Below are 72089 nucleotides of genomic sequence, written 5' to 3'. Positions count from 1 at the left end.
AATTTTCAGATTATCATTTCAATCTTTTTATGCGAAAATATTATAATACTGAATTCGGAATAATTAACTGTTAGTTATATATTCTGGTGATGATTTATCGCTAGAACCCCCACAAAACATATTACTTCATTTCCTTTCCTGAAACGTATTATTGAGTGCTTCGGAATTATGCCGAGTAAATTTCATACATTTGCAGACAGTACATCATAAGTGTCGCCTGAAGAAAATATGTACAAAGAGTGAGAGGGGGTGTCAAATGTTCACAGGCCACTCTTCCACGTAATTCTATTGAAACGTAGCTGGTGAACGTTTCATCAGGGCGTTCATGCATGTATATAGATGAAATAAAGGCACAAAGGAAAATTCATTTATTTATATTGGTTTGTTCCTTTATTCGTCGTAGTAATCTCACAGTGCCCAAAGGCATTACAGTTGCAGGGGGAGGGCGCAATATTTTAATAGACAATACAGATTGCAACATTTCAACACTACAATGAAAACGCAAATCACTGTTCGCATACGCAGTGGTACAAGCCAATACACAAATAATGTAGGTTCGTAATACCATTTCGTACTTACAAAACAACGTGAGTGCACTACTGCATAATGTCCAGAGAACTTGGAAAATATTATGTGAACTCATTTCTTCTAGTTCAGAAAGCAACCTATTAAACTGGCTTATCGTTCTAGGAAACAATTACATTTTGAACGTGTCTGTGAGGATGCTTATGTTTTTTATCTTATTGGTCTGTTCTAGTTACTGAGTGGCGATGGCGTAGTGGTTAGAGCATCCGCTTCACATGCAAGAGGTCCATGCCTCAAATCCTGGTGCTGCGAAGTTTCCAACCAGATAAAAAAGAAATCCTCGTGGCCATGGAACTGCATTTGGAGGCCTGGGGTTCGGCCTCACCGGTGACAACCACCGGTAATGCACTCCCTCACCAGAGAAGGGTTGGCCACCCTGGTGCAGTATCTGGCCACTACCTTCCGCATGCATAAGTCAATTAACTCACGGTCCTCAGTCCCCAGCTGCTGCCTAGCAACTGGCTACGGCGGCGGTCAGATCTGCAACGCAGCAGAGGGTGCGAACAATCTCTGGATCCAGACAGGCCGCCTGGAACCTGAACTTTGCAACGTACAACGCTGAAACCTTATCGAGTGAGCCAAGTCTAGCTGTACTATTCGAGGAGCTAGAGGGTGTTAAATGGGATATAACAGGGCGCAGTGAGGTTAGGAGGCCATATGAGGCCCATATGGTGCTACAGAATGGGCACGTCCTTTGGTATCGGGGCTTGGCTGACAGAAGAGAACTGGGAGTGCGGTTCCTTATCCACAGAAACATAGCTGGTAACATAGAGGAATACTATAGCAGTAATGAAAGGGTGGTAGGTATTGTAATTAAACTCAATACGAGATACAAGATGAAGGTGGTACAGGCTTACGCGCCTACATCCAGCCATGCTGACGCTTCAGATGACAGCTTCTATGAAGACGTGGAATCGACAATGATTAAGGTGAAAACACAGTATAGTGCACTGATTGGAGACTTTAATACAAAGGTAGGGAAGAAGCAGGCTGGAGACCAGGCAGTAGGACATTATGCCATCGGTACTAGAAACACCAGAGGAGAGCTACTAGTAGAATTCGCAGAACGCAAATATTTACGGAATATGAATACCTTCCACCGAAAACGAGGAAACCATAAGTTGACAACGAGGAGCCCTATTGCTTAAAATAAGAACGAAATAGACTTTAGAATCTGTGCACACCCAGGCATCGTGCAGGATGTGAAAGCGCTTGGCAAGGTACGATGCAGTGACCCTAGAATGGCACGGTCTCGAATTCACCTACACTTGAAGAAGGAACGACAGAAACTGATACGCAAGCGGTCAATCAATGAGCTAGCACTAAGAGGGAAAGTAGAGGAATTCAAAGTCTCACTTCAGAACAGGTACTCGGCTCTTATCGAAGAAACCAGCCCTATAGCGTTGACGCAATGAATGATAATCTGATGAGTATGATTACGGAGTGTGCAGTGGAGTTTGGATGTACGGTACTTAGACAGGACACTGGCAAGCTGTCCCAGAAGACAAAGAACCTCATTAAAAGCGTCAAAGCAAGAAAGTCTCAAGTACAACAGACAAAATAGAACTGGCAGTGCTTTCAAAGTTGATTAATAAGCGTAAGTTATCCAATGTAAGAAGGTATAACATGGAGAGATTCGAACACGCTCTGAAAAACGGAGAAAGCGTCAAAGCAGTGAAGAGGAAACTTGAGATAGGTAGAAATCAGATGTATGCGCTAAGGAACAAAGAAGGCCAAATAACCACCAATATGAATAGGATAGTTAAAATAGCGGAGGAGTTTTGCAAAGACCTGTACAGTAGCCGGGACAACGCCGACATTAATATTATAAGATTTAGCAGTAACTCAGACGACACCCCACCAGTAATGATAGAAACAGGCAGAAAAGCCTTGGAGAGCATGCAAAGAGGTAAAGCTGCTGGTGAGGACCAGGTAACATCAGATCTGCTGGAAGATGGAGGACAGATTGTGTTAGAAAAACTAGCCACCCTGTTTACGAGGTGCCTCCTGGCGGGAAGAGTACCAGAGTCTTGGAAGAATGCTAACATCATCTTAATACATAAGAAAAGAGATGACAAGGACCTAAAAAGTTACAGGCCGATCAGCTTGCTCTCCGTAGTATACAAGCGATATGCAAAGGTAATTGTTAATAGAGTTAAAAAAACGTTACAATTCAATCAACCAAAGGAACAAGCAGGATTTTGAACAGGCTACTCAACAATCGACCACATTCATACTATCAATCAGGTAATAAAAAATGCTCACAATATAGCCAACCAATATACATAGCCTTTATGGATTACGAAAAGGCGTTTGATTCAGTAGAAATATCAGCAGTCATGCAGACACTGCGGAATCAGGGTGCCCATGAAGTGTATATAAACATCCTGGAATAAATCTACCGGGGATCTACTGCTACCATATTGCTTCACAAAGAAAGCAACAGAATACCAATCAAGAAGAGTGAAAGGCAGGGGGATACAATCTCCCCAATGCTATTTACCGCGTGCTTACAGGAGGTTTTCAGAGGCCGAGAATGGGAACAGGTAGGGATAAGAGTTAATGGAGATTCCTTAGTAACCTGCGCTTCGCCGATGACATTGCATTGCTGAGTAACTCAGGGGACAAATTGCAACTCATTATTATGGAGTTAGACAAGGAGAGCAGAAGGGTGGGTCCTAAAATTAATCTGCAGAAAACGAAAGTAATGTACAACAACCTCGAAAGAGAGCAGCGCTTCGAGATAGGTAATATTGCACTTCAAGTTGTAAAAGACTATGTCCACTTAGGGCAGGTAATACCCGCGGAGCCGAACAACGATATTGAAGTAACTAGATTAATAAGAATGAGGTGAAGCACATTTGGCAAGCACTCTCAAATCATGACAGGTAGAATGCCACTATCCCTAAAGAGGGGGGTGTATAACAGCTGCATTTTGCCGGTACTCAGCTACGCAGCAGAAACCTGGAAACTTACAAAGAGGGTTCGGCTTAAATTGAGGACGACGCAGCGAGCAAGGGAAAGAAAAATGGTAGGTGTAACCTAAAGAGACAAGAAGAGAGCAGAGTGGATTATGGAACAAACGGGGATTAAGGATATCATAGTTGAAATCAAGAAGAGGAAATGGACATGGTCCGGGCATGTAGCGCGTAGACAAGATAACCGCTGGTCATTAAGGGTAACTAACTGGATTTCCATAGAAGGCAAGTGGGTTAGGGGGAGACAGAAGGTTAGGTGGGCAGACGAGATTAAGAAGTATGCGGGTATAAATTGGCCACAGCAAGCACAGGACCGAGTTGACTGGCGGAACATGGCAGAGGCCTTTGTCCTGCAGTCTACATAGTCAGGCTGATGATGATGATGATTATGATGATGATGATGATGATGATGAGTCACTGTGAAGCGTAATCCAGCTTCCAAACGTCTCGCGAGGGGTCCACACGTATTCGATGTGGAAGTATGCTGTGAAGAATTTTCAATCACAGATATTCCCTTCGCTTGCGTAGAATTATCCAACCAAGGGTGTTTTTTTTTGCTTTCAAAACACAAACATTCGTGGTATAATAGGAGCAGGCAAACTGAACAGTCATGTTTTATATTAAAGATTGGACTCATCACATGCCTTCCATGGATTGCACACATCACAAGCGTAATCTTAGCTAGATAACGCATTAGACAGGTATAGTTGAGCCGTGGTGTTAACCAGTAACTGGTTAAGGGCGAAGCTCCTCGTTATCAGGCCAAGTCCTTCGGTGCGATGTACCCCCTAGTTTTCGAGGTGAGGATGAGCGCGAGTGCTCTTGGCGCGCTTCCTTTCTCGGGTCCGGGAGCTAACTGAGTGCACATGTCCACGCAGCAACTGATCATGATCACCTTGCTAACGAAAGCAGTGGCACGGAGGGCGCCCAACACAGCTGCAATGCAGGCCTGCCGCCAAGACATCGCGGTGAAAGCTCGCGAGACAAAATAAATATGGTGGCATCGGCAGCAATCGCAAGCCAGCACCAGCATCGATCCTGAAGCAGTGGCATGCAGAGGTGGGTGCTCGCGCAGCGGAAGCTAAGCGGGCTCTTCGACAAACGGATTCCAACTGGAGAGCCCGTAGTGAGTACGTAAGCGTTCGCAAGATAACGGAGAATTGGAGAGGGTGCGGGACGCAGCGGTCAAGTGCCGAGAGCGGTCGCTACCTGAGCTTGACGGCGCCGAAGCACGCTCCAAGTGTGACTTTCTCGATCTCTCATTCGGCTGTATATCTGTAAGGTGTGTGACCACTTGTATTTTGACCACAACCTCACCACCATCACCTCCGACAGCAACAACCAAGCCCGTGCCAGTGCTACATACGACCTGCAATTCAAGACGCTCTCGCCCTGTACTTGAGTGTGTAGTAAGACCACAAATTGTAATATTCATATGAAAACGCGTTTCACAGCACTGTAGGAAGTAATGTAATCCTTGAACATAATTTCATTAATATGTAAATATTGACATGCTGTGTGTATATTAGTGCATCGATATGTAAATAATAAAAATTGTGTGTGTAAGTGGACATCAAACACCCCTATAAGAGCGTGTCGAGTTCGTATACGATGCGTGGGCTAATGTTTCACACAGATTTACCTATTAGCATTGCAGCTTCGCTTCTCTCATCATCAATAAATGACGGGAAATTTTTGCGTTCCTGTACAGGAAACCTTGCACATGTTTTATTTTACTCGTGACTTGATTGATGTGATGGCACTAGCAAAGTTCGGGTGTAATACATACGCCAGTATGCTTGTGTTCGCGAACTGATAGCAGCCTGCTTGAATCGGAAAATAACAAGAAATCCTGAAATACTCCAACCGGATTCGAACCAACGGCCCCTCGGCTCCAAGGCGTGCTGCGATATATAACTCTGCCACGCGCCATCCATCCCCCGCCGTTACAACTGTTATAAAAACCATTTAATTCAGGCCGTGCGGAGATTTCAGAGGAGCTTGCGTACTCAAGGCTTCTAATTTTTCTCTTTCAGTTTTAAAACTGCCCTTGAGTACGCAAAAGAAGAAATGGCCCCTTTATGTATCCACACACGATGAAAACCAAAAAAAAAACAGAGGTGGAAAAAACAACGCCAGTAGCAGATTTGCGTAATTGTCCACCCTATTTCAGTCCACATTAGTGCAGTGAAGCCATCCCTAGTTTGCGCAGGGGCTACGTCAGATGCCGTTCTGTTGTTAACCTTAGTTAATGATAACACAAAATGTTTAACAAAATGTTTTTTAACACAAAAATGTTTTAGGCTTAAGCTCACAGAGACTTCGCTCCGACTTTGCCTACCGAGACAACGAGACTTTCGGGAAACGGAGATATATAAAGCCATGTAACTAGAGGTGACGTCATTTTTGGTTAATTGAATGACTAGCCTATCAGCACTTTGTATTCTACCAAGAAAGAACCAGTGCACGTTTCGTGGGAGAGAAAGAGTTGAAGAGGATAAAGCATGCACGTATCGGTCCATGATACTGATAATTCTTTTTCAACCTACCGGTAGTATCCACAAAAATAATGAGCTCCGTTCTAAAAAAACAGCAATCAGGGTGGTGTAATTACGTTTGCAGTGCGTGTACTCTGGGCCTTTCACAAGCTTCCCCATAATACAAAGACGTCGTAGGGTAAATGCGTAGCGAGATGAAAAGGTTATTGAGCTGAGCGCAACACTGTTGGTTTCTAATCTCAGCTGTGAAAGCATCACACCGTATTCAGCCGCTTTGATTGATTCGGGCCGTATTTGGCATCAATTTCTCCCGCGCATATTTTCTGGAAGCACCACATCACCAGCCATTTTCCCAAACGTCGGCAACCAGGTGTCTCCAAAGCTCGTTCTCGCGGTCGCAACAAATATTTTTCGGTATAACCACCCCAACACGTTCCGTTAGTGGAACACGACTTCCGTGGGAAGCTCACTACATACACGAGCCGAGGCTCGCACTACAGGCGTCGGTGCAGTATTTTCCACCACCACTATTGGCGATGAAACGTGGTGAAACTTGCCGTGCTAGAAGCGATAAGCGGAGATCAAAGGAGCAGTTGGCAATGCCTGTGGCGGAAGCTTCAGAGGAGGGAGACACCGTGTTTAAATATAGCCGGCGTCGATCGCCAGTCGACCGCATTTGCGTTGGACTTTGAGCTAGTCAGAGCCTGCGAACATTCTGCACCTGCTCAGCAGGCACGGCTGCGGGTGCAATTGGATCGTTTCTCGAACGAAAAAAAAAAACAAGTGTTGAGACAAAAAAACTGTCGCAAATAAGTAGCTGCAGAAGACGCAGTTTGTATATTAAACAATAGAGCAATGATCGATAGCTATGTTTGTGCTGTCATGAATATTGCTTGTGCAACAAACCTGGATACATAATATAAGATTATTCTCCGATTCTACACGTCCACTAACAAAGGTAACGATGCTTATTTAACGAAACCTAAGAAAGCTTCATTGACTGTTCGTATACGTTCAGGTTATAGAGAGCTCCACTCTACAATGGAGTACATAGGGCTCTAAACAATCAGTTTTTTTTTAAACACGAGTATCTCGTTCCCTTCCATTCTCTTCAAGTGCATTCCCGTAAACTCTCCGGTAAAAAATATTTGATATCTGACACAGCACATGGCAGGCAAGACACGCAAGCTTACAGTCTCCAGGAGCTTTAAAAAAAACATTACTGTAAATGATCTCCAATCCACTGAGTTATGATCTCCAAGTCACTCTCCAGTTACGTTTTTTGTTTTTTTTTGTAGAGTATGCAAAAACCTATGCTTCTACTGTAATTTTTCAAGTGCACTTATTAAGAAACTTATGTCCTAAATATACCGTGATGTTCGTAGTATTTGCTTGGGTTTTATTATTATTTATTTATTTACAGTGAAAGATGTATATTGCTTGAAAAATGAAAAACTCTCCGCGCCAGCAGTGTCACGAGCAGTCTCCATTGGCTTCGCTCAGAACCAACAAAGCCGATGCCTACACTTATTTAGCCGAAACCAGCTTGTTAACGCTGTCACTTTTAAAAGGGTCGTCTGACTCTCTTGTGAATCCTCACTTGCCATGCATCTTACTCATCTTGAAGGAGTGCGGAAACTCTCTTTGGAAATTTCAACATCCTAGCCAGAGAGTTGCTGGAACCAAAATGTAGTTAACCTATCTGTGTAGGTATTTGGCAGTTCAGTACTCACTAACCAGTGTGGGGTTGTTGCTTTTTTTCGTAGTTGTAAAAATGTTCTTCCCAAGAAAAGTGTGCATTCACATAACACATGCTCAGCCCTGTCCGCCAGCTATGTAAAGCTTTCTCTGCCTGGAAAGAGATCGCGAGGAACGCAGGCAGGGAGAGAGAGAGAGAGACGGAAGATCAGAGAAAGAGAGAAAGACAAATGAAGAAAATTATCGATGGTACTATGCCATTCTGCTGGCTGTCAGTTGGGCCCTGACAATGTCTTCCCTTACATTCCCCTGAAATCCTCGGATATTTTGTTTTGAGCGCATGCACAGTTCTCGGCACTTATTCGTCTCCTGACGTACGATACTCATAGGGCTCGCAAATCAAGGCCTCTTGCTGGAATCCTTAAATATATCGTCCTTCGATAACTAAGTTTGTTCCTCTATTGAAAGCATCAGAGTCTCCTTCCAGAGTTTGCTTTCAAAATTTACCACCTGGCGCTTATCACGGGAACGCAGCCAGTACGAAGCAATCTCGGCACCTGGTCTTGTGCAGCGTGTATTAGCCCATGCAGTTTGGCCATGAAACAAACCCACGCTTCGTGTACACCTGGGTGCGTGCGCGGATTTCAAATGCGAGAGATTTGAAGAGATAGTGAAAAAATTGAAAGAGCTGACGAAACTTACAAATTCTACTCGTAACTGTTCGGAACTGGTCCCCTAAACAAAGTTCATGTCAAGTACTTTTGAGCAGCTGGCTGTATTTTTCATGAATTGCCTACGACAACGACAAGATCACGAGCCGTGTCGTCACAGTCACCGAGGCGCATGCAGGATGCACGCGTTTCGGTTCTCTTGCTTTCCTTCACCTCTCCTTTCATCCCGCTCTCCCCCTTCCGCGAAGACGCTGATGCTTCACCCAAGCCGAGGGCATTGTTTGTTGCAAGTGCCCTTCATGCCGGTCCCAAGAACCATGGGAGGAACGAGCAAATCGGGCGAGGCGGGCGACGGCTGGTATTGTTGGCTTGCCCTTTTCTGGCGCGTGTGACATCGCCAAACATATTCTCCTCTAGTTCACGGCGCGGCCGCTAGACGCGGTAGTTGGTGGAAAACGCGTTGAATTCATTATTTTCCTGTAGTTTGTGCATAGATTAAAGGTTGTCTCCGTGGATTCAGCGACGCAATTTTTCAACCTGGTTGAAAATATTGACAGGAAAAATTCCTTTCCGTATTGCTTTAAAGAGGTTGCCTCGTAGAAATTCCGGCATAGGATTCGGCGTTGGTGTTGGCATTGGGGTTCGTGTCAGTGTTGGTGTCAGCGTTGTTTATTGTGGGGGGAAAATCATCACCCTGTGCGTTACCGATAAATTGATGAAGATCCAAATGTGTGTTTAGAAAAAGTGGGTAGCGATTTAGAGCACCAGGTACTCTACTATGGGAGAGCATTAAGCCGTCCCGCGGACCTCACACACTGACGAAGATACTATTAACGCAAGTACAACGTTAGTGAAGATTCAAATAAAATAAATGGTGAAAATTTTTTGGGTTCAAGTCAGCTTGAAACACACGCCAATGGCGTAGCAAGCAAACTTTCGACCGCAGAGCTACCCGTCTTTTTTTGCATGATTTTTTTAGATGCGGAGCATCTTATACTCGCGCCTTGTAGTGCGCCGTCCGCGCCGTCCGCGCCGTCCGCACCGCTTCTCGAACATTCGACAGCTGACGCGCGCGCATGCGCCGTCGCGCCGTCGCCCACTCTTCCACCATCTGTGCATCCCTTCCTCCTCTACACACCGCGCGCGCTTCACTCCTCCACCATCTGTGCACCCTTCCTCCTCTACACACCGCGTTCGACATCTACAATTCTCCTGATTCTCCAGTGGACGCGCATGTGGCGTCGCGCTTCGAGAACATTCAACAGCTGACAGTGCATGCGCCGTCGTGCTGTATATATACTCAAGGTCGGCGCTCGCTCGCTCAGTTGCCGCTCGTCGGTTGGTTTGTACGGTGCGTCGACGTCCAAGGTCGCGGTGAAATGAATTCCAACGAATCCACAAACACAATGATCGACGTCCCTTCGACCAGCGCCGCCCTTTCGCATACGTGTGTACGTGTTCACTCATTTAACACCCCCTCCTACAACCACGTTAACCAATTTAGCCATCGACCCAAGTAAGTCGCAATTTAACACCCCATTTCACAACCACGTTAACCAATTTAGCCATCGACCCAAGTAAGTCGCACTTTAACACCCCGTTAACCAATTATATGGTCCGCATCCTCCTCAGTGTTCCCCCGAGGGAAGCTGCGGGCAATTTCTTTTACATATGCGCGTAGTAGTGAATAAAATACAGAAATTCGTTTTTACAAGCAGACATGAAGTGTTGCAGAGAATGAACTTTCAAATAGCGATGTCTTCTAAAAGGGAATCAGAGTTGTACATTTCGTGAATAGGCGACCCCAGTACGGCTGGAACACTTTCATCAGCAACTCGAGTCACGCGTCAGTTTGGGAATACGCTCAAAATAGCTTACTTAGCTTGAAAATGGAGTGAAAGTAACACACCCGTACTGTATACAGGCTTCACAATACAACATGTAATATCACAGTAATATTGCACGGTACAAGCATACATTCCCATTGGGTGTCAGAACATGTGATTATCCGCAAATGACTTCACGCATCGAAGCCAGCCAACCGATACAAAAGGCACACACACACATTAGTGGGCGTATACCCTTAAGACCACGAATAGGGTGCAAAGCAAGCTCGACAACCTTTGAGGCACACAATGCTTCATGGTTGAAAGCATGCTACCCATATTGCAAAATGCAGCCGGATGCGAAAGTTTCACTGGCTCGAGCCACTTTCTCCTTTCTAAATTACATTATAATAATGCCCTGTTTCAATTTCTCGAGTAACATCATACATTAAAAATCACAGAATATCCACGAAGTGAATGATGATGGGTGGAGCGAAGTGTCCATCAGTCCGTCGGTGCTTGCGTCCGCCCATCCATCCATCCATCCATCTAGTGAACACTCCAAGTACCGCCATATTGCGTCTTTTCATCATATATTCATCAAATACAAGTACTACCATCCAGTGGACATTCCGAAGACTAAACGAGAGATGGCTACCTACTACTACTACTTCTGCTGCATACATCGGGGACGCACAACCCATAACTAAAAAAGCTTCGCCTCTAATGGTGCATTCAGACGACGGACCGAATTCGGATTTGTCGTGGACGCGGACGGCTAATCCGCCGATGGTCCGCCTGCAGGCGCATCGACGGGGTGGACGGTGTTCTAGGAGAAAACAGCCGGATTACCCCCGACAGCCGATTCGGCACTCACCTGCGCCCCCTGGCAGCAGACCAGTTTGATTGTATGCAACATGGATGCCTGCAAGAAGCGACGCTTGGCTGCGATGTCTGGCGCGTTGTGACAAATGAACGAGGAGTGTTATTCTTTCGGGTAGAAAGGGAGTTGCTGGTAGAATGTTCTTTCAACTACATTGTTCCCCACTTGTAGAACTTCTGAACGCGTCTCCCATCCTTTTTTAGAAGCGGCACGTTGCCGGTTGTAGAAGTTAGAATATTTTACCACCATGACGTCGAAGAATCTCGCGTGTCAAATGACGGCGGCGACATTTCCCGAACCACCAAAAGCGATTTCTGCGCATTTAATCACCTGAGAACAAAGCCCCCGGAAACTAAGTAAACGATGCTCAAGCGTAGATGATCCCGACCAGGCATGCTTCTGTCCGCAAGCAGATGAAAAGTGTACTGGTTGCCAGAAACCCCGAGCTAATCCGCTGAACTATCGGCTTTCTCCCGCCAGAATTCCGATGTGAGAAACAGGTTGGAGACATCCGTCCGCGTGCCGCGCGGACGAGTTGCGAACGAGGCGAATCGCTGATGTGAGGTCACGTGACGTGCCGTCCGTCCCGCCACATTCGGTTTTGGTCCGTCGTCTGAAACCCCATAAATGTATGCCCTTGGTTGAAATACGCACTAGACCGGTCACGTTCTAGTGCATGGTCTAGTGTCTAAGGCACTCGGATGCTGACCCGCAAGTCGCAAGATCGAATCTCGGCCGCGGCGACCACATTTTGATGGAGGCAAGAACGCTTGCAGCTCATGGGCTTAGAATTAGGTGCACAAACCTAGGTGGCCGCAATTTACGGTGCCCTTCACTAAGACTCAATCCGGGTTTACAGCATTTTCACACACGGGTCTATTGCATTTTCGCCTCTACCGAAAATGCAGCCACCGCAGTGGTTTCTCATAATCATATCATGATTTTGGCAAAATCTCAACAATTATTGTTAAGTGTTGCACGTTTTATGTCTTGTGTGGTTTCATTACTATTAGAAGGTATTTTTTATTATTTCAGTTCTGCTGTCGATTAAGATGAACTGGTCTAACGGCTGGACTGCGGCCATGATCGTTGTAAGTTGTATGCCTTCCTTTTGCCGCCTAATCAATATGTCCTGGCCGAAGTGGCACTGAAATGATGTCTCAGGCTTTCGATTTTCTCGAAACCAAGCGACCGTCGTCATGAGCTGTACATTGACTGCAAACCAAGCCACATCAATCGATCATTCTGTATATTGTATTGCGGATGTGCCTCGTTTGTTGCAACTGGCAAGCGCACATGCTTATTCCTTGCGAGTACTCTCGCATGTCAAGCTGTTTATAATGCTCACAATTACTTTTCTGACTTGTCAACGAATGAAACAGGAAATAATTTGTATACTTTGGTGTTGTTAGAACAAGTCAGTACGCTGGAATGGACACTTTATGCAATCGTGCTTTTAGAACCAAACTGTAAGTACATTTGGTAATACTGCTCACGTGTCAGTTAAGTTTCTTTACATTTTTATCCTGCAACTTCTTACAACCCGTATTAACAAAATCTAGATGGGAGCTGATAGATGGTAACAACGTAGTGGCATAATTAAGGGTTAACAGAGGAAGTGCCTCAGACTGGCTGGCCGATGTTTCGATAGAACGACCTATTTTTTTAAGAGGCGCCGTGTCATTCTTGGCGGGTTACATTGAAAAGGATAAGTGGTGACGTCATGTTCTGGTGGTGGCGCATGCCTCTGTTGATAACCTTCGTCTGAAAAGCAAAAAACAAACAAACTAGAAAGCAGAAAAGCCCTGTTCTCGCTTTTTTACAAGTCGGGTGGTAGTGATACAAAACTGTTCTCAGAGAGTGAAAAAAAAAAAACCGAAGAAAAACACAAAGTTGAAGTGGTGTGCTGCAAAAGTGGTGGCCGCGTCAGACACGAACAAACGAAATAGCTTAAAACTTCGGAGCCGGCAGATCGTCGCCGCGTCCGGCTACCACAAAGGGTTGCCGACGATAGTGACGTAGGTCTCTTCCCGAACACCTATGAATAGCCCGCACAACAAGAAAGCAGTTACAAACAGGGGAGAAGCAGGCGGCGTACTTTTAGACGCCAAGATGTCGAAGAAAGGAAGGAAAATAAGTAGAAAAGAATGGCAGGGACGTTAACCAGCCTATAAGCAGCCGGTTTGCTACCCTGCGCATGGGAGGGGGATTGCGGAGATGAAAAGTATAGATCATAGAGGGAAAAGAGATAAACACAGCACATTCGGCAGCACACGCGCGCACACTCAATCACAGTCCAGTCTTGTCTTTCGCGGTGTGTGACATTGCTGTTACAGCCGCTTGTTCAAGTCTGTGTCACGTAGGAATTTCAACAGAGCTTTTGTCGCCTTCTGTTGCAATGTCTTCTCTCGGGCACTTGACAGAATAGTGTCTGTCCACAGGCATTTGGCTATTGTCGATGCGCGCAAAAACGGACGCCAGTGACTGTCTCTGGATGTCATACAACGGACAGTCGCACAGGATGTGGTGTAGCGTCTCTTCGCAATGACAGGCATCGCAGAGAGCGTTCTCGGCCATTACTATGACAAAGGAATCAGATTTTTTAAATGCCACTCCCAGACTTAAGCGATGAAGAACAGTGGCATCTCTTCGGTTGAGCCCAGTGGGCATGCGGATAGCCATCAAAGAGGACAGGTAGTGTTGACGATACGCCTCGTTGCTTGGTGGGCACCATACAAGATGTCGAAGGTAGGTGATACTGAATGGCGTCTGAAAAGCGTGTGTAATGGGGAAGGTCGTTGTCAAAAATATGCTGTCAGTATCCCTGTAGGTGGCCCATTCAGCGGAATTAATCCAAGAATTTGATGGCATGTTGGCTGACGAAAAGGGGAATTGAGAATGCAAAGGAAAAGAGCAACGAGGAACGAAACACACAAAATAAAATTGGCCCCGTATCTGCATGTTAATCTACAAATGTCGTCGAAAGACGATAGCCTTGTGTGTGGAGAGAGTGAACAAAACATTTATTTGATGTTCTGCGCAAGAAAATTGATGAATAGTATTCTGGAGGCGCTGCGTTAGAGTGGAGGCTAACGAGCGCATCAAGTCACGTCACACGTGAGACATGAGCTCCATCTGGCAGTTTTCTTCGAAAACGAAGCACGTGGCTCTGAGATGGGTGTGCACACCCGTCTCAGAGGTGATAAGGTGTAGAACGTAAGGCGACGGGTAGGTGCCACCACTGTCTCGTCTTAGCAAAGCGTTGGAAACACTCGCCTTTTCGTGCAAGCGTTGTATGGTCAGCGATGCGTGATAAGCGCTATGGTACATTAATTACTTATGTGTGCTTTTTCTAGTAAAAGACACACATGCAGAATATATACGTGTTGTTATGATGCCACAAACATGCGCAATAATTGGTTTTCAATTGACCATTGCACAAGTATGAACGCTAAAATTTGACCAACATTGGTGGGTGTGGCGGATGGCCTCAGTTGTTTCAAGTACCCGGTGTCATTAGGAGTGGACAAACAGACAAATGTACAGAGAGACAGGCCAAAATGTTTGCGTCGAAGGTCCCCAAGAAAGACTATCGTCTTCTGAAAAAAGAAAAAAAAATGGGGGGAGAAAAGGCGGAAAGTATAGGTGGGACGTTACAGTAAACAGAGGAGAAAGAAAAAAAAGAAAAAAGGAGAAAGAGCAAAGACACAGAGAACTTTCTGGGTTGACAATGTCCTTAACGATGCGCGGTAGCAGTGGTTTTAGAAGCGAGGAAAGAGGAAACAAAGCAGTGGTTAAACGGTTCTAGAAAATGAAAGCTTCTTAGTTGTATATAGACCCTTCCATATCTACAATTCAAATTAACAAATTGAAAGACATCAATAATAGCACAATATGCGGGCTTGGAGCGATTCAATGTAGTACCGGTTATTTCTATTTGAAGGTTGAACGTATCTCGCCTCTGTAAATATTGCTGCAATTATGCTGCAGCTTTCAGTAATTCCAAATTTCCACATACTACATTGATTCTTGATGAGTGTAGGGCATTAAATTTGTGTATTCAATATGCTTCCATGTATTTCCTTTCTCGTGGTGACCGGAAATTTCGCAAACCAACTGAAAATGGTGGAGACAAAGTTTGCTCTGGCGAAGGCAATCTTAGACAAACTGACAATGTGTAGGACAATAGGTCTGAGTCCCAGCGAGTTATAATAAAGAAAAGGCAATTGAGTGTGATACCGTTTTGTAGGAGGTGGTAGTGATAAAACAATCCCCGTTCAAGCACTCCGTATGAATGCCTAACCAGTTCAAGCTGAAACGTGTGGTCCCGGCGTTTAGCAGTGGGTACAACCGGTTGTGGCGACGAAGCCTTTCACAATTATTGGCTACGTGTTCGTGCATCTTAATGAGGTTAGACTCACGGTTGGCTTCAACTTACCAAAGCGTTTATTTCAGATGTTGCCATTGTGCCTCGCATTATCACGTTCATGGAGGAGTGTAATGATAGGTAAATGCGTTTCGCAATGCGTTATTTAGAGTGGTTGTACTCAAACCTGAGACGGCCACAGACAAGACAGCTGAAACAGAAGTGCCGCTGTAGAAACTTTCGCTAAATGTTGGCTTTTCACATAATCTCATAAATGGCGTTTTCCCACGATACACGTCTTTGGCACAACTGGAAGCTGGTCTAGCTGATCGGAATCGGTCTTTAAAAAAAGAAGATCAGAGGCAGGAGTACAGAGATAATGTTATATGCAAGGATACCTAGTACAACAGCTTGGGGTCATTTATTATTCCTTTATTAAAAGCCATGAGCCTCTCGCCAACCTGCTGTGAAAATATCTCATTGTGGCTCAGCGTAACTGAAACTGAACCTTTTTAGGGCATGTGTGGTAAGAAAGACGACGGGCAGCATGGTACCAAGTACTGTGCAAGCACAGCCCAGCGTAAATATTGTTCTTGTCTGACTGTACGAGACAAGAAACGGAGTTGCACAATTTCAGTGGTTAATTTTGATAAAGGGAGGGCTATTACCAATTTTTGTATATTGTGTTCAACTTTGTGACGGTGTTCCTTGTTTACATGTATACTGCTACATGCACGATTGTGAAGAAATAATGTAAGCTTACTCACTTGGCAAGTTTTTTGCCACTTAAGGCCTCTCGGTCACCTGGCGACATAGTAGAAACATTAAAGGTAACGTTACGCTGTTCTGTGTTCGAATACTACCCCGCAACAGCAGCCAATAATTCCCATAAACCTGCGAGGGTGGACCGCGACCACCAGCACCTGCCACCATTTTAGCTACCATATTGCCCCAATGCAATAATGATGATAGTCTTGGCAGCACCATCTCTAGGTCGGATAACTTTGTTCACAACGCCACCTCTACTCCTATTTTCGTTGCCCTGTCAAAGGTACAGTTTCCACTCTCTAAATTGTAGTATATAGGTGTTGTTTTAGTATGGCGTTCACATGATGAGTAACGTAGTGTAGCCGCAGCTCCCAGACCCCACTTGCATCGGACTACTTATTTTGTGACAGAGCAGCCTTCCTCGTCACCTTCCAGCCCGTCGTCTTTTCCAGTTTAGCCGGAGTTGATGACACTCGCGCCATCATCAAACGGACGGCCTATGCTTCCTCGGCCCAATCTTAGCACCCAGGCGTCGGCAACTGAGATTCAGTTCACTGTTAGAACATGTCGACGCATCGCATGGCCTTCCTGTGGACGCAGTTGTCAATGCTACTATGCCGCTGTATAGGGTAGAGGAATATGCGAAGCAATTTTTACATCAAGCGATGCCTGCTCTGCTCTCGTCTTATCCTCATGGTGGCCAACTTGCATAGTAATTGTGCTTTCGTGGAGCTTACTTGAGGAGCCACCATGTGGTGACATGGTACGAGACACGTCTTGTAGCGCGCTTGCTGCTCCTGATGGGTGACGGAACAAAGAAGAGGGATCACACACATCGGTTGATCAGCACCTCGGTCGATTTCAACGGCGCCACGAGTGCCTTCATTGCGACAGTAAGGCTAGCTGAGCCCTGTGCAGATAAGTGGCGTAGCTCTTCCAAGGCTTCAGGCGGAGATGAATGTCCTATTTGGTCGATTTGAAAAAATATTAGGGTTTTCTCTTCTCTACATGTTTCGAATTATAATGGTAATATTGAAAGAAATATATAAATATCGTACATTACAAGAAGTATGTCATGCTAGTGAACCTATAGCGTTTTCTTTATTCAGATTCGTTGATGTTACGCAACTGTTTTGTGGCTTGATGTCAACACTGAGGGCACAAGGCATTTCGTCAGTAACCTATGAACTTTATTCGTTATAGCCACTCCATGCTTTGCGATAACATTGACATTGATACAAGCTTTTCAAATAGTTGAGGACCTACATTTGATATTTTTAAAAGACGTGTAGTGAGAAGCGGGATCGAAGCAGACGGTGGAAATACTGAAATATTCATGGAAAGCAACTATGTGTCTTTTGAAACTCTAAGACATGTTCTGTGACAATCATACAGAATAAGCTGATGATGTGGAAAACCAAGAATAAAAAGCTTTGGAAACTTAGTGTTTGAAAGTTTTGCATTCATTCATTTAGGAACACAGGTGTGCCTTTAACTGAAGACTGAATGCCGTAAAGTATTCTTCTAATGAAATATTGCTCAGAAATACATCAAGTAAGTGCACGCATTGCAAGAGCTTGGCTGTTGAACATTCTGTGTGAGCTAGCGAACCCTAGGTAAAAAAATCAAAAAATGATGTTTGTTTTCATTTTAGAAATATATTTTCGATATAAACTCATTTTCATGAAAATATATCCGAAGCCCCCAAACATACTGTATTCGGCGTCTTAGGCGCCTAAGCGACACTGTAAAGAATGCGCTAATAATAAGATCATAAATCATTGAAGACACAATTTGTAATCTTGATTACTATACAACGTTTGGGTAGTTAAGACTATTTATGTCTTTTGCATTTCCGTAAAGATATTATGCCCACAATCTTTAATTGTTTAAAAAGTGAAATTATTGTGATCTGTTTGCTGTTTTATGAAAGGCAATTGCCACTTCAGTTATCTCTAATATTATACTGCTCATTGAACTTTGTTTCATTTTGAACGGGACTCTAAAATACCCTGAGGCTGTTTAACTTACGCGGTGAACAATAAATTAGTGCCAAGCTGCTCGGATGAGCCTTCTTGTGGGAAACAATAGCAATGCGAATGCCGCAATGTTTTTTTCTTTCTCGTGTTAGAAGTAAAATTGTAAGAGAAACGAAAGGAAGACTTGCTGACGGTGACACATCGCGAGGGCTACTCGAACCGTCTCCATGGAAACGTGTTGCCTTTTGCAGATTTGTCGTGCTATAAGGCGAAAGCTCTGGCGTAAGCAAACAATCCCTTGATTTTTTCTCCTGAGGCCGGAACCCTTTTTGCTTACCCAACAGGGTATGCGAGGCACGATGCAGTGAGAGTGTGTTGTTCCGGGTTCCTTCATGCTTTTATTCACAATCCTAGTGTTATGTGAACGTCTTGAAGTAACAATAGGGAATCCATGAAGACGTCTATTGCTATTCTCTGTGGAGACATGCATATAAGGCTATCCTAATGAAATATAAGGATCGGCAACTATAAAACTAAAAGGGATTAAGATTTGCTTTTGTAAAACATTGATATAAGCAGTATTCAGGCTCCTAAACTCTTTGACTTCGAAATATGATTGGAAGATCATGCTATTTGCAGCTACTGCTGCAGCGACAAACTGTACAAGCTTTTGGTCACCATCTTCGCTTAAGCACACGTAGAGTGCGTTGCGTCACTTTCAAGACAGGGTCCTGTGAGAACACTCATTATCAGAATGTAGACCAAATGTTTCGTCACACCCAAAACTCATTAGGTCCTTTTCGAAATCCTCACCTTGCAGTGGCCTATACTAGAAGACTACAGGATTCGCACACCTAAACATTCAAGCCCAGGCTCTTAGGATATGTCTTCGCTTTCACCGCTGCGCATCGACGGCTGAAGCCATTGTCACTGCGCAGAACTACACGTTCATGGCGCACATCACCATTGAAACTATGCGTACGTACCTCAGGCAATATTGTAGAAACCCTTCTCACCACTTGGCAAGCATCACTAGTGAGAGACCCCGCACGAAATTCCGTGGAATTGTCTGTACGCATTGTGCATCATTTACGTGAGGTATTACGCCTGCAGAGAAATTTTTGTATCCTCCGTGATGCCTCAAGCTTCCACTAGTTCGTCTTACAATTTCAGGAATGCAGAAGAAACCACATTTGCAATCATCAGCACTAAAACGATTGAGCCTGCACTTCTTGCACGAAATGTACAATAACCACATGCACACATACATCGATGGTTCAACCACGGCGTCAAGTTTTGGTGGTGCGGTAGAGACACCAGCTAGACGAATCACCCTGCGAACCAAGCTGTCACACGTCACTACGTCAACGGCAGCAGAACATGCGGCTCTGCGTGGCGCCCTAGAGTACATAACATCCCAGAGACGGAATAAAGGGCCTGTGTTTTCAGACTCGAAACCAGCCTTACAGAGCATGCAGTCATTCCTTCGACGAAGTTGCCACAAACATTTAACGTACGAGGTTGTCAAGCTTCTTCACCACGTCACAGAAATAAGCCATAAGGTCAATTTTCAGTGGCTGCCTGGTCATTGTGGGATAAGGGGCAGTGATTCCGCAGACAACGCGGCTCGCGCATCCCACCATGACGAGCACACCCTTCCGATTCCTTTGTAAAGAACAGACTCTGCGAGGCAACTACGTCAGCCAGCACGTAGTATGTGTCTGCTTGAGTAGAACACCCCAAGCATCGGCTATGAAAGACTCCACCAAATAAATCCTCGATTAGAACTTCAACCTCCATCCAGACTTGGTCGATGTGAAGGTATTTTAATGAAACTTGTTGCTGGGCTAGTTGGTGAATTGCTTCGGAAAAAATTTCAGCCAATAAAATAACGAACACTGGAAACAAAAAAGAAGATAGAAAAGCGGCTAGTCAGGAGCTAAACGCTTTCCTGTCTCCTTCTTCGTTTACTGTGTTCGTTATTTTATTGACTGGATTTTTTTTCTGAAGTCAACGTGAAGCTTCGCTTCCTTGTCAGCTTTGGTTGGAGGTTGGCTTCGTAAAATCATATACGACCCTCATCGAATTGACTGACAGTGTGGAATGCCACGTCTGTGGCACCGAAAAAGACATCATCACCTTCTATGCCACTGCCCTCGATTTGCCTCCGAGAGACAAAAACTTACCGACGTGTTGAGACAGTTGGACGATCAGTAACTCTCTGTAGATATGCTGCTGGAGCACCGTCGACGCCTATCGTTGGCTCACAAAGCAGAAAGAGCTATCTTGCGCTTTTTGAGGTCTACAGGCCCCTGTGAACGCCTTTGACTTCTGTGTAGTACCACCGCCGCAAAACGCGTCAGCCCATTGACTGACAATTTTCGACTCTTTCTCTTTTTTTCCTCTCTCTCTCATCTTTACACCGCCCTTACCATTTTCCCAGCATAGGGTAGCAAACTGGGTATGTGCCTAGTTAACCTCCATGCCTTCTCTCTTGCTGTCCTTGTCTTTTCTACCTTCCTTCCACCCCGCAACGCTCCGCATGTTGCTTTTTTGTTGGTTTGCCTTTGCGCACTTTCTCTTCCCGACCTCCATTTTTTTTCTCGTTCTCCTCCCCGCATTGTTGCAAACACACTAAATGCTATAGGTCTGGTTCACCTCCTTGCCTTTCCCCGAGAATAACCTCGCTCTATCTGAAAACGGTCTCTCTGACTTGAATGAAGAAATATTATCTATGTTAACTTGTGGAGTAGTGCACGGAGAGAAAGCACAAAAGGAACAAAAATATAGACAGCCGCTACACCCACAACAAAATAGATTGATAAAAAAACATGGCTAATATACAACATGATAGCGTGCCACGTGTGACGATGACGCTCAAGTTACAACAGTTTCTTGAGACACCATATCAAAAAGTGAATGATGATGAGGAGTTTGCTTGAGAGTTTCAGTTCGATAAACCGGAAATCTTCTGTACACCACCTGGACGCTACGCGGGAAATGCGGTGTGATTGTACATACACAATATATGCACAGCCCTCAGCTGTTGCTGTCGACAAATCCGCGTTGCTTCGGCTGCATGAGCCCTCGCTACTGCTGCGGCCATGGTGCTAGTACTTGCTCGTGCTCGCTGCCGGCGCTGGTAGGTCGCTTAGGGCTCGTGAGCTCTCACTGCCAGGTCTTGACGGTGAGTCCGCGCTGCAGCCGCATTGCGAGCCCTTAGCGCCGCTGCCTTGGCTTCATCGGTGCTTATGGCGGAAGCTGAGTAGCATTATCCAAGTGCATCGGGGGTTGTCCGGAGAGTGCGCGAGAAAGAGTGCCAATTTCGAGCGATATATATGTAGACGCGGCCCTCTAGTGGTGTCCTATGAAACTATAAAACGCGCCGAAAGTAGATCACCACCTGAACGGCAGCGTGCCATCTAGTGAGAGCTCATGAAATGAACGGAGAGAACAGCTGCGCCTCTAGCGAGAGCGATGAGAACTAGTGTACACGGCGCAACGGCAAGAAACTAGCGCTCAGCGTAAGGAAAAAAATTGGCAACATATCCACGGGGGGACTGATGCCGAGTGGGTTGAAGCATCCGCCCGTCTATTCGTTCTTGCTTCCGTCCAACCATGCGCCCGTCTGTGTGACCGTTCGTGCGTCCATCCGTGCGTCCATCCCTGCGTTCGTCTATGCACCTGCCCCTGCACCCGTCCATGCGTCCATCCGTCCGTGCAGCCATCCTTGCATCCGTCCATGCATCTGTCTGTGTCCGTTCATCCATCCACTCAACACTTCAAGTACCACCATCTCACATCTTTTCATTGTATATGCGTCCGCCTGTGTGACCGTCCAAGCGTCCATCCGGCCGTTCGTGCGTTCTCTGTCCGTACGTACAAACGTCCATCCGTGCGTCCGTCCCAGTGTTTTTCTGTGCATCTGCCCCTGTGTCCGTCCATGCGTCCATCCGTCCCCGCAGCCATCTGTGCGTCCGTCCATGCATTTGTCTGTGTGTCCATTAGTCCATCTAGCCAACACTCTAACTACCACCATCTCGCATCTTTTCATCATATATTCCACATATAGAAGCACCGCCATCCAGCGGACATTCCAAGAACTAAATGAGAGGTGGCACACACACACTTTCTTACGGCTTGCGCTTCGTGTGTACTTCCCGCTTTTAAACACCTTGAGTTCAAGGTATATACTAGTTCACTGTAAGAATGTTGAAAAGACTACATGGTCCAACACCTCCATGGATTTCGGCAGCAACCACTACGTTCTGCAAACTTCTATCATGGGGGACCGTAGCAGATTCTGACAGTTCACTGTGGTTGACTGGGATCTTTTTCGCAGCATTCGCAGTACAAGGGCCAGTGCTCCTGACAATTTCGAAGAATGGTGCGAGGGCATCCGCAGAAATACCACCGCTGTCACCAATAAAAACGGATTTAAAGATAAAAACGGATTTAAATGTGGAGAAGACAGAGAGTAGGCTCGCCCACCTGCACTAAGCCAAGTCAGCTCTATTTTCTCGATAGAAGGAGCAGAGGCACAACCGTAGGCTGCGGCAAAGAATATCAAAGTTGAACAAAGAAATCGAACGAAATTGCGACACACTGTGCAAACAGCAGTGGGGCGAGCTGCGCGAGTCCGTCGGTGGTAAAATCAGAAATGGCAAGTCCTGGCACCTTCTGAAGCACCTCTTGGACGAGCACAGTTCTAGAGCCAACCAGAGACACACTGTAGCCCGTGCCCTTCACGAAGCCACCAAAGAACAGGGGGTTGACGAACTCGTTACACGATTAGTTTCTAAGTACCTGCCGGTCGAACGAGAGGGCGAAGATGGCGTGTTCCCAGAGTATGGCGGCCCTCCTCTACCTGAACTAGACGAAGACATTTCAGAGGCTGAAATAAAGAGAGTGATAGAAATGCTCAATCGCAAGTCGGCACCAGGGCAAGACGGGATCACGAACAGAGCCCTCAGAAACCTCGACGGCGCATCCATAGAACGTATAACTGGTTTCATCAATGAAGCATGGAAAACGGGAAGGATTCCTGAGGAATGGAGGCTAGCTGACACCGTACTCATTCCCAAGCCAGGAAAGTTTCCTAGCATTTTGAATCTTCACCCCATCTCCCTCACGTCGTGCGTGGGTAAGGTGGCAGATTACGCGATTCTCAACAGACTTAACTACTACGTGGAGGGAATTGAGATTCATACGCACAATATGATCGGGTTTCGTACCGGCCTTTCCACGCATGATGCAATGCTGCTAATTAAGCACCAAGCCTTTGATGGATACTCTAGAGATACAAAGACTCTTTCTTCTTGTCCTAGACCTAAAGAAGGCCTTTGACAACATCAAGCACGAATTCATCTTGGAGACTGTGGCGAAACTCGAGCTTGGGCCCAGGCTGGACAACTACATCAAGTCCTTCTTGTCTGGAAGAAAAGTGAGGCTGCACATCAGGAACTTCTTCAATGAGGACGTACCACTCGGACATTGAGGCACGCTCCCGGGGTCTGTGATTTCTCCGGTGCTGTTCAATCTCTGCATGATCGGACTGTCGAAAAGACTCGCTAGCGTGGACGGCATCAAGCATACCATCTACGCCGACGACATCACCGTCTGGTGCGTTGGTGGCAGCGAAGGCTGTGTTCAAGATGCCCTTCAAGAAGCAGTCGCCGAGGTGGAATCATGTTTGCGCCAAACAGGACTCAGATGCTCACCCGCCAAATCGGATCTCCTGCTCTATAGAGAAGAACGAGGTGGCCGACCTAAAGGATGGAAACCCGTCGAAGAAAGCGATATGCACATTTACAGGAGTGACGGGGAGGAAATCCCGAGGGTAGACACCATCCGGATCCTCGGCATGTTTATTGAAGCGAAGGTTGGCAACGGCACCGCTCTACGGAAGATTGTCGCCAAGACTGACAACAATTTTCGACTCGTGAAAAGAATCTCCGGGAGACATAGAGGCCTTAAGGAAGACAATTTGTAAGGCTCATTAATGCGTTTATGCTCTGCCACTTTACCTACACTGTTGCCATGTACAACTGGCTTAGGTCGGAGTGGGACAAGCTCGACGTGAATATCATAAAGATCGTCAAGAAAGCACTGGGGCTTTTCGTACGCTCACACACCGAGAACTTGCCCGCGCTCGGTGTGCACAACTCTGCTGCCGAGATAGCGGAAGCGCAGCAACGCTCGCAGCTGGCTCAGTTGTCCACTACGATGGCCGGTCGGTGCACACTTGGTGAGCTAGGTTTTAACTCTATGGAGCTGGAAACAAATAGCGTGCGTATATCAAAACATATACAGGAAAAGGTCCTTGTTGCCCCAATAACCCGCAACACTCACCCTGTACACAACGAGAAACGTCGTGGGGCAAGGGCGGCGGCTCTACTGAAGCAACTGGGAAAAGGTGGCGTAAATGCGTTTCGTTGACGCTGCAGCATATTGAGACGGCAAGAAGTTTGCAGTGGTGGTCATAAACCAGACAGGCTTGACTACGAACTGCGCCACGGTACGCACAACGAACCCCCAGCTGGCCGAACAAGTGGCCATCACACTCGCTCTGCTACATGCATGGTCGGTGTGAAGATGTGTACAGCGACTTCAAATGCGCAGTCAGAGCCATTCAAAAGGGCCGCATATCAACAGAAGCAGCCAGGATCTTGAACATCTCCACCAGCGATACGATTGTCCCTCACACCATACATTGGTTCCCCGCGCATGTCGGCTCCGTAAACGGCGTTGCACTGAACCCGAACGAGTCAACCCACACAGCAGCACGCGCGCTCACTGACCGCGCTGCTCTCGACCTGGGCGACGGCTCCAGTGCCAACGACGTGGGACATAAAGACACACCTACTACACGCAACGAGCTTACCAAGTATTACAACATGGCGAGGTGGGCATTCACAATGCCACATTCAAAACTAAATAGAGCACAGGCCGTCTCGTTGCGCTTACTTCAAACCCATTCGTACCCGTCGTTAGAATACCTAAATGCGATTTATCCTCCCCAATTCCCCGATGCCGCCTGCGCCGCTTGCGGGCAGACCGCTACATTAGCACACATGCTCCGGGAGTGCGGGTCGCTTAGACCTACTTATAGAAAACCCGAGTGGGATGCGTTTCTGCACAGCCCAAAACTTCAGGACCAAATCCTGGCCGTCCAGTGTGCCCGCGTCAGGCTAGACCTGCCGGTTCCCACGGGGGAGTAGCTGGGTGACGCGTGGCAATCTCAGCGTCTGCACTGAACCATAATAATGTTGTTCGCACTCACTCACTCACTCACTCACTCACTCACTCACTCACTGTATTCATGGCACTGCAGCCCAACGCTCGCTAAACCTTTCTAAAACGAAGGAGGTTACGCCCAGCGAGTATAACCTAGCAAATCTTTCTTGTTAGATAGTGCTCAATGTACACTCCAATTGCTGCTAATTGGGAATGAGAGAAAGGAGAATTCGTCTTTTAGTTAACGTGCACGCTGCGAATTTTTCATTGTTCAACAACCCACAGGAGAAATCTCCCTGCACCACCTTGCAGGTCAAAGCGTAAGACTGGTTACGCACTACGACTACGACGAGGAACGAATGGGTGCCGCTTTAAGGAGCTTCGACCCTAAAAGCTACTGAAAGGTAATTTCGCAATCGCTTGGAACAACAACGTTTGCCTGATATAACCATTTTTTGTTCGGGATACGGAAGGCCTAGATAGCTTAGCTGGTTGGCTAATCCGTGTGACTGGAAAGAATTTCAATTCAGGGGAACATAATTTCATTGATACGTAAGGTTTAACGTCACACATACATCATATGGTTATTAGAGTCGCCGTAGTGGAATACTCCAGAAATTTGGACCTCCTGGGGTTCTTTAAGCACACCCAAGTCTCCCCATCTCTCTCCCATGCGCAGGGTAGCAAACCGGCTGCCTATATACCTCCTTGCCTTTCTTTTCTCTCTATTTTACTTCCTTCCTTCCCAAGTCTGAGCACGTGGGCCTACAACATTTTAGCCTTTATCGGAAATGCAGCCCTAACGTCCAGGATTCAATCCCGTCACCTGCGGTTCAGCAGTCGGGTACCTTAGCCACTAGATCACCATGACGGGGCAACATAAGGGAACATTTTTCGGGACTGTCACACATGGTACGCTATCCTCTTGTATATTTTCCATGTTTTTCTTTAATAAACCGTAAGTGAGTGCAGAGGTTGTCTGTGTTTTCGTTCTTTTTGTACCTTGTTTCTGTGCGATGCACCACAAGCCGACATGAACTATCACCAGGTCGTCCAACCTTGAACGTTACTTAGAAATAAAGTGCGCACACAAAATTTGGTAAATGCAACTCCACGTTAACAAAATACAAAAAAAACATCAGCGCAATCTAGTAGCATATATAGTTGCTACGAATAACAATGATAGCGTCAAGGGCTCAGCTCAAAAGGCTTCCTGACGGAGGTAACCTTAAGCTTTCAACGAGTTCGTACTCCTCGGACCTGCACGGAGCCAACGGTACGAAACAATTCTACTGTGTGCTCTCTTTAATATAGAATTCAAAGCGTGTTTCGAAAAGTAACACTCTTTCTCTGCCATTTATTGGAAATTACCCTGCAGCCTTCTTACGAAGTCATTAGACACGTGATCGGCAGGAACATCGGGAATGAACTGTTCCGTCTGTTCCTTCTTTGTAGCGTTAGCAGCTGCATACGGACCATTAGCCTAATTGAGACCATTACATTTAAATCCATTTCTCCGGCTTGGACTTGTTTTTATACCACCCATTTCACGAAATGAAGTTCAAACACACAAGCTTAACACCAATTTGGCGTCTTCATTATTGAATTTAATTACCTATGCTGTAAAGGCACACAGAAACAAAAGAGTTCCGCGTTCAGCTAACGAAGTGAATAATTATTTACCGCCCTGAAATGACAGACTGTTTCAACCGATCCTCTGTCGCGCTCGAACCCGAGCCGTACAGAAAATCAGGTTGCTCAGATATGCTTCACTCTGAGGTAATGTACGCTTCGTGAAAGAGGGAAAAGGCAGACAAAAAAAGAAGCGCCTTTTTTAAAGTTTTTTTTATGAAATAAGTTTTGTACCATACTGAATATCTAAGCGACCTAAGCAAAATATCGCCCGAAAACAATCTTTTTCGAGAATCGGGTCGGGTTGTCGTTTTGTTTAAGAGTATATGGACGTACCACGGGAAGCCACGAATCAATTCGTCCCGGTCACGGCGTTCACGAACTTCGATTCACTTTCTATCAATAGAATCAGACGTCTATGTAACCGAAGCCAACGCATTTAAATTAATTTCTGATACGATTAATGATTGATACGTGGGCTTTAACGTCCCAAAACTTCCATGTGAATATGAGAGATGCCACAGTGAAGGACTTCAGAAATTTAACCACCAGGATTTCGTTAACGTGCACTGAAATCTGAGCACACGGGTCACATTATAGTCCTCATATCATAATAAATTATTGCATATTGCAGGTTTTCATAATCTAAGTCAGTTTATGAATAGTTATACTTCCCCGAATTTGTCTTCTTAGCTGATGAACAATATGGTAATACAAACCTGTTTTCTAGGCAGTGGGCTCGTGGCAACAAGGAAAGTTTTTTTTAAAAAGTTGCAGTGATTCTTGTTAGCGACTCAGCAGCTACGTACAGCCGGTCTCAGTGAACGAAAGTAAGGGGCACGGCGTGGAAGTAGCGACACATGTAAAGAGCTCTATTCATCGGGTAGCATTGTTTGATGCTATTGTATATATTCAATTTCGCTCTGCTATATATAAATGCTTATGAATGTGTGTTTACAGGGGTTTGATGCTTTGTCAGGCTTTCTTTGCGTCTACGCCAACCCCCTAGGCGACTATTATAGGGTTGTCTGAAATGTACATGATATTCTACGATTAAAAAAAAACGCGAACGCCATTAGGAAAGCGCTTCGACCTTTCGCTCCGATAGGCACCGACGACAATGCAGCAACGTCAGCCATCGTCACGTCTCCACCAGCCTTGTTTCCGGGGGGTGCGCAGTTAGTAGGTTAGGGTGGACTTGTACTTGGGCGATCACTGGAAAGAAAGATCGCACTGGCTCTGACAGCAGGATATTGATTTTCTGCTGTGCCTGCATGGCTACTTGGCAATTCCACACAGGAGGCCACTAGGAGCTCCCGATATGAAGACATCTGGATCCACTACTGTCGTTGCTTTACTTATATGGGCTTCAGGGAGACGCATGTGGCAGTGGCTCCAGTAGAGAGGATAACGTGTTGATTCAGTCTTGCGTAGTTTTATTGCTCTTTTCATCAACGCGTTTACAAAGCAATAAACTATTCTTTCAAAAACTTCTAACGAAAACTTGTCCAATGACTTATATCCAAGGGGTAGGTAATTCAGTGGAGGATTAGATAACGATTAGGTCCTACAAGGTGTGCAGTTTACACGTTCTGAACATTCGACATTCTGAAAGAGGCTCGTGGTTCTCTAAAAATATTTGCTTCAGCATGAATGTATTATTCAATGATGGTATTAAATTATTGAACGCCAATAATAAATGTCCGATTAGCAGCAGAAAATATTTCAGTGACGTTCGGACGTTAATATCTAGTCTAGCAGTGCTTGTAAACAATTTATCACGCTATCAATTATTAAACATAAGCAGCTGTTTTTTGCCGTCACTAACATGTTCCGCATATATTCCAGATCGATGATATCACTCCATTGTCTCGCGTTATACGGGCTCGTGAAAACGCGCGAGTGCTGTGAACGAACGCACCTGAAGCAGAAGTGGAACGAGCTGGCCATGTGCGTCGCAATAAGGGTGCATCTGACAACATCGCCTCGCGTACGAGGCCCATAGTCGATTGGTTCGCAAGCCAAAAGGAAATCCTTCGACCTTTTCGCAGGACGAAGGAGCGTGAGAGATGTCATCACCGGAGCAGCAACTGCAAATTTTGATCTAACGGGAGTGGTCACAAGCGTCGGCACGCTCTTTCTCGGCAGACATTAATGAGTGCACGGCTCATATGTACGTGTTTTTCTCTCATCGCTTACTTCGTGTTCAGACGACTGACCACACGAAAACGGCTTCACTCCCTGGAGCGGCCGTGTTCGCTGGAACCAGTGATTCGAAGAGTTACGCGAGATTGTATACAACGGTGTAAGCGGCTTTCTATAAGATTCCAATTTGTTGTTATTTCAATAATTGCATTTATAACAAGGCAAACTGATTTGTGTAGCACCTTTAATAACATGAATGGTGTTACTGCAAATGTATGTAATAAAGCTCTGTGGGACGACAACGAGCTTTTTATAATCAGAGCAAGAAAAAAGTTGTAATCAGTAAAAGCCAGCCATCGTATTTGTTGGTTTATATCAGCTCGAACAACATTAATTCACCACTCTTATATAAGCAGTCACGAGCACCTTAAAGATCCAGTTAAATTTCCTAACGGCTGACTCTCATTTGTAGCAACTTCGTTTCCTGTAAATACCTTTTCCCTTATTTTTCATTTAAGATTTTAGCTGTGCTCCGCGTGCTTTTTCAACACTTTTCTTAATCAACTAATCTAGACTGTTCTAGTGCATTTATTGCCTATGTATTTGACTTGTTCCTGTTAACAATAATGTAACTGCGAACACAATTGCACACACTTTATATAAGCAGATCATACTGGCAATATTTGAAACGGTCAATGTTATACCACCTCTGAAAAGCAGCAGCTCGGAAGGATTCGTTCCTCGGAAGACAAAGCAAGTGAAAAACACGGGCACTCCCACGCACAGACAAGGAACACCGCAGTGCCAGGGGGTTTGAACGAAGTCACTCATTTTTATTTCACTCTAGTCGTTACTTCAAGATACTCAGAACACTTCAGAATATTCCTTGTAAGCCTTCTGTGTTTCATCGGTAACCAAGAACATTAAACAGCAAGAGATTCAAAACTTTGTTTTGTTTTGTTTTGTTTTTGGAACGGCTGCGGCAGCCGCTGTCCCTGTGAATGAGGGTAATGCCCTGCCTGGTATCGCTTCAGTGCAGTGTATTTTCTCTGTGCATTATTTACGCTCGGTGTGCAACACGAAGACATTGTTCTTGTTGCTTAGCGCGTGGCAAAAGGATGTAGCGCTACCGAAAAGTGGTGTTGCATTTATATTTGGAAAAGCAAGACTGCGCCCTGCAGAAAAGGGAACTGCTAACTAAAATGACGGGTGACAACAACCGAAGGAGAGAAACGATGACACAGGTGGTACCTTGACGCTACATCCATGTTTAAACGACGCAGATGCTTCAATTCTTCTTTCCGTATTTACTTCTATGTAGTTCAAAATTTACTATTTACGCAAAACGCCAACAGAATTAAGAAAAAAGCAGAAAGCGCAGAATATGTTGAATGTACTCGCACGTCTATAGAGAGAATCCGAGAGAGAAAAAAATTTAGAAGTGCACTTCTTTATTTACTAATGTTACACAACGCTTATATTGGCAATCCTGGAACATCTTGTGCGAAGAACTTTGCATATTTATAATATGACTTCTTAATTTCGAATGGAGGCGCTGGGCTCACAGATGTTTTAAAAAATTCTGAACACTCAAAGGGATAGATTCGAATTAGTAATGTTCAACTTATGCATTTTGTGTCACGCCTTGCGATGAGCCTTCCTTTACCACTTTTTGCGTCTGTCCTTGTGAGGAAGGTGTGCGTGTGTGTCATAGACAACGCTATGCCTTTTTATTCGCTGTGTATCATATTTACGAATAATGATAAGAATCCTCCTTCAAAGTTTCGCTAGCCACAAGCTTGATGAAAAGCTGTAATATACTACAGGATGGTTTTCTGAACACGGCCATTCTAGAACTCCCATGCAAAGTCCTTGACCCTTTATTCTTCGGTAGTGTCCACATTTTCATTGTTTCAGTGGCGTCAGTTGTTGCTCCCTTGCTGCCATTCTCTAGAACACACCGAGGAGCCACTGTCTAAAGAAATGCGGTTCAGTCCATAGATTAGTGTCCTGTGTGTTCTGGTCACAGAGAGATGACAAAAGAACGGTAGTGATTACAAAGAAGCTGCGCGAAAAGGTTGAGCAATTCTTTTAAAGATGCTATGAGATTGTAAGTGAAAAGAGATGTGTTAGCTTATGTTCAAGTAGCTTTGTGCAGGCACTGTTTGGTTTATATTTCTCCTTGTGAAGTTTTCTAAAAGATATGCATGCAGGATCATTGTGTGGACTGAATCGTGTTTTTTCACGGGTGCGACAACCTTATAAATAATGAATCCTAGACTTCTTTTTTATATGTAATGGCACTTCTCCTGATGTACTAGAACGTTTATTCGAAGTGCACTGGTTGTCATTTGCTAGAGAAACGCTTCGAGTGTTTTTTTTACAGCGTATTCGGGTGCTAAGGATAGCCAAAAGGTAATCTTCAACCTATTTTGATGCTGTGGCTGCACTGTAGTCATGAATTATGTCAGCCATCCATCAATTACTATTTTGAAAGTTAACTAGGCAAGAGTCTGAGTGGCATACTTTGTTCTGAGCACTGATATTGAGAAATAAATACTGGCTATGATAGTGTTTCCACGAATTGAAACATGTCCGCGCCATCCGGCAACCTCGGTACTCACCATCATTGTGTCGCGTATGGCCATAGCAATCTTGAAAATCTGATACTTCCTACTTAGAGGCGTAAAATCTCCCTGCACCTGAAAACACTCTGGCACAATTCGATGAATCAGCAAGCGCCGAGCTAGACGCACTGCCAAATCAAGAAGTTTTTGCACGACAGTGTTTTATGCCGGCGTCCACTACTGCTTAACCAAGTTCTTTTCTGTCATATATGTGAAGTCAGTATAATGCACATAAACAGATGACACATAAAAACCACAAGAAAACGCTGCGGTTGTTCGGGGGACGTGGCAGTCGAACCCCTGGCATTTCGATCCGCAACGATACATGCCTGGTGCTCTAACCGCTGTGCTACCGACGCACATGCAGGAAACTTCGAAAACCTCCTTACCCTCACACACTATGCCTCTCACACATCTCTTGTGGGTAGTGTCGCTGCCTGGCCGTGGTGGAGTGAAGCACTGCATTATGACACTGACGAGCCTCGACAGGAAACAATTCGGTAGTTTCAGTGCAACAGAGGATTTCAATGCAATATTGTAGGAATGAAGTTTGCCAGGGTTAAGGCTTGGACTAGTTGGTACGTGTTATTGTAGAAAAGTATTTGGTTCGGTGAGGACCCCTTTACACGCCTACCACACGCACAAACGTTGTTATTCCACCACCCACTGCTTCGAGTGCCATGTCAATGCCTGATACTTCATAGTTTTCCACTTTTTAAGTGGTTGCGTAGAGTGAAGGCTGAAGAAATAAGTGCCGCAAAAACGGAAGCAATAGGGCCACACAGTGCAAAGTTATTCAGCGTAGAGATAACAAAATACAATGAAATGAATGCTTAGCCTCAACTCGATTTTCGCGTGCTTACCTTACCGTGTTTCCTTCACACTCTGACATCGAAGGGCTGGCCAATGAAATGAACTGAAAGCCCTACCGTACAGAAAGCTCACATAACAAATTTTTACATCCAGCGTACTAAGGAACGCCGCTGCGATAGCGGTACTTCAAGAGCGAATGACACGTGCGAAACGAGCCAGCTCGCGAACACTTGTATAATGTTTTGTAGCTTTAATGATCTTTTTTTTTGCAATGATGTACATATATCAAAGCTTTTACATTTTTTTATATGCGAAGCATTTCTTAGTGAACTTCGGTGACATTGAGCGTATCTATCTATCTATCTATCTATCTATCTATCTATCTATCTATCTATCTATCTATCTATCTATCTATCTATCTATCTATCTATCTATCTGTCTGTCTGTCTGTCTGTCTGTCTGTCTGTCTGTCTGTCTGTCTGTCTGTCTATCTATCTATCTATCTATCTATCTATCTATCTATCTATCTATCTATCTATCTATCTATCTATCTATCTATCTATCTATCTATCTGTCTGTCTGTCTGTCTGTCTGTCTGTCTGTCTGTCTGTCTGTCTGTCTGTCTGTCTATCTATCTATCTATCTATCTATCTATCTATCTATCTATCTATCTATCTATCTATTTATCTATCTATCTATCTACCGACCTGCCTACCTACCTACCTACCATCTATCTATCTATCTATCTATCTATCTATCTATCTATCTATCTATCTATCTATCTATCTATCTATCTATCTATCTATCTATCTATCTATCTATCTATCTATCTATCTGTCTGTCTATCTGTCTGTCTAGCCATCTATATATCCATCTATCTATCCATCTATCTATCCATCTATGTATCCGTTTATACGTCTGTCTATCTATCTATCTATCTATCTATCTATCTATCTATCTATCTATCTATCTATCTATCTATCTATCCAGTCGCCTACGACTTCTAGCTCTCCTGTCCGTTTCGATAATGGTATCAATACGAAACTTCGTATGGCATAACATGACTGTATGAAGAACATATTTGTCTACGCATAACATGAAAATCATGATATGTATGTCATGAATGTCATGATTCATGGTCCTGTAGGTCTTGTAGTGGCTTTGTTCACATGACATGTTGCAAATCTGGTATGGTATGACATGATTGCATGGCGAACACAAGCGACAGACCCTAACATGAAAAACATGACATGCGTGTCATGTAACAACATGCCTACATTCCAAGCTCATGATGCGCTCGCGGCCGTTTCGCTAGCTTCACATTAAATTTGGTATTACAGGACGTCAATGGATGACGAAGGTATGATACTGGTGCAAACATGATAATCATCAGATGTGTGTCATGTAACAACGTGACTTAACTACATGCCACGCTCATGATGCTCTGGCGGTCATTTCACTAGTTTCACTTATACCAAATTTGGTATTACGGGACGTGAATGAATGATGAAGCTATGATACTAGTGCAAACATGATAAACAAGATGTCATGTAAACAAGAAGTCATGTAACAACAGAACTATATGCTACGCTCATGATGCGCTCGCGGCCGTTTCGCTAGCTTCACATGTACTGAACGCGGTATTACGCGACGCGAACGGACGACATAAGTAAAGGACACATCCAAACATGATAATCACGACATCCGTGTCACGTAACAACATGACTATATGCCACATTCATGATGCGCTCGTGGGCGTTTCGCTAGCTTCACATATGCCAAATTTGTTATTATATGCCGCCAATAGATGACGATGAGACTGGTGCAAAAATGATAATCATGAGATGCGTGTCATGTGAGAACATGACTACATGCCACAATCAAGACGCCAACACATTTCCACGTGACGCGGTGCAGGGTCGTCCCTCCCCCTGGTTTTTCCGCATCTTGCATTGCTTTGATTCAGACAAGTACACAGCATATATACTTTGTATACATTGCATCGCAATGTTTACTGGCATGGCTTTACTAATATGCGTATACTCACTTAACGGACTCCTGATCGGCTCGTTTGAGGTGCTAGTGTTCAATAAAAAGGTGTCACTGTGTTTCTATATTGAAACAAAGCATACTTATTGAGCCCAACCTATATAAAATGAGACGTAATCGGCATTAACGTTCCTTAAAAATGGTTAACTATTACGAGAACACAATTTCTCTCTTTGGTACAATGTATAATATGCATTATCGACCATGGTTGTAAAGCAACTGTGATCATGACCTAAGTACTGACATATGACAAACTACGACGTGTGTTGCAGTACGGCTATTGCATTTTGTTATATGAATATTTTTAATTCCAAGCCTTGTGCTATATATTGGCAACAACTGATTTGCCTTTATGATTACGAAAATAGAGATGATAAAACGTAAATGGTGTCCCACAAATAAAACCTATCAGCTTTGTGTCTAACTGTAGAACATATTATTCAAGAGAGGAAAACTGCAGAATTTTTCCTCTTCGGGAGATATTGCTACACAAATACCGAGGATGATTGCTAATGTGGTCGTCAAGGTAGACATGATGGCAGGCAATCACGTTATTCTACTAAAATATTCAACGTTTATAATTCACTATTCTTGCTTGGCCCCGTATACGGCCAAAGACTGCGGACGTAGAACCTGCATTTCGACACACTCCACACCTGCAAGCCTGAATTCAATTGCTCGAATGCACTGCAGATATGACGCAGTGCCTACAACATTTCTTTTCTTTTTTTCATAAATATTTCAAGCAGGGTGAATTAACAAGAGATCCGTGCAACCTTTTGAGTAGAGGGAGTCATGAAAGACGTTTTTGAACTTTTGCTAGGCAAACATTTGTTTGCAGCACTGTCGCGTGTAGAGAGGCGAAAAATTGAAGCGCGATTGTCGCCCGCAGAAGGCGGTGCTTCACTGCGCCGCCCGTGAACGCCGAGGACACAGAGTTGTCTCACTATGATATGCACCGTACGTTAGAGCTTGCGTTTCTATAAAGACGATAGTCTTTCTTGAGGACCCTCGACGCAAATATTTTGGTCCGCCTGTCTGTCTGTCTGTCTGTCTGTCTGTCTGTCTGTCTGTCTGTCTGTCTGTCTGTCTGTCTGTCTGTCTGTCTGTGTGTCTGTCCATTTGTCTGTTTGTCCACTCTTAACAGCATCAGGTGTTTTTAACAGCACCAGTTGGCACCTACCAGTCGCCTTGCGTTGTACGCCTTATCACCTCTGAGACGGGCACGCACACCCGTCTCAGAGCCACGCGATTCGTTTTCCTACAAAGACTGCCACATGGCGCTCATGTTTCACGTGTGACGTGACTTGATGCACTCGTTCGCCTCCGCTGCATGCTCGAGGCACTCTAACGCGGCACCTCCAGAATACCATTAACCGATTTTCTTGCGCAGAACATCAAATAAATGTTTTGTTCATTCTCTCCATACGCAAAACTATCGTCTTTCGACGACATCCGCAGATTAACATGCAGATATGGGGCCAATTTCTTTCATCGAGAAAACAATGCAGAACATTCGCCCTTCACGCCATCAGCTTGCGTTCACCGGTAGTAAATGAAAGTAAAAGTGTAGGGAACGCCATGCCCTGAACTATAACCTCTCACTTTCTCAGTGCTGTACGTACAAACAATTTCATTCACATTTTATTCCTCATTGATGAAGCTATCACGCTGTATTGGCAAGGAAACGTACAATGACTCCACGTACTGACAAATCTCATAAGCAAGAGATGATTGACGCGCCTCTGGGAATGATGGCAATCAACCTTCCGACATCGGCTACAATGCATCGCAGACAGCGTGAAGCGAGACCTCGGGAAAAATTGTTTGAGGGAAAGGGGCGACCACGTAACAAGGGGTGCCAATGGAACGACAAACGTGGATAAAATGCTTGCCACCACGGCCTCCTTCTTCATTTTTCACGCGAATCAAAAAGTCGCCACCAGCGTTGGTCTGCTACGGCGCGCTGAAATCGATAGAATCGATGCCCCGCGTTGTGTGCTCGATTACTTCCTGCCGTGAGGCGCCGGTCGTTGACCGCGACTGCACCGCTATCTCTTGTGCCATCATTTCGCGTGGCACCACGTGGCTGTAGGATATGTTACGGTATTTTTACGCGTATAAAGAGACTGTATATAGGTGAGAAAAGATTGCAGGAGTACGAGCGCTGGTGGTAATATCACTACGGTAACTCTTGAGGCGTTCCCGTCTCCCTGGAATGGCGAGCACTTCAGCATGCAACATCTGCGCCTGCGAGGAAAGGCTCGAGCACATTCTATGTCATTGCCCAGCATACCAGTCTGAACGGCGCATTATGGAAGCCAAGCTCTGTCTGCTCGATTAACGGCCGCTTACAGAAGAGAAGATCCTGGGACTTTGGCCGACGATTTCCAATACGCGCAAAGCCATGAAAGCCCTCTTGTACTTCTTAAGGACCACCAGACTTCAAGACCGCTTGTGAAAGAACAGTGTGAGACCGTGCTGTGTAGTCTCGAGCTGAACGTTCATCCTTCTAGTTCTTACTCCTCTTCTTTTCTACCCCTTTCCTTTCTAATATTCTCCCTTTCCCCCACCCCTAGCGAAGGGTTGCCAACCGAGCCAAGCTTGGTTAACCTCCGTGCTTTCCTCTCTATTTATCTGTCTCTCTCTCTATCTTGAGGTGTGACTTCACAAAACTACGACATGACTTTCAGGAACGCTCCAGAAGAGGGTTCCGGAAATTTCGACCATCTGATGTTCTTTCACGTTTACCTAAATGTAACATTTTAGCCTGTATTGAACGTTGCCCCGCCGCGGTTCCAAGCTCATGCAATCATATCTAAGAAGATGGGCTTACAGCATTTTCGCCTCCATCCTAAATGAAGCCGCTACAGCTGGGATTATATCCCGCGACCTGCGGGACCTGCTAAGGTACTTGGATGCTGAACACCAGGTCGCGGGATCGAATCCTGGCTGCAGCGGCTGCATTTTCGATGCAGGCAAAAGTGCTGTAGGCTCGTGTTCTCAAATTTGGGTGCTTGCTAAAGAATCCCAGGTGGTTCAAATTTCCTTAGGCCTCCACTACGGTGTCTCTCATAACCATGTGGTGAACTTGGGACGTTAAACTGAACATATCAATCAATCAATCAATCAATCAATCAATCTAGTGAACAAGTGGACGCCACGGCCAGGATTGGTTCTGATAACCTTCGGGTCAGCGATCGAGCACCATAATCACTAGAAGGTAGCGAAATCCCCCGCAGAGAAATTTCGTGCAGTGTAAAAAAAAAATCTCATTAGGGTTTGGATCCAGCACAGATGCATATGCATATGTATACAGGAAGGAGGCTTTTTTTGAGAACCTGCTTGTCTTCCAGAGATAAATAAGTAATAGATGCATGAAATTAGAATGACGTGGTGTACGTTAATATTTACACCTCATAGCTTTTGTTACGACGATCAAGAAGTTTCCGATTCCTCAAACTTTTCAAATGCACATGCTCCATACGACACGAACCAATTTAAAGTGTGAATAAGAAGCGTAATCATTACAAAATTTTTTGTTCAACAATACTCCACTAGTAATTGGTGGATTACATGGTATAAATTTGCAATACCATCAAAATAAACGATAGTTAATTCTACATTCTTTTCGTACTTGTGCTCTTATAGACAGCAAGTCAAGTGAATATATCCAGCCATGGCTTCATTCTATTTCGCGGCCTTCACTCTACCCTATATATACTGTGGACACCTGCTTGACAGATGCCAGCATGGGGCGATGTGCTACAAGAGGTGGTCTTCTCGCAAAACCAATAATAGGCAAGGCAGTTTTAGAAGCGCCCTCATAATGGATCTCGCGGTTATCCTTGGCGTTTCAGTAGATAGATTAAGATGTGTTTTCTTTTTTTTCTTTGCTCAACTCTAGATCGGTTCCCGGCAGCACGACGTCCCCTTTCAAGGCCTGACGGCTCAGTCAGTCTTATATTTAGAGTGCGTCGGTCGCCACAGCAACCGTTTTTTCATACTTACCCATTTAAAAGCAACACGTCAAGTGAACAAGAATTGACCGCAGTTTGATTCGATATAGTAGCTCTGCTTCGGCAGCGCCTGGTACACAGCTGCTTATGAAGCCTTTCCTTCTAAGCCTATTAATGCGGCAGTCTTGCATGAAACACACATCATCTTTCATTTCTCTTTTCCTTAAATAGCACAGCTTCTGTTATTTCCTTCACAAAATATAGTTTAAAGAGTCATTGTTATGTTAACCGTCAAAATATCGTTTCTTGTTCGCCGCTTCAAATACTAGACAGTGTGCCATGGACAATATGTCGATCAATATTGCTTTCCTGTCTATTTCGGAAACCGTCGATATGGGACAACTTAATTGAAACGCGGAGTTGAGAGTTTATTTTCTCCTTATTATTTCTATTCAGGCTCCCCCATGCAGACAGGAGGGTATGATCTGAGTGCAAACAACCTTATGAGATGTGCTGTTTGCAGAAACAAGCAATAAAGAAGACTGATAGTTCAAATTGTGCGAGAGATGTATTATTCACGGGGTTGCCAGTGAGAAATATTCGATATACTTATAAAATATGTAATTTATTATTTTCCAAATGAATGACATTTATTTCGTTATTACGGCCACAATCACTATTTTCAGTAACTATGGCAACTAAAAACTGTCCTTTGGTGAAGCCATAGGTGAAATTTATAACTGCAGCACTGCTGAGTAATTAGGCATATTCAGACTTTAACATGCTTGTAGAAATCAAGCTTGATTGACATCTGGGCTTCACCGTCCCAAAACTGCCATATTATTATGAGAGAGAACGTAGAGGGCTCCGAAAAGTTCAACCGCCAGGGGCTCACAGTGCAACTATATCTAAGAAGATGGGTTTACAGCATTTTCGCCTCCATCTTAAATGGAGCCGCTACAGCTGGGATTCTATCCCGCGACCTGCGGGTCAGCAGCTCAATATCTTAGTCACTAGAGCACCACGGTGGGGCTAAAAATGAAGCTTAAAAACCATGCTTTTTCGATGTCACTTTAATATTTAAAAGCTTCCTGATGTAATGTTCAACTGCGAATTCATCTATTTACGCGTAAAGTAATGCGTGCTGCCATATATTGTGTTGAATAATGAAAATAGTAGTGACATCTTTGTAGATTAGTTATCAGTATTTATGTTTCATGTAGAAATGTGCAAAAAATAAGACCACAGTATTCTTGAAAGGTGCGCTAGTAGGCTTTTTTCTCGATGATTAGAGAAAAACAAAAGTTATTATATTTACTTGAATGGAACGCGAAATCCTAGGGGCGGAGCTCCTTATTCCGTGGGTCGGGCTCGCGATGTATGCAGTAGTAGTAGTAGTAGTAGTAGTAGTAGTAGTAGTAGTAGTAGTAGTAGTAGTAGTAGTAGTAGTAGTAGTAGTAGTAGGTAGCCGCCTCTCGTTTAGTCTTTGGAATGTCCGCTAGAGGGCGGTACTTCTATATGATGAATGTATGATCAAAAGATGCGAGATGGCGGTACTTAAAGTGTTCACTAGATGAACGGACGCACGGATGGGCAGATAGACAAGCAGACGGACGGATGGGTGGACGCGTGGGTGGATGGACAGACGGATGGATGCACGAACGGACGCGCGAACACACGGACGGATGGATGGACGGTCGCACGGACGAATGCAGGGGCGGACGGACAGATTGACGCACACACGGGCGGACGCATGGACGGACGGAAGTAAGAACGAATGGATGGATGGAAGCGCGGGTGGACTGATGGAGGCTTCACCCAACTGATCATCATTCAGTCCGTGTATATGCTGTGATTTTCCTGCAGATTTTTGCTGCCCGAAGTCGACCTTCACGCTGAAATCGAATACCGAAATGACTACTTTTCGCTTTCTGCACGCAATGAAAAGTGATGCCTCGAGTTACGATTGTGGTTGTGTTAAAATCGAGTGAATATGATAAAATAATTTTTTTCTTCGTGAGATCAAGGCGTACAGCTCAATAAAATATTTCAGCTATAAAGCATTCAGTGATGAATATCCAGCCATCACGCTATGTAAAACCTATTATGACAAAATGCAATATCAAATATTCGGAAAACAAAGCTAGAAACGCGGCAATCTTGTGTTTGTTTGTTATTTCTTTGCTTCTTTGGTCACTACCGATTTCTCCTTCCTCCTGGTAAGCTTTATGGTCAAAATAGAGAACACGAACGAGTACCTGATGCGGTAGAAGTAGCAGCAGCTATCACTGAAAAAGTTTTGTGCATCCAACAAAGTAAGGTACGGTAGAAATAACAAAATGACGAAAATCATAACTCACTGAAGTTCATTATTTATGCTTGTACATGATGAACCGCATTGATCTGATTATTCTAATGTTCTTGAATGGACGAACGAAATGTTGTTAGCATTGAATTACTATTGCTCAACGTTGTTTTATATACGCAGATAAGAGTTTTCGAACCGGTGGATTTATCTTTAAGTGTGGAGCCCTTGAGGAGCCTGTGTTTCCACTCATCTATCGCATGTGGCGTGATCACAACCAGAGTAAAGCACTCAATACAAACCATAAGAAAACTAGCAATGCTCAAACCCGGATTGCAATAAGCGCACGAGGTCTAAAATATTAGGTAACCAGATATAGCCAAGATGTAATGATATTATTTAACTTAAAATTGCTAAAACGTTTTAGAAACACGGGGGCAATTCCCAAAGAGGTTCAAGAGAAGGCACCACAGACTCTCCGAGCGTAGAGTTACTGTATATACTGTCTTTAGGGAGCATATACAGGAACTCTAGTCGGTTGAACCAATTCCTCTCGCCCTGCGCTGCCTCTGCATCGGGCATGCGCCGGCACGGCGCTGCGTAGCTACGTGTCTACATGCGCCCCGCCATGGTGGTCTAGTGGCCAAGGTACTCGGCTGCTGACCCGCAGGTCGTGGGTTCGAATCCAGGCTTCGGCGGCTGCATTTCTGATTGAGGCGGAAATGTTGTAGGCCCATGTGCTCAGATTTGGGTGCACGTGAAAGAACTCCAGGTAGTCGAAATTTTCGGAACCCTCCACTACGGCGTCTCGCATAACCATATGGTGGTTTTGGGACATTAAACCCGACATATCAATCAAATCAACGTGTCTACCTTTGAGAGGGAAAAACATTACAGAACTCGCTGCATAGGACGCTTATTTCAATTGATTAATACGTGGGGTTTAAGGTCCCAAATCCACCATATGATTATGAGAGACGCCGCAGTGGAGGGCTCCGGAAATTTCGACCACGACGCTTATCTCAACGGCCGTGACAAGTATGAAGTTGGTATAGCACGGCAAAAACTAGCTTACACGTAGCATTTGCTTAACAAAATTCTACTCCTCCTGCAGAGACTGTAGGTGTTTATCGGCAGTCCACATTCACGCCCCTCCAAATATGACGACACTGTAGAAGTGTTGTAGCGTAATCAGTTGTTGGCGCTAGCAGAAATACATTGACGATGCATTTTTAAAGACAATAGTCTTTCTTGAGGGCCTTATCGCAAAAATTTTGACCTGTCTGTCTGTCTTTCTGTTTGTCTGTCTGTACGTTTGTCTGTTTGTCTGCCCTTAACGGTACCTTAAAAAGCACCAGACGATACTCCAAACATTCGGCCTCATCCGCAGCACGCACCAGTATTGCTCAAGATACAGCTTTCATATTTGTGCGATTGCCAATTAAAAAGCAATTATTAGTCATATCTGAGGCACCATAACAACACATAAATATTCTGTATGTGTGTATTTTACTAGCAAAAAACATACATAAGTAATTCTAATGACCGTAGCGTTTAGCACGCTGCGCTGACCATGCAACGCTTCAAAAAAGGCAAGTGTTTCCAACGCTTTGCTAAGAACACACGGTGGTGACACCTGCCCATCACCTTGCATTCTACGCCTTATCACCCCCGAGACAGGCGCGCACGCCACGCGCTTCCTTTTCCAAGATAACTGCCAGATAGCACTCATGGGTCACGTGTGACGTGACTTGGTGCGCTCGTTCGCCTCCGCTGCACGCTCGAGGCACTCTAACGCAGCGCCTCCAGAATACTGTTCACCGATTTTCTAGCGCAGAACATCAAATAAACGTTTTGTTCACTCTCTCCAGACGCAAGAGTATCGTCTTTCGACGACATGTGCAGTGTAACATGCTGATACGGGGCCAATTGCTTTATTATTACCTTCCGTTCTGAACATATTTGCTTAACATTTGCAAAAAAAAAAAACATGTAGTGCACATGTAGTAAGTACGACCAAAATACGTGTATACTTCTTTGTGACAAACACGACAATAGCAGTAACAATTGACCATTAGCCTTCATCATGTCGGACAATGACTTCTCTAGAAGGCTGGTGCGTGTTCTGAGTCATATCTTTCCAGCTAATTGCGACAGCACGCTGAAAAAATTTCTGAGCAATGGCTTGAACTTATTTCACATGTGAGCTTATATTTAATAAATGTGCACTGATTTGTTATCTGTGCGACCATGCCACTTTGTTTACGAGTGTAAAAAGCGTAAACGAAACGACCAATTTTTAAGTAGTCTTGTTTTTTAATGCAGGTGCCACTTAGTTTGAAAGTAATCTGGTTCTCAAGCGACGAATCATAAAAAAATTAATTCGAGAAGGAATAAAACAAAAGCAACAGGGCCAGAGTTATGCCATAAAAAATGATAAACTCTGGCGTCCATCTGATGAAATACGGTAGAAGATTTTATATCTCTTTTTAATTTCAAGTGACAACCTCGCGTCTGGTTTCCTAGAAGGCACTATCATTCTGGTCACACTAGAAAGAAACACAACTCCTGTGCAATGACAAGGACGCTCACGTGCTGGAGACAGCTTGCCCAATCGAACAAGGCAGGCGTCAACTGCGATCATAACGTTTTTAAATAGAACCCGAGAAAAGTTCGAAAAGCGGCTTCAATGAGCTCGTGCGTAGCGTGCGCGAAGTGTCCGCTGTGTCGATCGCGTTCGTGCAGAAAGGAAGTAGTAATGCAATTTCAAACGTCACACAGTTCTTATGCGTTTGCATAAGATGACTAGAAGGCCAAAGCCATTTTCTTCTCGGTGGTGCAGCTGTTACAGTGCTCGTCTTCTATTCCAAAAGTCACTGATTCAATCACCGCACCGGCAGTGGCACTTCGATTGAGGTGAAATGCCAGAGACTCGTGTGATGTGCATGCTAAAAGAACACGACATCTTCTGTATATCCGGACCCTTTACCAAGGAGTGACTGATATTCATAACTGGTTAGAGCACGTAAAAGCCAGATATCATTAGGCCCATACTCTGTATCGTCTAATTCGTTGCAAAAACCTTCCCCCCCCCCCCCCCCGCCGCTTACGAAAGCTTGCTTCTGCATGTACTTCACATAGTTTTTAGGCTCCTCGGGGATCAGTACATTGTACACCTTTCACCAAGCGATGATGTCATATGATGATGTCATCGTAAGATGTCGTAGTGATACTATGCTGAGATAAAAAAAATTGCGATAAGGGGCATTATCCAGCCCACTTTTGAGTCATCAAACAGCCCAGGCACGCACCCCTCATCTCCTCACACACAAAAAAAAAACGCTATTTGGACTCGGTCGATCATTATCTGGCTAACCGCAGAAACTTGGAAGCCAAATTTGACGCCAAATTTTGGACAGTGATGAGGCTTTTGGCATCAGGATCAGCAAAAAGTACGGAGACCAATCGCGTTGTTTGGTGTTCGGTGTTGACCAGGAAATGAAACCAGAAATGAGGAATGCTTGCTTACTTTTTTTTTCATCTACAATACGGTGTGTACGGTCAATCCCTCCGTGCCTCTTATCTTCCGGAAATAGGCCGCAAATGGCTATGGCCCGCTGCCGGAACCGCAGAAAATGCTACCGAGAAAGTTCGGTGTGTCCAACGAAGCAAGGGTTGAACCACACCCAAGGAAAGCACGACCACAAATGTGAATAAAAACATAACGATCAAAATCAATATAGCTTTGTTATTTAGATGACAAAGACAGAAAAGACTGAGGATAGACGTGATTTTATTGCTCCAGTATCTAAAAGTATACGCGCCTGAGAAAGCCAAACATTTTATGACTCATACGTAAGTGTAAAAGCATGCAACAGCACAACCAGACTGACAGAAATAATTGACACACACACACACACACACACACACACACACACACACACACACACACACACACACACACACACACAGCACGCACACACACTAACACGAACACACACACAATCGCTGTGTAGTTTCTTCTTCTATCAGCTTGGTTGTTTTTCGTGCATTTTCATCCTTAAGTATGAAGTAATATCAACTCACTCAGTTTGCTGTTTTATTGCAGGTTTGCATGAGTGTTGTCAACTATTTTTTTCTAAGTTACACAATACGTGAGGGACAAGCTATATGGTGCTTTATGGTCAAAAGCCCATACCGTTTCACTTTAGGCCTACGATAGTGGTTGCTAAGTAAGGTCAATAGTTAAGACCTTGATAATATGATGTTTTTATTAACGCGAATAAGTTTTAGTAAACTGCTTGAAGCATTTTCTATCTATCTATCTATCTATCTATCTATCTATCTATCTATCTATCTATCTATCTATCTATCTATCTATCTATCTATCTATCTATCTATCTATCTATCTATCTATCTATCTATCTATCTATCTATCTATTGTCTGTCTGTCTGTCTGTCTGTCTGTCTGTCTGTCTGTCTGTCTGTCTGTCTGTGTTTGCCCTCGTATCTCTCCCCTCCTACGCTCACGCATCTTGCCTCGTAATGCCAACTCATGTAGCAAACACTCACACCCTGCTCTGTTTATTGTTTTCAGTGGCTTTTAAACCCCCATCGCTCATGCACGCCCTCTTTCCCTTTCTCGCCTCTCAATGCCAACGCAGGCGACGTTCTGCTCTCGCGCTATAACTATCATCTACAAAAGCTTGTTCTTGTTTTCCTATTAACTGTGGCACATACCTACTTCAGCCATAATTCATCGTCAGCCACTGCACTAACCGTCAGAACGCAATTCGTTGCAAGTGTTTAGCGGATACCACGCTTCTTAAAAGATGATAAAAAATAGCATAGCGAATGCTGACCAGCAACCCAAAAGTTTATTATTAACGCCTTAGTGGGTGTCAAGTAAGTGTGGTTGCAGTAATTACCCAATGAGTGTTTCGAAAATGCTCTGGAAGGCCGCCACTCTAGCTTTTGCTGTGACTGTGCTGCGCCTTTTGAGCAGGCCTGGCGTTTTTGAACGATATGCGACACCGCTGCTTTTATATTCAATGCAATACTGCAGCAAGAGTGCCAAAAGATTAACATTTCTGTATACAGAATCTGCAGTAAAGTAGTTGTCTCTGTCCTGGTTATTTTGTGGGCTTCATTTATGTTATCAGGCACTCCTTGTGTCGAAAACTGATGAAGTTTCAATATTTACAGGATAGTCTTGATGTTTTCCGCCCCTTTTCTACACACAAAACACAAGAATGGGAAAATATTGAAGACAGTGATTCATGAAAAAGCTTTGCGGGCATGTCAGCATGTAATGTTTTCTAAAGAAAGAAGACACATTTTTTATGGTTATTGATCATGCACAGCATTTAAGTTCTGATATGCAGTATCGAATACAAATTAACACTGTTACTGCATCTGGTTTTGATGTACTTGGTGTTTAGAGCAATTAATTGAGGAGGCCGCGCTGCAACGTGAGCTTCCCGAACGAAATTCTTGGTTGTGCCACAGACCCAGGTCTGCGGTGGCTTCGTTCCGCAACTATGAACATCTAGTTATCACGTTTTCATGTGTTCTAGCAAACTAACTATATGTGCATAAAATTTCTCACATGTTTACAGAGTAGTACGTTCATTTTCTTTGTAACGTTATGCTCATTTTGAAAGTGTCACATAGTACACACTTCGCATAGTATTGATTTTTCACGGCACGTGTGATGTGCTGAATGCCCGGTACAATAGAGTAATAGACGCATCACGAAAAACCAGCGGCTTTGATTCTCATAAAAGACAATGCTTTCTCCTTATCGGGGGTTGATCAACGATTTTCGGAATCAGCTCATTTGTGGCGACTGATTAGAATCGATCGCTCTTTACCTACTATACATTTTAACCGGTGATTTCCACTTGAAGCTTAAGGTGACGCGTAATAAAAGAGAAAACATGTATTTGTGCCTACTATGATTACCAAACAGTCTCAAAGTCTGCGCCAGTACTGTTCAGTATGTCAGATAATGAATCCCGCAAATTCATGATATCCAAACACCCCCACACACAGGAAAAATAGAGAATTAGTATAGTATAAACAGTAAAAACAAAACTCTGGGTTTAGGTCTACATCTCTATCTGTAGACAACACAAGAAGACATTTTTTTTACCTTTCGCATTTTACGTTTCATAAGCTCGTGTTCTGCTTGCCTGGGAAGCTCTTTCACTTTGGTCACGCCATAACGACACGCCAATCCAGTACCGCGTGTGTGCCTTGCCGAGCATCCTCACGCATTGGTACAGGCTTGTACAATCGTACAATGCAGGCAGCTCCGATCGATACTGTTTTGCGAAGAACCCATGGGAAATTCGATACGCAGCAGTCACGCGTTTATGCGTTGCGTGTTCGAGGAATGGGCTTTTCCCCCTGCGAATGTCCAGGAAATAAGAAATCAATGTAGTAGAAACGACAGAATAATATGAATTTATCGCACACTATGCAAATACATATTTTAAAAGAAGTCTCACCATAGTGGTTACGCTTTTATTTTGTTTTGTTTTTTGCAAGGGGGGGGGGGCTATGTAGATTTTTTACGCACGATCATCTTGATAGTTCAATTCAGACGCGCGGTTAGAGACACTTCGGGCCTCCTTTTCATCTGTTCTAGTAGTTAAGAATGATGACAAGCCGACTGCAAGATAAAGAAACACTCGCACTTCTTACTGGGCTGCATATATGCTTAAGTAAAGTGTTTTATGAATTTGATGAAATAATAATTCAAACTAACCAAAAACATTGGCAGGAAAATTAAACTGAATGTTAATAATAGTAAATACAATGAATACAATCTAAGTATGAATGAAGAAAAGTTGGCGAAATGATAACTTGCCGTGGGGAGGGAGCGAACCTGCTACCTTTGAGTATCGCATCCGACGTTCTACCAACTGAGCTAACTCGGCGGATATCCCAGTCGAGGTTCTAAGGAAAGGAAAATGAAATGAAAAGGGCCTCGTTGTAACTGGCTCTCTCAAAAAGGTCACGTCAACGCTACGACGCGCAGGTGATTGGGGAAGTGGAGTGAAAGAAGCAGGAATGCAATAGAGAAGACAGAGCAGAGAAGGTTCACATTCAAAACTGCCTCGAGGGTGTGAGTGCACTCTCCGTCCACTTTGTGGGTTACATACGCGCGTTTAAACGCGGGAGAATCATTCAGTGCCGCCAGTAGCCATGACGGTGGTTGGCTACATGTACTATACTTTCTTCACAAAGGGTGTCTGCTAGTTCTAATTATATTGTGTGTAAAAAGTAAAAACGAACTCCTATACTTTCCTATTCTTTCGTTTAGAAATTTGATAGTGTGCTATGCGCATGCACCCACGTGACCTAGTGAGTGAATAAACTTTTATTTGGTCCACTAAAATGAGACGAAATGCCCACTAGGCTGATTCTTCAACATGACCGACAGAACTAGTCTGCCGGCCCGATCAGTGGCGTGCCGGACGGCCAGAATTTGGTCTTCGAAGGCATAATTTCTCAAGGGCGTGTCCCTCTCTTCCTTGCTGAATGTCAGGCTCAAAGACCCGCACTCTCAAAGCACGTGGAGCAAAGTGGAAACCTCGCCACTGGCTGCGCAAAAACTGTTTGGCGAGTTTCAAGGTGGAAGTTGGTTTGCATGAGCCTTAGCGAGAGCGCCTGTGGCCTGCCTAGCTTGGAATGAGGTGGCAGGATGACCCTTCTCTCTAAATAAAAAAAACTTGGTTATCTCAATGTGTTTCCTAGAAGCGTCAAGTAGTTATTATGCACCGTGTATATTACCACGGGGTCGTGAAGTGGACGAAAAGAGCCGACTCGATGTTCAGATGAGACTGTTTATTCGGCCAAAGTTGTGGCCAGAAAACTGAAGATCAGATTAAACCATCACACGGGCACCGATGGCGGTGAACAGAACATCGGCCGCCTATCAACTGACAAGCGGGGAAGCGCGGCCGCATTTATACATGTGTCGTCGAGCAATTCAATCTTATTACTCGTCTTCGCGCAAGCTCTGGAACAACCTCGAGTGTTCGCGTCTAGCGGGCAATCTTAACAGAACGATCTGCAATAATTGCCAACGTTCGCGAACAATGATGCGCAGTTTGCGCTGAGTAATTCTTGACCAGACATTGTGGGCTAAAACAAAATCAAGCAAAAATGAAAGTAAGAAACGCGCGTTGCAATATATACGCAAAAAAAATTTGGGGAAATGAAGCATTGAATACAGTGCCAAATCGTACGTATATCACCGCTAATTGAAGTTATTGAAGTCTTGAAATCGCGCCCATCTTTTCTGCGTAAGATATGATATATACCATTTTAATATTTTTAAAAGTTTTGCGCATGCCAGTGAGATATTTGTGCATTCTTTACTTTATATGCTGTCACTGATTCTGAACGCGCGATGAAGTCACGCCTTTTGCCAGTGCCTCACACTCTCAATGGCATCTGTGACAAGTGTAACGCTGACCACTCTGATGGAGATGCGTTCCAGACCGAACTACATCACGTAAGAAAACATGGGCAGATACTCCATAGCCGTAGCTTTCACTTCATTATCACACACTTTGGTCACATAGCGGTGAGTCACTTTAGAGATTACCATGTTCATACCCTCTGTGAAAGACATTAGGGAGATTCTCCTTTGCATGAATTACGTAGCGTACACTATAACATGCTACAACCATATTGTTTAAGCTCAGCGAAAGAGGAATTTTTAACTAGCTAATTTGTGCTGCGATATCTTCATTCTATACGGTCTCGGTCTATTCTTGTTATCGTGTTGTATGTTGTATTTTTTTGAAGTGCAGTAGTTATATATATATATATATATATATATATAAGAGAAACAAGTGTATACTTAAGGGCTCGTTTTTCGTGTTTACACAATATTAATGAGATCTAACAGACAATAATGCCAAAGAAGGTATAGGGGAAATTATTATGCCAATTGTAATGGAAATGAGAAGAAAGAAAAGTGGGTGAAAAGATAACTTGCCGTGGGCAGGTTATTTTGCCCACAGCAAGTTATCTTTTCACCCACTTTTCTTTCTTTTCACTTACATTACAATTGGCTGATGATTGATTGATATGTGGGGTTTAACGTCCCAAAACCACTATATGATTATGAGAGATGCCGTAGTGGAGGGCTCCGTAAATTTAGACCACCTGGGGTTCTTTAACGTGCACTCAAATCTGAGCACACGGGCCTACAACATTTCCGCCTCCATCGGAAATGCAGCCGCTGCAGCCGGGATTCGAACCCGCGCCCTGCGGCATTACAATTGGCGTATATATATATATATATATATATATATATATATATATATATATATATATATATATATATATATATATATATATATATATAGTCCAGTAGATCCTCCGTGAGCGGTCACAACGTGGTTTATTTCGACGTTTTGGCATAGAGTCTGGCCTTCATCAGGATTCTGATGAAGGCCAGACTCTAGGCTGAAACGTCGAAATAAACCACGTTGTGACCGCTCACGGAGGATCTACTGGACTATATGCAACGCTACGGCCACTCAACCACCATGCCTGCCTACACACACACACACACACACACACACACACACACATATATATATATATATATATATATAACACACACACACACACATATATATATATATATATATATATATATATATATATATATATATATATATATATATTAAGGTTACCTTCCACTTTAAGGTATATTTCGCCCCTCTTACGCTATCGATCATATATCTAACTTCTTTTTATAATCAAGGCTTACCAGTTGTATTAGAGGCCGCATAACTAGGATGGATTAGCTACAACGATATAGTGTGCGCCCAGCTATTTTTCTGGCCCTTTATTTATTTGAGCACTCTTGTACAGGCACGCACTTTTCGTCAATGTATATTAAACAATGAGATGTTCCAAGCAAATCATAAAGACCTAACTGAAACGCTGATTTCAAAGGCAATTAAGTGATTTGATTAATAAGTGAGGTTTAACATCCCAGAACCACCATTTGATTATAAGAGACGCCGTAGTGGAAGGCTCCGGAAATTTCCCTCACCTGGGGTTCTTTAACGTGCACCCAAATCTGAGCACACGGGCCTACAGCATTTTCGCCTCCTAAAATGCAGCCACCACAGCCGGATTCAATCCTGCGACAAGCGGGTCAGCAGCCGAGTACCTTAGCCACTAGACCATCGCGGCGGGGAAAGGTAATTAAATGTGCTTTAAAAGCAACTGCTTTATTGGTGCACGTGCCTCAGTAATAGGGCAATGATTTTTCTTGCAAATAATTTCTGATTGTGCTAGTGTAGGGCGCAGTTGCGACAAACTCTTTTCCTGATGGCTTACTGGCACTTTACTGAAGAGGTAGCTAGACGGTCTATATACCATTTTTTCGCTGCATAGGCTCGTCTTATCGACAGATATGTTGTGTTCTTCATGCCAGCGTGAATTAAGTGGCCCAATTTATCATCTTCTTTCGTCGAAGGAACAACAATGGCGCACTGTCTTTTTTTTTAGAGCAAACGCTGTTATGAGATCAAAACTTGGGCACGCGCTGCAGCGTAGCTGTCTTCCGCCGCCACCCGTGTCCATAACCACTATACCGAAATAAGAAAAAAAAAGTCGTACGAAGGACACACTGGAGCTCGAACCGGGTCCGCTGCGTGCCAGTCCAGTATTATACCACTGAGCCACGACAGTGCTTGAGACTTGTTCGCAAAGCTCCCTAAGGCAGACTTGATGTCGGGAAAGGAATTGCGTTAACGTGAGTAATACAGCGTTCCAGAACAGCAAAAGAACAATGAGGTGTAACACAATCCGAACAGCGTAACGAGTGGGTTGTCCATCGCTCCATCCCATTAGGAAGTCTTGATTTTGATCACGTATTGCCAGTGGCAGGAGGCGTTACAGTTACGCATACTTAAGGCATGATTCCTCATCGTCGTCACCCACTACGTGAACAATTGGCACAAAATTCCTTGCAAGTGTTTAGCGAACACCACGGTTCTCAGAAAAATGACGTAAAATAATAGCATGGCAAATACGGCTCTACTACTCAGAAATTATTAAAAGTATTTCCGTAGGGGGTACCTGTCCAGCGTGCTTTCAGCAGGTACGGAATGAGTGTTTAGAAAAGGCTCTGAAAGGCCGCTCTTCTAGCTTTCGCTGTGACTGTGCTGCACATTCCGCGTAGGCCTGGCATTTTTTTTTCCTTTGACAAAATCGATGATATTGGAAAGCATTTAATACTACCTAACGCCACTCACCCAGCCAATGCCACGTCTCAGGTGACACTCCCTAGGAATCGAAAAACAAGATGCACTTTTACTGTTGAACTTTGTTTCTTCATCGGCTTGTTTTTTGGGGCATGCGTGTGAACAGTGTCAGCCTACTATTGTTGGTGCAAGAAAAGGCTATTGATGTAATAGACCGAAGGGCCTAGAGCAGCTCAGGCTTTCCGCAGCCAAGCCGGCTTAAGTAGTGAATCACAAGATTATAAGTGCGCAAGGTTTAGAACAAACTGTGAATGGTTTAGAGCACTATGTGCACCCTACTATGGGGAGAACTCTAAGCTACCTACCAACTGAATGGCGGATAAAGATCGACGACGAACACAACACTGCCCCTCTTTCGCGTTGGACCTTATATCGAGGCTTATTGACCCGCCGATGCATCTCATCTCCTGAAGAGAGCGGAATTTCAAGAGAGCACTGCTTGCGATTACACAACATACTCGACAGATACGAAGAAGTACTTCTCACTGTAAACAGCCCCTTTAGTAGCACAAGTGGTGCCGTCCATGTAGCAGCTGCATACTTACGTTCATCCGTTTCGTCTTCGTCGATAAATTTTGTCTGCGAAAGTGGAAGCATTTTCTCATGTTAAATGCGTATTGTCTGTCAAATAAACCATAGACGCAAAAACAAGTTTCCCAGTGCGTGCCTACACAACCTATGAACATAAATGAAACAATGACTGAAAGGAGAAAGTCCTTACCTCAGAACTTCTTTATCCGGTTCATTTTTATGTTCCTAGGCACATTTTATCGTGAAAAATGTGGGGGGAAAGGGGACATTGTACTTCTCTCTCTGTTAGACAGATGTTTGTAGATATGTATCGCTTGTCGACCTCGCAATTATATAGTGCCAAAACAGTTTATTTAAGTCATTTTTTTCTAACAGATCTTTTAGGTGAAGGCGAAGGTGCCCTTAGTGACATCCTTCGTACGTAGATCTCATAATTATTCCTGCTTTCGTGCTCGGCAAAGATTACTGCACTGCTAATTGTAATCAAGGAATCGTTACGCCAATATCAATAGTGTTATTCGTACAACATTTAAAAAATTCGGCAGATCCAACATACCTGAGCATCGACTTTATGCGAAGCATGCGGAGGGCGGGTGACAGTGTTGCGATTTTTTAATGAGCGACACGTCATGACGCTAAATATAGGTACAAATGCTGCACTCACAGACATATGTTGAAGCCTTGCAGATGTTTAGTAACCAGTTGTTTGCACTTGCACAATGATACCAACAAGAACATGCTTATTAGCAACACCCGAAGCTGGTATATAGCGCTGATGCTTGCGAGGATGCTAGCCCTGGACATTGCTACACAATTCAACTTCAGCGCACGGCAACTAGCCCCAATTGGCGCTAACCTGACGTGACGGCTGTATCAAAGGAGTATGTCTGTAATGTTTATAGAACTTTATAAGCAGCACTGCAACCACTATTGACGTTTCACGACGATTAGCGTCGGTTTGAAGAGTAGTTCCGAGACCTGGCGTAGCTCTGTGGTAAAATACTTCATTGCCACGCAGAATGCTTGGGTTTGATTCCAGCTGGGACCCTGACATTCATTCTTCGCATTTGTCGGATCGACGCTACCGATGTCAGGTATTTCTCAACGCTCGCAATATCGCCCGTGTGTTGTCGCAATTGCCGGGTAGATACTATATAAGTGTCGATCACATGTGGCACATACCCGCTCGTGGGTATGTGCCACTGTCTGGCGGGAAGTGTTTAACGACGTACACGACAGGATTGTAACTTTATTCATGTCTTGATCAGCACGTCATATTCGTCACACTATCTTACCCTCCCATGCTAATTTTTGTTCCCGCCAAGTTAAGAGGGTGACTACGAGAGCACCCAAACGTAAGTGGATAGATAGATAGATAGATAGATAGATAGATAGATAGATAGATAGATAGATAGATAGATAGATAGATAGATAGATAGATAGATAGATAGATAGATAGATAGATAGATAGATAGATAGATAGATAGATAGATAGATAGATAGATAGATAGATAGATAGATAGATAGATAGATAGATAGATAGATAGATACGCTCAGTGTCGGTGAAGTTCGCCATGAAATGCTTCAAATTTAAAAGACAAAATTGTGGGAGGGCAGAATTGCGCCATAAGTGCATGTGCTCAACCGCATATTTATGGTACTAATGAGGACCATGACAACTTACAAAGCACAACTGAAGAACTTTGTCAAATGAAATCTGCTAGGTGCAAGCATCATTAGACTGGGAATAGCCCTCTGAAAACCAACTTGCACACAAACCTATTTTATGGCTTAAGGTTAACGCCAGTGTGAATTTGCAAGCTTGTACCAAGCCTGTGATCCTCTCGTGAGAACGATATTATTTTTATCGGTGAATATACAAGCTTTGTCCATGTCTGTCAGCTCTTTTCAGCTTTGTAGCTTTCTTGCCTCGATCGAACAAGCTTCGAAATCGTATGAAATCTGGGCTAAATCTACCGAGAGAGTAATGATTGGTCTATTTCTGGAAAACTTTGGTTGCCATGGCGACGTTTCCTCCACGAAGCGCACGCTCGTTGCGCCATCAAACAGTTCCGTAGTGGATTACGTCGGCTTCCGAGCTTTCGAGCTGAACAGACTGCTTTTGCAAAGCCAAGCTTAAGCTCCCTTGATCGTAACCCGAAGGAGCATTGCCCCGAGAAAACCTTTCCCACTGGAATTGTTGTCATCAGACAAAAACAAGTGGTCAAGAAATTGAAAAAAAAACTAGTAAAAAAAAACAGGCCCCCTTGAGTCAAAGGCTCCAAAAGTATATAGCGAAACATCTCCACGTGTGTGAGAAAGCAAATTGCAAGCGACGTATTTATTTAAATGACAAACTTTGATATCTTCCAATTACAGCTTAAAGTGACATTTTGCGATATCTGGTCCACAGAATAAAGTCTCATGTGGCTGTTTTTTCCCGATCCCAACCATGTATTCAAAAGTCTTCTCGTTTTGTGTGATACGAACACTGAATTCAATTTCGGGAGCTGAAAAGAGGCCTTGATCAACATGTTTTGAAACTGCATAACGAAACTCCAGTAGTTCCGGCCTCACAAGGTATAAAAAAGTTCACAGGGAATCTCGTGCATTCACGTAACATTGACGCCGAAAGCCATTTATTTTTTTTCTATTAGGTACTAGCTCGTAAAGCTTCTACGCTCTCGCCTTGTCCGTTGCTGTGGAGTACAGACTAGTTCTCATTGCTCCCGCTAGAGGCGCACACTCAGCTCGAGCTCAGGTTAAAGGGCTTACCACTAAAGGGCCGCGCTTTTATACTGCACTTGAGTTTGGCATGCTTTATTGATCCTCGCTGGAGCTCACTAAGTGAACACTGTTTGTTACCGCTTGCAGTATGAACACGCCAGAATGCAGAGCTGGGGTCTATCGCCAGGACTTCGAGGGGAAAGCGCAGGAGGCCGAAATAAGGAGGTGGCACCGTCAAGCAAGCCCGGAACTGTGGGCCAGCAAAGCAGAAGCGAAGTGGGTGGGCCGTCAAGCAAACATGTTGGGCCTCTATATGATGGTAGAAGAATGTGTAAAGAGTATTCGCGTTTCACCTGATCAACGTCGAGCAAGCTCTTTTAACAACATTCACTTTGTGGATATGGCAGTGCCTTTTTTACTTAGAGGGGTCCCGAAACGAAAATAAAATTTCCCTGTTGCGACTTTTTCTGCTTCAATAAATATTAGATGTACCGAGTGCAAAATATTTCTTCACAATAATCAGTAAGTAATTAATGACGCCGGTTTTGAAATCGCAGTTTTTGGGGCTCGCTAGTGACTATGTGGCACCATTGGCTGCTTTAGGCGCTGACACATGACGTCAGCGAAACGTCAAAGTGTAAGAAGTTACAAAGAAAGCGTTAGCTTTATTTTTCTCTAACGTAAATAATTTATACAAACCCAAAAAAGAAAAAAAGTAGCAGAGCAGTTTTTGCGCTCTGAATTGTATGCTGTGCAATCGTAGTGAGTGACCTGCATGCTTAGTATTACATTCAAGTACATCCAGGCGGTGTCACGTGTGTATCCTTGCCTCTCTCCCGATTGGCTTAGCTGTAAGGGTGCATTCAGTGCAGAATCCCAGGTTTTTCTTACCTGTTATGTCAGGTTGTGTTCTACTGCATGTTCTGGGTGGCTTAGGCTTCCATATGCCAACCGTGTGCGTCGTCAGACAGTGCCGCACAACTTTTCGATATGCTAAGTTCGCCTTCACAAACTGCCTTGTGAGACAAAGCCCAGAGCTGTGCGGCTTCAAGCTACCAACTGCGATGACCCTTATATGGTATAGGGGCCATTATATAGTATTATATAATATAGGGGCCATGATATGGCATTGGGATACTATATATGGTATTCCTTTGCCTTACTCACAAACATTTAGAAGCCAGCAGAGAAGCGTTCGAAGATTAACAGCAAACACTGGCAGATTTCGTGAGCTACCATCGTGAGATTCGAAGTGTAGGGCACATGCGAACAGTGTTTAGCATAGAGTGCAGTCTTGTGATGAGTACTTTCATTTACCTCGCTCTAAAGTGAAGTAATCAGAAATATTTGTGGTTTATACACTACTGAGTGCAAATTAAATGTTTATTTGATTGGCGGAAAAGTGCACAGGTGCTCGCCGTATTTTGCTCGTAACAGGACATCTGATATGGACATTGTGCATTCTATTCATAGAAAAGCAGATTGTGAATAATTTAAAACAGAAAGGCAAAAGCTGCGAAGTAGATAAAGTGACGCTGTTTCCAGCTATTTTATTTTCTTCAAAGCGACTCAAAAATATCTCACCATGTTCCTTCCACAGCTTCGTTTCGTCCATCGTGGGAGTTTTCGTTGCTCCATTCCTGAATACATTTTTCCTTCTATTTTATAACTACACAAACTTTAAAATTTGTACCTTTATTTTTATGCGTCTCTACCGATGATCAAAATAAAATTTCATTAGGCATCCGTTCTACCCACTGGCCATTTTCTAAGTCTGTTTTACCAAGCTTGCCGCATCGCTTCGCCTTCTTTTCGCTGGATTAGTCTTTTTTTTTTATTTTGGCTTTGCAAGCTTCACAGTGCTTAAGTGAACAATATTAATATGCATATTTTCCTGGCTTGGACGCATAATATTAAAATACGTATTTCTTAAGTGTACTCTGATAAATCTCGTGTAGGCCAATATTTGCGTGAGGCCTATATATATATATATATATATATATATATATATATATATATATATATATATATATATATATATATATATATATATATATATATATATATATATATATATATATATTGGTCTTATCAACCAGCATCGCAAAAGCAATTTGTAGTAACTGCTTTGCTGGCGCGTGATCCTTTCGGAAATGTAAAGTTGATCGGGTATATCCTTTCCTCGCTATTACAGATGGCAAATTCGGTCGGCGGAGAAGCTTAGAATAGCGAAGACGCTAAAAGCAAAGCAGAATTCTGCGTTGCTTTACCTCTTAAAAAATTCCAGTAACGTTGCTCTCGTGCAGTGCCATTCGTTCAAATTGTTTATTCCTGTCGGAACGCGAAATGAGATTCAGCAGCAAGGTGCACCGGAATTCTGTAAGTGATATCGATCGTCTCGCAACACGTACGCACTTTTCGGCACTACCCTTTCCGAACGCGTCGTATCAATTTTAGATTTAACTTGCACCGTGAGATCAGACCTGGCAGTTCGCCCGTTTGAAGCGTCAAGTGGAAGCAAGATCATACGAGACGTTTTCGGTTCCCAAGAAACCAATACCCCAGAAAGCTACATGATGGCAGCTTCAATTCATTCCACAGTCTCCTCATACGTCACTTCTTCTAACCCCCCCCCCCCCCCCCTTCAGAATATCCTACTTACTACCCGACCGTAGAGTGGTGCTCACAGTGTGTCACTGCACCTGTGAATGTTTACACCCGCCAGGATTCCACCCTTTTTATCCCCATAACATTCTTCCTGGGAGACGCTGACCAGCTCGAAGCCGCCGCATAAGCTGATCGAGAGTGCACGTGCAGGGGCGCAAGCCAATGGGGCCTCAAAACTGAGGACTATACCCAACATGCAAAACTTATCTTTGTAGAAAAAAAAACATTTGTTGTTTTTCTCTCTCTTGCTTGCGTGCTAACTCGTGAAACTCATCCTAGAAACACTGGCACGTATGTAGGAATTTGCACTTGAAAGTGAAATCGATACACATGGGTAAAACCATGCTTAATTCGATCTCTTGGTGTGATTTGAAAAAAAAAATAAAAACCCGCACGAGTGAGCCACTCAAACTCAGAACTTCAAACAAACATATTCGGAAACCGTTCTCATGAAAACTTTTTTCTGGGTTTGAGGCCGCTAAATTTGCCTCTATAAAGAACGAGAAAGGTCACTTTATGACTTTTTTTTAATGCGGAACTAGTTATTGCCCCAAGAGTTATTGAGAAACATTCGCGAGAATCACTAAATATTTTAGCGCGACATCGATGAGTATGTGGTTGCATTATAACTTGATCATCGGTTTCCCATCATGCCCTGAATTTTGAATTAAGCATTTCAAACACACATTCAGCCCGGCTTTCACGTCTCTCTGCGCATTTTTTTTTACCGAGCACAAGCTTTCTTTATCTTGGCTGACTGCGGTACGGTTTCTTCTTGTGGTGGGAATATTTGAAGGCTCAATTTTACATGCTATGTACGGAAATGACTCGACGACGAATACGGCACGAAGTCAGTTTTCGTATTCAGCTTTCTTCAGGAAAAGTAGAACATCGAGGGCACGTTTCCCACATCTTGTTCTCCTCTGCGGTATTCGGTCTAAATGTTAACCTGGTTAGTCTCTCTGCTTTTAATGTGTCGCTTGTGTCGCCTTCTCTTTTACGGCAGGCGACTGCATAATCATTCCCTTCTTTGTCCGTTTTCCGCACCTGCAATGTTTCTTGTAAAAGTGGAAGAAAAGTAGCACCGCCGATAAACATGCGATTTTTTAGAGCTATTAAAGGCTTTGACGGTTATAGACTATCAGCATAAAACTGTTATCCCAACCAGTTTCCTTGCTGCCTGTTCCCAATGACCAGGAATTAGTAATACAACTGTAGCCTTAGGTTGACATGTAGACTTCGCTGTTCGATCAGGATCACATCATTGATATTATCGCAAGGACGTGCGAATTTTCGTCTGCTCTCTGACAAGCAGTTAGCGTGATTAGACGGGATAGTAGCAAGTGTAGTCTGTTGCTATAAATAAAGTCTACACAAGTGAGGCGCATGCCAAGTAAATTCTAATTAAATATCATAGATAACTACGGAGTGACGTTTCAGAGCAAGTTATGCTTTGGCATTTTTCAAACAAAAGGCTAAATCGGAAAAGTATAAGCCAACATACTATCTATACGGTTGCTACCTATGAACTGCTGTGAAAACTCATGCCATCGCTTTTTACAGTGAACACTGTTATGAGTTCCAAACACGGGTCACACGCGGCGCCATAGTTGCCCACCGCCACCACCGCTGCCGCACATATACCCACTGTGCACATACCCACTGCAAATTGCGCAGCGAATAGGTCGTCCAATGCTCTAACCCATTAGAAAACCTGTCTTTGATCGCATATTTACTGTGGCACATACCCACTTCAGTCACAATTCTTCGTCGTCATCAGCCACTGCACAAGAATTGCACAAAATTCCTAGGAAGTGTGTAGCGGATATCATAATTCTCCAAAGAATCACGAAGGATAGCGCAGTGAATGCTGGCGTAACACACAAAAAATATGCTAATTCATGGCGCAGTGGGTACCCAGCAGTATAGTTGTTGTAGTTACCCAAAGAGTGTTAATAAAATGCTACAAAAGGCCGCTATTCTTGCTTTCGCTGAGACTGTGAAGCGCGCTCCGCGCATGCCTGGAGTTTTTTTTTTTTTTTAAGGAATGATAAAGGTGACAGTCTCACTGAAATAGGTTAAAAACAGCAGCCTTATAAAAACATGGGCAGGTACTTTCGGCTGGCTGATCTTATCAAAATGTAGGTAATTTTAGTAAAAGGTTGGCTAACGTCAATCCACCTCAGCGAATATTCTAATAAAGCTAACCAATAGCATAACATTCGTTAGTTCCACTATTCTGAAAATAAACATGGTAGTTGACCAAAGAATTATACTTAACGAAAGTGCAATTGTGTCAGAAATTATTCTTTACAATTTAATGTCCTTGCATTCGTTGCGCCCAATAGCTGGAAAATAGCGGCACAGGAGTACCACCTGAGAGCCATAGGTTCCCTACAGCAAGTTTGAAATCTTCCAAATAACTTGAGCTTTGCACCACTGTGGCATCGCTCCAACGCCCGCTTGTATCCGTTGAAAACCGGTGGGTGGCCGGCCGGCACTTAGGATCGAACTCGGTGCCTCCCGCAGTGGAAGCAGGAGTAAAACGTTTTACAACGTAACTCACCTATGCTGTCGATGGCCGGCGAGATGGTGAGGGTGACGGCGATGAGCACAACACTCATGAGCAGAATGAAGCACGCCACTGAACTGATCACCAGAATGATAATCCGGCGCTTGGGCGAGTCCAATTCGTCGTCGGGCTTGCGCTGTTGGCCAGTCTCCTCGTCGGTGACCAGAAGAGCAGGGACCTTGGAGGCCCTACGGCTACCGGTGTCCGCGTCTGGCGGAAGCAGAGAGCTGCCCTTCCTGTGAGGCATTTCTGTTGCGGCCGTCGCCGATTCGCGCCTGTGCTGGTGGTGCGATGAGCGGTGGTGGTGGTGCTTGTTGTCCTCGCCGACACTTCGCGACGAGCGGCGACTGCTGTGACCACCTCCACCAGTGTCGTCAGTGGCCCGCGACGAGCGACGACTGTCATCGCATTTAGAAGACCTGTGAGAAGAAAGCGCATGTACAGCCACTGTAAGATTAGGCTTTATTATAGTAATTATTGGAGTTTCATTGCCCAAATCCACTACCCGGCTGGTTACGAGAGACGCCATAGTGGAGCAGTCGGTAAATTGGGATTATGAGGTCTTCTCTGACGTACACCATAATGTAAGCACAGCATTTCGCCTTAATCGACATACGGTCACCGCGGTCGGGATTCAATCTCGCAACCTTCGGGTCAACAGCGTAGAAGAATAAAATAGCGCAAACGATAACACAAGAAGACACGTACACGGCGCTGTGTTTTTCTCGTTCGTCGTTAGCAATGTTTCATTCTTCGTCTACCGTGCTGCACCAACCAGGCAGATCAAGCCCAGAGTTGAAGCTCAGGTCAACAGCCAAGCACCATAACTATAAAAGACCCAGTCGGGTAGGCCTAACCAGAAGAATGCAGTATTTTCTGGCGTCTTTCTTTTGACTGGCTAGAAAATCTACAGCGTAGAGTAATAACGGGTGCCATTTATGAAGGTGTGCTTCATAATGCTCTATTGTTTTAACTTCTGTACAGTGTCCGGAGCATCTACACATACCAACAGCACAGCTATGGAAGCCGCTGCTCTCTACATGGGTCTGTATTGGCTGAACGCCCCAACAGAATATCTACATTTCCAAAGAGAACATTGTTTCGCAGCTTTGGTTTTGTTAATCTTGTGATTTGGGGTTGATTACTAGAAGAAAAAAATATTGTCAAGCATTTTTTTTTACAATTTTGCGGAGATGCCGCAACAGTGGTGCTCGAATCAGATAGAATTATTTATTCGTCCCCGTTTTTTGCAGTTCCCGTGCTGAAAGAGAGCAATGATTCCTCAGTCTTCTAATCTTAGATTTTGGCTAGCTTTAAACTTTGCTTTGTTGATTATTACGGACAAGAAAATGAGTAGGTCATTGCAGGCTTTGTCCCCATTCCTGATGCCGAGCAAAGCTACCTTCGTTTTTGGCTGACAGAGTGACTTCTGATTCTAATAATTACTTTTTGTTACATTTTGCGCAACTTATACAGACTCTTAATTACAGCATCTAAGATAACGTCCCCCTGTAATATCTTTAAAAAAACAAGAGTAGTAGGCAGGAAACGTCGCACGCATTAGAAGAAAAATGTCCCTAGCTTGCGCGTGCCTATGCGAAGCATTCACGCATCTCTTCCAGCAGTCAGAGACAGCACAAGAGAACGTTCCATTATGTACCCTTACGTATTAGGGTCAAGTTGCAACTTGGGCTGCACTGAATAGCATTACTACATACGGCGTTGCAATAGCTGCTTAACTGCGCATCACTTATTCATCTAGAGTACCCAACGCCTTTTCTGGGGTTCTTTCCTTATGCACAGCCACACGAACATTGCCTCGCTAAGAAACTACGACGCGCCTTATTTCTGTTTTTAGAATGTGTCAACGTTAACTCCTCCAGCCCCAGTAAAATCGCGCTTGATGAGTTAGTGTCACTTCCTTGAGTCCTAAAATTTGCATCACGAAGTGAGAGAGGGAGAGCTAAGCGGAAGTTATGTTATGCATGAGATTACTGGGGCGATCATGATGAACCCACCTTTTTTGTCTGAATGAATGACGAGTAATTTCTTTTTCGTTTCGTATTCAGTCCTATATGTGTGCGTGTACCAGAGAACATGCAGAAATCTGCGTGAACCAGTATTCTTTGCCGATAGGCTCAGCTCCTTCTGGTGGGCTCATAAATATTTAATTGAGTGCAATGCGTCGTCGAGGCACACGTGCTGATGCTCATTGCAAAGCACCTGGATTTTGTAAAATATAAATTGAGTGCTTTCACTGTTTGCATGTTTTAGTGCGTAAGACTGACGACTTGTTTGCGTGTGTTGCAACTTGGCCTAGGCAAAATAAATACATATAACTTCGAACGCAAGTAATCTAAACTACGTATAACAAAAAAATATTCGTGATGCTTCAGGCAGGCGAAGCATGCCATGTAAGTACATATAAATGAATACTAAACATATACCATACAAAAAAGATATAAATATAATAAATATAAATATCTGAAAATTTAAAAAAACCTCTGAGGTAATCATTTGTGCATAATAAATAATAATGCAAGCAACAGGAGTCTTTTTCGTTCGGGACACTGACAAGATCCCTCGTTTATTAGCACTGCTACGTTGCGCGTTGAATGTCATTACGTTGCTTGCACCTGCCTCATTAAGCTTCAAGAAGCTTAGCTTTACTATGCCGCGAAAACAACTTACTGGTGTTAATCTTGACGAGCAACGCAGCACCTAAGATCACTGACTTTGTCTGAATTATTCAATATGAATAAACGCCAGCCTTCTAATTTGTAAAACTAAAAATTTTGCGACTTCCAATATGAGTTATATCACAGAGGGTTTATATCACGGAATCCTCTGTCGAACTTATCTTGCCTGATCGCAAGCCATAAAAAATCTGTGCATATAGTTGCAGCTGTGCAAGTTAGGACAATTTAGCGATTTGTAGCTCTTCACTAGGCCTGCGAAATTGATTCCGCCTACATTTAAGCCCACCAAGAACTGTGGTTTTTTTCAGTGCTCACTTCTTTTTCACAGTCGTAATCTGCTAAGTTTACGCAAGCGGCCTACCACTGCTAGCTTTTTTTTTATGTAGATGACTTTTTTAATTACATATGGAAGTACCAATCTAACAGCCACGAGAGTGAATGTCGTAAATAAAAGTATGTCATCAAGTGGCTTTAGTGCGTCTATAGCGCAGTGTACAGCACTAATCCGGGCTTTGAAGATTCCTCGTAAAACATACGTAAATCAGCTAAAACTCTTGGTCGCAAGATTGCACGTCTAGCGAGGAGTGCAAACACCAAGGCTATTTTGGTTGTGGCACAAAGATTATGGCTCTCAGCCACGGTTCTAGAAGTCACGTGGAAATCACGAGGACTGGGCAGAGGCGAATAAAATTAATTTTATGAGCAAGGCCTGCGTTTTAAAGAGTTTATATCGTGTGAATCATTTCAGCGAAGGAAACTACAAGGGGGCATATTGTGACATGGATTGAACGTGGGCGATAAAACGGGCGTCGTATGTCACGCTATTTTTGCGCTGTTTCGTGCACTGACACGCTGAAATAAAAAAGAACTTTCTCAGAAGCTCCATGTTTTCTAGTTGTCTTACAGCTATGTGAATGAAATGCGGTCTAAAATGGCTTTCTTTGCTTTTTTCAATGCTCTCAAATATTCGGGAAGCTTTCTTTCAAGTTTATCGCCACTCTTTACAACCACCAACAATGGTTTCGACCTGCGAAAATGACTATCAGGTCTAAATTGAAGTTTTTTTGGCGATCAACGGCACGAGTACAAATTTAAGCATTGGTAAAAGCGTGCTTTCCGGCATTATCAGCAGACGCAAACAGCACACTTTTTTGCTCGTACATTAACGCTTTCCACATTTATACGCATTTGAACATATCTGACGCATGCGATAAAACTTCGAATGCAAGTAATCTAAAATACGTCCAACGAAACACTCTAGCTGCTTCAGGCACACAAATCAAGCCTTTTCCTATACCTTTGGTACGTTATCGGTGCACGTTGCCCATATTACACCGTAACGACCCCAGCTCCAATCACTATGAGCTATAAACGCTTGAAGGCCAAGTTCCCAGTTTTTTTACGTTGTACAGGATGCATATACTGTGCCTCGCGTGTTTCTTGCGTAACGCAGCAACATTTATTTGCGGCTGTTGTGTTTTCCTTGCGCATCACATGCTGTTAGTGTGACCAGCCATGGAGCTCTGGTGGTTATGATGTCGACTGCTGATCTAATGGTTGCGGGATTGAGTCGTAGTTGAGGCGGCCGCATTTTCAATTGGCGAAATGCTCGAGGCTCACGTAGTTAGATTTAGGTGGACGTTAAATATCCCAAATTAAAAAATCTCACTGCGGCACCTCTCGTAACTTTATCGCGGTTTAGGAATGTGAAATCTCATCAATTAATATTAATACATGCCACTGTTCTGGGTCTATTGTTGCTCTTACACTCGTTCCACAATAATGAAACGCTGTAAACTCCAACTCAGTACTGCACGCATGACTAAAGGTCATGTGGCTCTTTTTTTTTTTTGCTTCATAAACCTAGTCTCCACTTTGACATTCCAGATTCCTGAACCTAAATTCACTGTTGTGACAGCTTATACACTTCACTGCTTGCCGCTTTTGTTGTGATCACGTTTATCCATCTCTCAACTGAGCATACGTTTCAAGAACCAACAATATCGAACAGGAATACAAAACGTAAAAACCCACCTGCGGCTTCCTTCGTCAGCTCGCGACGAGCGACGGCTGTGCGGGCAGCTCTCGCTGTCACGAGACGAGCGTCGGCTCAGGCTGCTGGCACTCGAGCGGCGCGATGACGAAGGTGTCACGCTCGTCGACTCCCCTCCGACCACCAGGCCGTGGGGTGCCAGCGGGCTGCGGCTTCCCCGGCGTCGGCGGTCCGCCGAGGACGCGCCCCGAACGTCGGGGCACGAGCGTTTTCGGTCGCGGTGCCGGTGCCGGTGGTGGTGGCCGTGGTGGTTGCTGCAGTCTTGCATCGAGTGGCGGCGGTGCTCGCCGGATGCAGGTAGCTTGAGAAACTGGTTAGTCGATGCACTAAGGGACTCGGCCGACGCGGAACCTCGAGAGAACGGAAGGTCCGGGACGCGCAGCAGCAGACCGGACTCCACACCGGGGTCAATGTTGATCATCGGTGCGTCGTTGTTGTTGTTACTGGCACTGCTAACGCGTCTGTGGTTGCCGTGAAAGCTCTCGCCATTGCCGTCGCTGTCAACGCTGCTGCCTTTCTCGATGAAGGCGGTGTCCGCCTGGGGCTCTGCTTCAGTGCTCATTATGAAGAGGCGATAAAGTTCGCTTAGCAAATGCGCCTGACGGGAATAGAATCGCAGATATCTCTTTCTTCAGTGGTGACGACCACGCTTCTTCTTATTTCTTGGCAACGGGAATGCTCAAATTGACTTGAGCTTCAGATTACAAAACGCGCATTCCAAGCGAAACCAGTTGACCAGTACAATAAGCAGCTTGAAGTCGGAGTGTAAAATTTGAGTAACGTGGTCTCATTAATACTGTTAAGTGTGCTTCGGGTTTATTTTGTGAAATGCACAAGGTTTAAAGCACAATGTTGATCTGGTATCCACTGTCGTCCTGCTTGCCACGTCCAGCAGCTTTAGCTAATGAAGCTATTGAAGCGTTTGTAATAGAACAATTAAATTAGAGGTATTCAGCGTTGTTATAGTGAGTCTACATGTAGAATTGATCATCTATCCGATCAACCTGTTGGACTGAGAGGACACTTGAAACCGAGTATATTTATTGTTTCGCAAGATACGCTGTTCCTTCCGGCTTGTCACAACTTATGCAAAGCTACCTGAATTTTTCTTTACAACTGTCCAACTTATCGATCAAATATACCCAAACGTAAGCATCCACGTAACGACAGTACCGAAAAACTCACATTATTATCAAAATCAACACATAATTTTGCACTATTAAGCCTACTGTATAAAGTTCCGCTTTTATCTTACGATTGACAGGTTATCGATGGGTCAAGCGTCAAGCATTTTTTTTGGCTATAAGTGTACGAATCTGTTTTCCTCATCACAGCTTCAGCATCCCAAGCTACCTCATTCAGCGTACCTCCATACAGCGCACTTGCCCGTCAAAAGTAAGGACAACATCACCTTACCGGCTACCACTTGATACGGTTTTCTAAAATGACTATTACTCTCGCTGTCAACTTAATTAGCTACTCTCCAAATCAAGTTGCGAGACTGGCTGGATACGAGAATCTATATATTACTAGTTGGAGTACAGCTGTCGCCTGACATCTCTTACAAAGGCAAGGCTATCACGTGTTTCTTTCGCTGTCACGAGAATGGCAGGCATCAACGAGACATCAGCAGCATGGGTACGTTTGAGAACAGGTGAATTACCACCAATTTAATCCGCTAAATTACCGAGGCGTCGAGCCGGCGAAGAGAGCGGAAAACACAGCCGAAGGCGCGGCTTTCACCGACTGGCACGGATTCACATCACCCCACAGCACGCACTGAATATCACCGCTTGCCGTAAACGAGAAGGCCGGAACACGGACGAGAGTCTCGGACGACGTTACGAAACGCACTTTCAAAACAGAAAACGCCGATCCCGACGCTGTCCGAGCATTCTCGGCGGCTGCTCGTTACAGCGTGTTGTCGATCGCTCGGAGAGCCGGGTTGTTTTCGGCATGCTACAGGAACGCGCTCGCGAATGAAGGCAGACGAGAGGCGTCGCCCGAACCCCGTCCCCGAGCCCGTGTAGACATCGTACCCCCCAGCGGCGCTCGATCGCTGGTGCGCCGAGCATGAAGCGACTGAAACGGCACTCGCGGCCCCGAGCGGCGAGTACGGGAATCTCTTCGAAACGCTGGCGGGAAATCGGCTCATAAACTGAACAGCTGGCGAAGTCCAAATCACTTGCTTTCCGGTCAATTGAACAGATATTTAATCGATGCCGCTTTCTGATTTACTCCTTGCTCAGCCTCCTCACTCGTGAATTACTTTGGGAATCCAAACAGCTTGAAAGATATCTACAAGAACAACAAAAAAAAAAGACAGCCCTAAGCGCAAACCAGCGCTTGTTTTTGTGTGTTTCTTTTTCTGTGTCGTCGCTTTAGGGGCGAAGCTCCCTAGGGTCTAGCCATGTCCACCGTCGTACCTCTATGACGATGATGCCGATGCCTATAAGGAACGAGCGCGTTCTAGACCACACATTATTTTTCTGCCATCACGGCACAGCACCCACATTGTACGACATGACGATTACGAAGATGCTGGTGACAATAAAGAACAAGACGGTTCCCGGCCACATATTCTCTTTCTGCCATCGAGAAAAAAACGATCATGAAAGCACTCTCACCAGCGAAAGGCCCTCGCTTAGTATGACTATATAACGACCAATAAAACAATATTGCATAAACTGTACATACGCGTTGCCTCTCCTCTGCATGTTCGAATAAGCAAAGTACGAAAGATTCACGGTTACCCAAATGATACCCAGGAGCTTCGTCCACTCCTCCTTATTGAATTCGTGTATTTTCTGTTATTCCTTCTGCGTTTCTTTACTGTCACAAAACAATACAAAACAAGCTTTGTCCCGTATTTGCATTTCTTTCTACTGAGACTACATCTATCAGCGCGGATTTTGAGATCTAGTGATGAGATGGGAAATAGTACCTTTGTAGCAGTACTTGTTGCATATTGACTATGTTGCCGAAATACATCGTGTAGCCCTGCAACTTGATTTGCCACTTTCGATAATGGGTACTCCGAAACTGTTTTCTACAGCCAAGCTTTTATCATACGGCCTAACTGTGGCTTTACACAGGCTCTCATTAAACATATTATGTTGCAGTAGTACAGAAAACCTTGTTAGTTGTTAACACCTTTTAAAATTGCACACAAAAAAGTAAACACGTGGACACAGCCAGAAGACAACACGGGCACTAACTTTAAACTGACGTGTTCTTTTTTTTTTTTGGAAAAAGAGGATATCTATATGGAAATAACTGGTCATGCGCATGGATGGAGACATTGCGCATGACCAGTTGTTTACATTTCTGTGTGTTTTCTTTCCGAAAATGAGTTAAAAATGAGCGCCCATGTTGTATTCTTGCTGTACCCACGTGTTTTTTGTGTTGTTTAACAATACATCACGTTGATTGTGCTAGGAAAATGAGAACAAGACTCACTATTTCTCTTTATTTCTGTTTTTCTGTCTTTCAATATTTCTTTCTGTATTTTTTTTCACCCGTAGATGGCAACGCGATAACGTGGTACCGACATGTGCTTGCTATGCTGCCGCGTCTGGGCAGTCGAGCAGTTACAATGCTCGCCTTTGGACTTTGGATACGCGGGTGCAAATCCCACCCTGGTAATACATTTTATGTCGCTCTATTTATTTCTTCTCCTCCTCCTCTCCACTTCGCACGTCCTTTCCTCCATTTTCTCCGCTCCACCAAATACTAGCCTTCTGATTCCATCTCGGCACCTTGCCTCAACACTCTTTGTTTGACTAGACTTTACTCTACTTCACGCCATCTACACATCTCCTTCCCCACCACTCTGCATCAGGCGCCCTCACTCCGTACTGCTTCTCTAATACGTTCGCTTTTCCTAACACATGCGGTACTCGGTAGTCAAGCTTGCCCAATTACGGTAATGCATGCCCGTCGAAGCTTTTGGCGCATGCTATGCAAACCTGCTCGAAGCGTAAACAACTGCGCTTTTGAAAACAAGTTTCACCCCTGCCCCACCAAACATCACGCCTTTTCTTCGTCATATTTTAGATTCTGTGGTTGCTCAAATCATTGCGCAATCGCTTCGCAACTTAATTACTGCGCAAGCTGTTTGCGACAAGTATACCTGTCTGAGACACAAAACCGCGCATTGTGGCACGAATTTAGCGCGCAGTTCTTCGTACCTGTCGTGAGCGCGGCTGGAACCACTTTTCCACGTGTATTCTGTTGCGCAATACCACTCACTATTTCGCTTGCGGCGTCCACAGAGCAAAAAACTTCGTGCAACGTTGCGCTTCAAGCCCCTTTTCACAGCAGTGTTTCTAAAGTGTTTGAAAACCCAACCTATTTTCGGCCCATGCGGCTGTTTCTCAATTCTACCACTCCACCGCGCCGATAACGCACCGATGACTAGATGTGCAAGCGTCTCATTAGTTTATTTTAGCCTCATGCTTAACCTGGTATTTAATTATTTTTACTTAACCGAGCCGTTTCCACATACCTATACTACACTAGAAAAATCTAATACTATTTCTTCATTGGTAAACTTGACTTAATGACATTTTAGTGCTCCCGTGGTAATTAAGAAGAAAACCACACACAACTTCTTGCTCAATGGACTGTTGCTACAGTGAAGTAATTTTGGCAATATTACGTAACCACGCTATATTAGCTAATAAAATAAATGTTTTCTCGTGTAGTGCACTATCCCTGCGCAACTGGTCAGTCAGCTTCGCTACTTTATTTGCTTGCGATCTGTATTTTTCATTCTTGGGGTTAAGAATTATGCACGCTTTTCGGAAGCACGTTCGTTCAAGTACAATGGATACTTAATAGGCAGATATAGTTTATTGCAATCTTGCCCTGGTAGAACAACTTATCAGCGTCACAAATATCATGGTAAATGACACTTTATATGCCAAAACCGAGAAGGAAGCAATCGCGTTTGCTACTAGACCAAACTTAATATTCAGTTGAATGGTGCTTCTTTGCATTCTTAGTGTATGTACAGCAAAGCACTCTTTACAGGACAAGAGCCCTGTAAGTAATCGATGCCATTCGCGTATAGCTCCCAGAACGATTCATTCTGTCCTCTACATCAAACTTGCTTAAACGTAAAAAAAATTGTAGGTTCATAATATTTATAATTTTCATGTAACCAAAGGTGTATTTCCAAAAAAAGGCTTTCGATACACGTAGGGCGAAGTATGGCACTGTCGTGGAAATTTCTTCAACACCTCTAATAACACCGTAATATACTTCAGGTTTTGCACACAACAAGCATTTCTTTAGGTTGAGCTTCTAACATCTAGCTCGATTGGCTGTATATTATTGCAGAAGTTAGCCACTGCCATCAAATGTTCCGTGGGTTTGACATCATTTATATTAGTAGGAATGCAATGTCTTCATAAGTTTAGCGCATCTTCGGATGATAACATTCATATCCGAAATCTGAGCATCGGACCGTTCGCATAGAAGAGCTGACCCACGTAGAAAATATTTTGAGTTATCAACACAGCATGTTGTCTTTCATTATTTCTGTTTTGTGGCAGTAAGTAAAATAACTTTATTCATTCCACAACAGACAAGAATAAACTCACCGTCAGCTGGAAAGTCTGGGAGAACTGAGGGCAACTTTCGGTAAAGTAGTCATCGCTGGTACTGCTGATAAAACTTAGCGGCTACAGTAGTCGTCAGCGTAAACAAGGCGAGACTCTTTCGTCACCAGCAAAACGAGGTGCAAGAGTAGCGTTAGGTGACCAGAAATTGTTGACGCACCTTTGCTGCGCCTACGTTCGTGCAGAGTGCGTGTCGTGTTATAGTTAGAATGGTTGTGAAAACGGAGACAAACACAAAGCAAGTGGCCACGGTGCGTCCTGTTTCAACCACTTTAACAAGGCTAATCTTTCTAGAGCATTTTACAGCACCCAGAAACGATCACGCAATGACATCAAAGCTTAGGTCACAAAAACAAGCATATCTCCTAAATTCGCTATGCGAGTAAATGAAAATGACAGCTGTCGAATGAGCTGCTGAATGCCTTTTGGTGTGCTTCATAATGTCCACGTATTCATTAGAAAGTATGTTTTGAAGTTACAAGAACTGAACCAAGACATTGTTCTTAATCATAGCTGCATGCTGTTTTGTCTCTAAATATATTAGGTTGTACGATATGACGTTCTGATTGTACCATGGGTTACGTGGAATGCCGCCGCAGGCAGCTAACATTACATGCTGATAACGTGTGGTTCTTCAACATTTATTAGGACCACAGAGCGAAACTTTTTCTATTACAAACATGCAGCAAGTGCATGCAAGCGCAAGCAAGTGTATTGTGCTTCATTTGTGCATAATTTACGTAAGCTGTAAGGCACTAATTACACTCTAAATAACCAGGCAGTCGCCACAGAACGTTCGCCATTTCTACTGTGTTCTTAGCGTGTGCACTGCCACAGTTGTGGCAGCAGAATGTTAAAAACGAGCATGGCCCATTTGCTTCGAGATTTCGGG

The 72089-nt window shown here is 44.2% G+C and overlaps 1 protein-coding gene across 1 annotated transcript; it reads right to left on the bottom strand.

Moving 5' to 3' along the window:
• Nucleotides 1-58265: 58265 nt before the first annotated feature.
• On the bottom strand, nucleotides 58266-67583 carry LOC142786776 (uncharacterized). Its single transcript, XM_075884418.1, has 3 exons — nucleotides 65555-67583; nucleotides 60816-61240; nucleotides 58266-58432 (listed from the first exon to the last, which is right to left on the bottom strand). The coding sequence occupies exons 1-3, from the start codon at nucleotides 66133-66135 to the stop codon at nucleotides 58266-58268; spliced, it is 1173 nt and encodes a 390-aa protein (XP_075740533.1). The 5' UTR covers nucleotides 66136-67583.
• Between the last annotated feature and the right edge of the window lie 4506 nt (nucleotides 67584-72089).

The sequence above is a fragment of the Rhipicephalus microplus genome, unplaced genomic scaffold, assembly GCF_043290135.1.
Source record: "Rhipicephalus microplus isolate Deutch F79 unplaced genomic scaffold, USDA_Rmic scaffold_32, whole genome shotgun sequence".
Lineage (NCBI taxonomy): Eukaryota > Metazoa > Arthropoda > Arachnida > Ixodida > Ixodidae > Rhipicephalus > Rhipicephalus microplus.
Note: the sequence above shows the minus strand (reverse complement) of the source record. Positions and strands in the feature narration are given on the sequence as shown.

What these genes read in the sequence shown, in the direction of transcription:
- LOC142786776 (XM_075884418.1), bottom strand. Translation starts at nt 66,135, where the DNA reads ATGAGCACTGAAGCAGAGCCCCAGGCGGACACCGCCTTCATCGAGAAA. An exon ending in GCTGACGAAGGAAGCCGCAG is followed by an intron (nt 61,241 to 65,554) that starts GTGGGTTTTTAC and finishes TTCTTCTCACAG; the next exon opens with GTCTTCTAAATGCGATGACA. An exon ending in GCCGGCCATCGACAGCATAG is followed by an intron (nt 58,433 to 60,815) that starts GTGAGTTACGTT and finishes TGTTGGGTATAG; the next exon opens with TCCTCAGTTTTGAGGCCCCA.